The sequence below is a fragment of the Dendrobates tinctorius genome, unplaced genomic scaffold, assembly GCF_039654945.1.
Source record: "Dendrobates tinctorius isolate UK_male_01 unplaced genomic scaffold, ASM3965494v1 ptg000158l, whole genome shotgun sequence".
In the NCBI taxonomy this organism is placed as follows: domain Eukaryota; kingdom Metazoa; phylum Chordata; class Amphibia; order Anura; family Dendrobatidae; genus Dendrobates; species Dendrobates tinctorius.
Window position 1 is genome coordinate 4,786,082 of NW_027361825.1, and position 54,137 is coordinate 4,840,218.

Consider the following 54,137-nt stretch of genomic DNA (forward strand, 5'->3'; position numbering starts at 1 on the left):
AATAAGACCAATTATTTCATGTGTGGGCACCCTCACTGAGCAGGTATCTGGATGGGTAGAGGGTATTCTTAAACCACTGGTGAAGGATACATCCAGCTACATTCAGGACACAACTGACCTATTGAATAAACTAGCAGCAACAGGTCCTCTACCAGAAGGAACCATCCTGGCCACCATGGATGTGGAATCTTTGTACTCTAATATCCCACACCAAGATGGTTTACATGCCTGCAAATTCTTCATGGAAAACACAGGGACTGATGCTGATGCTGTGGTGAAACATAAAATTCATCCTCACCCACAATTACTTTGAATTTGACAACAGGATCTATCTACAGGAGACTGGCACAGCTATGGGAAGTAAAATGGCTCCACAGTATGCAAATCTTTTCATGGCCAAGCTTGAAAGCGATTTTTTTGTCCTCATGCCCCATCAGGCCCCTGGCCTACTACCGCTTCATTGATGATATTTTAATCATCTGGACGGAGTCTGAGCAACAGCTAAAGACGTTCCACGAACAGTTTAATCAATTTCATCCCACCATCAATTTAACACTCAACTACTCCAGTACCGAGATTAATTTTTTGGACACCATCATTAAGCTAAAAAACAATGAAATAGAGACATCCCTGTATCAGAAGCCAATCGACCATCCAACATACCTTAAATGGGACAGTTTCCATCCAAAACACATAAAGAACTCTATTATCTATAGCCAAGCCATCAGATACAATCGTATATGTTCCAACCCCATGGATAGAGACAAACACCTTGGTCGCCTCAAAAAGACCTTTTTGAATCAGGGTTACCATCCAAGAACAATTGAAAACCAAATTACAAGAGCCACCAGATTGTCAAGGAATCACCTGCTACATTACAATGCTAAAGAAGAAAATAACCGAGTGCCTCTAGTAGTCACCTACAACCCAAATCTGGAGGTGCTAAGGGGAGCTGCACGGAAATTACAACCTTTACTACAAAAAGATGCCCGATTAAAATCCATTTTTCCAGACCCCCCACTGCTGTTTTAGGCAGCCCCCAAATTTAAGAAGCATCATTGTCAGAAGCTCCCTGTCCTCTCCAACAGCTGCAGGAACCTTTCCTTGCAACCAGAAAAAATGTAAAGCCTGTCCATTTATAATAACCACGGACAAGATAAAGATCCCCAACTCACATCAGGACTACAAGATCCCAGGTACTTTCACCTGCATTACATCTAATGTGGTGTACTTAATTATTTGTACTAAATGTCCAACTGGGGGTCTGTATGTGGGGGAGACAGGGCAAAAGCTTAGAACAAGGATGAATGCTCATCGTCACACAATAAGAGAAAAAAGAATGGATCTACCTGTGGCAAAACATTTCTGTATCCCTGATCACAGCAGCATGGATATGAAATTACTGGTATTGACAGGTAACTTCACATCTCAGAGAGAGAGACGAGTTTGTCAAAGTTCGTCATAAATTTGTACTCCCACTCTCAGTGCTGGAATGAATGTGTCGCATGGATTTATGTCTTTTTACATCAATTAAGGAATTTCCTTTTAAAACCTTGCGGGGCAACACAGAACTAGACCCCAATCAGAGGACCATAAAACATCCAGACTCCTTATCTATGAACTGGTCCAATGTTTATATTTATGTTTCTCCCTCTCCCATATTGATAGTTCTGCTTCACGTCACTTGTCTTATCTATTGCATTTTTTCTAGGCTGTATTGTGCATAAATATGTGACTTCAGATTTTGTATTAAGGGCATGTCACACTAAGAGATATCGCTAGCAATATCGCTATAACTAGTGACGTTATAGCGATATCTCTGTGTCTGAAACTTACCTACGACCGGCTCCCCCGCTGGTTATCGCTGATCGCGCGAGAACGTTCAGGACGGTTTCTCGTCAGCTTCCTGTGGCGCTTCCTGCTGTGAGGACGAGCGACGCGTGGAGCCGGGCGGGAGGACGCAGGATCGCCTGGTGTGACAGGTAAGTAGCGATCCCCGTCCCCAGCGATGTCGCTAGTGAGATCTGCCTATGTGGCAGCTCACTAGCGACCACTTAGCGATGTACCAGCGATCCTGACCGCGTCATATCGCTGGTCGGGATCGCTGGTACATCGCTAAGTGTGACAGTACCTTTAGTCTATGCCTGATGAAGAGACCTGAGTAGTCTCGAAAGCTTGCAATGTATTACCATCTTTTCAGTTAGCCATTAAAAGGTATCAACTACTGAGGACTCTCAATCCTGAATATTTTTCTAACCTACCTTAGTGATTATTACAACCCACAACCTCAGTTCTTCACAATCTTATTTTCAATCAGCTTCCTTTAACTGCCCTCATAGATTGAGAGCTCTACACATCTCCAAGCCATCCTGGACGCTTAAAGCCCCCGTTACACATAGCGATATCGCTATAACGTCACCGATTTTGTGACGTAGCAGCGATATTGCTAGCGATATCGCTATGTGTGATACTTACCTCCGACCGCTCCCCCGCTGCTCATCGCTGATCGCGCGAGAACGTCCTGGATCATTTCTCGTTGAGCGCTTCCTGCTGGGCTTCCTGTGGCGCCGACGAGCGACGCGTGGATGCGGGTGGGAGGACGTCGGGATTGCCGCGTCTGACAGGTAAGTAACGACCCCCGACCTCTGCTATGTTACTTGTGAGATCTGCCTGTGTGGCAGCTCACTAGCGACCACTTAGCGATGCACCAGCGATCCATATCGTTGTCGGGATCGCTGGTGCATCGCTAAGTGTAACGGTACCCTAACCCAATTTTTTCTCTGGAACTCTGGAAGGTGTAGATAATAAACCAAAGTGATGACAGATGTTCCAAATGAAAAGAAAGTTCATTTCTTACAATAAGTGAGAGAGTAAGGGTACCGTTACACCTAGCGATGCACCAGCGATCCCGACTAGCGATATGACGCGGTCAGGATCGCTGGTGCATCGCTAGGTGGTCGCTAGTGAGCTGCCACTCAGGCAGATCTCACTAGCGACATCGCTGGGGACGGGGATCGCTACTTACATGTCAGACGAGGCGATCCTGCGTCCTCCCGCCCGGCTCCACGCGTCGCTCGTCGTCACAGCAGGAAGCGCCGCAGGAAGTGACCGACGAGAAATGATCCAGCAGCTTCTCGCGTGATCAGCGATAACCAGCGGGGGAGCCGGTCGGAGGTAAGTATCACATGCAGCGATATCGCTAGTAATATCGCTGCAACGTCACAAAATCGGTGACTTTGCAGCGATATTGCTAGCGATATCGCAGTGTGCAACGGGGGCTTAAGGCACTTACAAGTAATGAGTGATCACAGATTAACCGTCAGATAAGCAGCATGCTTATATAGTAAAAAGACAACGAAATTAAGACTACTAGTAAGCACAGTGGCTCAGAGGGTGGTTAGCACGGTGGCTCAGTGGTTAGTACTGTATGTTCTCCCAGTGTTTGCGTGGGGGTTCTCCGGTTTCCTCCCACACTTCAAAGGCATATTGATAGGGATTCTAGATTTTCCCCATCGGGGATAGTGCCAATAATGTACATAAAGCGCTGTGGAATTAACCCCTTCATGACAAAGCCTATTTTGACCTTAATGACCAGGCCATTTTTTGCAATTCTGACCAGTGTCCCTTTATGAGGTAATAACTCTAGAACGCTTCATCGCATCCTAGCGATTCTGAGACTGTTTTTTCGTGACATATTGGGCTTCATGTTAGTGGTAAATTTAGGTCGATAATTTTTGCTTTTATTTGTGAAAAAAACCAGAAATTTGATAAAAATTTTGAAAATTTCGCAATTTTCAAATTAGGAGAATTTATTCTGTTAAACCAGAGAATTATGTGACACAAAATAGTTACTAAATAACATTTCCCACATGTCTATTTTATATAAGCACAATTTTGGAAACAAAATTTTTTTTTGTTAGGAAGTTACAAGGGTTAAAAGTTGACCAGCGATTTCTCATTTTTACAACAAAACTTACAAAACCATATTTTTTTTTAGGGACCACATCACATTTGAAGTCACTTTGAGGGGTCTATATGGCAGAAAATACCCAAAAGTGACACCATTCTAAAAACTGCACCCCTCAAGGTGCTCAAAACTACATTCAAGAAGATTATTAACCCTTCAGGTGCTTCACAGGAACTAAAGCAAAGTGGAAGGAAAAAATGGATGTTTTAATTTTTCCAACAAAAATTTTCTTTTATCATCAATTTTTTTCATTTTCACATGGGCAACAGGATAAAATGGATCCTAAGATTTGTTGGGCAATTTCTCCTGAGTACACCGATACCTCATATGTGCTCATAAACCACTGTTTGGGCGCACGGCAGGGCTCGGAAGGGAAAGAGCGCCATTTGACTTTTTGAATGGAAAATATGCTGGAATATTTAGCGGTTGCCATGTCGCGTTTGGAGAGTCCCTGTGTGCCTAAACATTGGAGCTTCCCCACAAGTGACCCCATTTTGGAAACTAGACCCCCCAAGGAACTTATCTGGATGCATAGTGATCACTTTGAACCCCCAGGTGCTTCACAAATTGATCCGTAAAACCCAGGTGCTTCACAAATTCATTCCATTCCATTCTAGTTAATGATAAACTTACCTGGAGCAAACAGGATCATGGGGTGCATTAAAAGAGGTCTGGATACACATGATGAGAGCATTATACTGCCTCTTTACAAATCCCTGGTAAGACCACACATGGAGTATTGTGTACAGTTTTGGGCACCGGTGCTCAGGAAGGATACAATAGAACTAGAGCGAGTACAAAGGAGGGCATCAAAATTAATAAATAGGACGGGGGAACTACAATACCCAGAGAGATTAGCAAAATTAGGATTAGTCTAGAAAAAAGACTGAGGGGCGATTTAATAACCATGTATAAGTATGTAAGGGGACAATACAAATATCTCTCCGAGGATCTGTTTATACCAATGTGACGGTCACAAGGGGGCATTCTCTGCGTCTGGAGGAGAGAAGGTTTTTCCACCAACCTAGAAGAGGATTCTTTACTGCTAGGGCAATGAGTATCTGGAATTCCTTGTCTGAGGAGGTGTTGATGGCGAACTCAGTCGAAGGGTTCAAGAGAGGCATGGATGTCTTCCTGGAGCATAACAATATTGTATCTTACAGTTATTAGGTTCTTTAGAAGGACGTATATCTGGGGATTTAATCTGACGGAATATAGGCTGAACTAGAGGGACAAAAGTATTTTTTCGGCTTTGCTATCTATGTTACCATGGCCCACCCTGAGGAACAAAGTCAAGAATCTTTGTAAAATGAACAGATAAGGTCCATTATCAGCCTTCAGCTTGGCTCTTCTTTAGCTCATGTTGCTCACGAAGAAGTCATGAAAGTATTTTTTTTACTAAGCAGATATTCTATTTCTGATACATAGCAAAACACAAAACAAATATTGTTTCATTGTGCATTCTGTGCATATAAGGGTGTGACCGCCCTGTTTCTGAGTTGGAAAATCCATCCTGTCTGGCCTATACTATCACTGGTGGTTCAGTCCCTCTGTCCTTGTTCACATTTACGTCACTTGACAAGTGGAAAGGTTTTAAATACAAGAGTTAGGACTGTCCCACAAGGGTTGCCGTGACGTGGCGGGATGGCTTCTACATTATTTTGACCAAAATTATGTTAACTAAATTCCCTTATTATTACTATTATTACTACCTTCATGCAATTTTTGCAATATATTTTTTTACTTTTTTATTCCTGGATATTTGTTTTGTGTTTTGTTTTTGGTTTTCTCTGTGTAAAGGTCATGTGTTTATATGCAATTACATTTTGCATGCACATTAATTTACTTTTTCTGCTCAGACCCAGTTTCTCCTTTGTTTCATTGTGCATTCTGTGCATATAAGGGTGTGACCGCCCTGTTTCTGAGTTGGAAAATCCATCCTGTCTGGCCTATACTATCACTGGTGGTTCAGTCCCTCTGTCCTTGTTCACATTTACGTCACTTGACAAGTGGAAAGGTTTTAAATACAAGAGTTAGGACTGTCCCACAAGGGTTGCCGTGACATGGCGGGATGGCTTCTACATTATTTTGATCAAAATTATGTTAACTAAATTATTATTACTACCTTCATGCAATTTTTGCAATATATTTTTTTACTTTTTTATTCCTGGATATTTGTTTTGTGTTTTGCTTTTGGTTTTCTCTGTGTAAAGGTCATGTGTTCATATGCAATTACATTTTGCATGCACATTAATTTACTTTTTCTGCTCAGACCCAGTTTCTCACCTATTTCTGATACATTTACCAACGTAACAAGATATATTAAAGGGAACCTGTCAGCAGGATTGTGCAGTCACCTACAGACAGTGTCAGGGCCGTTATACTGATTACAATGATACCTGGTGATGAAATCCATACAGAATCCATACACATGAATACCTAACCAGAGCACCACATGAAGACCCCCCACAGGCTGCCCCAGAGCACAAGCATATCATTAACTCAAAACTAAAAATAAAGATTAAACAACCACGAGACAGATTTCATCACTAGGTATCATTGTAATCAGTATAATGGCGCCAACCTGACACTGTCTGTAGGTTACTGTGCACAATCCTGCTGACAGGTTCACTTTAAGATCAAAGTGAAGATCATGGGAAAAAAAAAGTCTCACTCCAAACACCAACCGGTCATGCACCAAGAATTAGCCCATTTAGCATTTCTGGTGCTATGTGTAAGGGTACCGTTACACGTAGCGATGCACCAGCGATCCCGACAACGATATGGATCACTGGTGCATCGCTAAGTGGTCGCTAGTGAGCTGCCACACAGGCAGATCTCACCAGCGACATAGCAGTGGTCGGAGGTCGCTACTTACCTGTCAGACGAGGCGATCCTGACGTCCTCCCGCCCGCATCAACGCATCGCTCGTCGGCGCCACAGGAAGCCCAGCAGGAATCGCCCGACAAGAAATGGCCCAGGCCGTTCTCGCGCGATCAGCGATCATCGCGGGGGAGCCGGTCGGAGGTAAGTGTCACATGTAGCGATATCGCTAGCAATATCGCTGCTACATCACAAAATCAGTGACGTTACAGCGATATTGCTAGCGATATCGCTACGTGTAACGGGCCCTTAAGGGTGTGCCACTTATGCAAAAAATTGTTTTGACACCAAAGACATTCTTCAGCAATCTCCAAGTCACAGATGATGGTCAATAAGGACAATTCTTGACTTTGGTCCCTTGTAGACCTCTTTGTGTCTATGCTGAATGCCAAAGATAATTTATGCCGCACATAGAATGGTTGTTCTCACATCCATGGGGCCAAGGAGGTGTCCAGACAATGAAGAATTTTAATTCCATGTGAAAACTTTTCTGCCCAATGATGACAAAAATATTCTCGGAGTGATACCTTTATTGGCTAACCAAAAAATAATAATATACACTACCGTTCAAAAGTTTAGGGTCACTTAGAAATTTCCTTATTTTTTAAACAAAAGCACAGTTTTTTTTCCAATGAAGCTAACATTAAATGAATCAGAAATACACTCTATACATTGTTAATGTGGTAAATGACTATTCTAGCTGCAAACGTCTGGTTTGTAATGCAATATCTTCATAGGTGTATAGAGGCCCATTTCCAACACCAGTGTTCTTATGGTACTTTGTGTTTGCTAACTGTGTAAGAAGGCTAATGGATGGTTAGAATACCCTTGAAAACCCTTGTGCACTGTGTTAGCACAGCTGAAAGCAGTTTGGCTGATTAGAGAAGCTATAAACCTGACCTTCCTTTGAGCTAGTTGAGAATCTGGAGCATTACATTTGTTGGTTCCATTAAACTCTCAAAATGGCCAGAAAAAAAGAACTTTCATGTGAAACTCGACAGTCTATTCTTGTTCTTAGAAATGAAGGCTATTGGGGGCATGGCCTGGACTGCTAATGGCATAGGACGTGCAGTCTGAGTGCTCCCGGTGTTCATCACCCAAATCTATACACATCTACTGTCAAAAACCGTTTTTTGGATTTATCCAAACAAAGGACCCATCGGGCATACCATACAGCCCAACATCAGGCCTTTTTGGACTTTACCCCACAAGGATTCAAAGAGTTTTTGCCAGCGCCTGTGACCAGGAAACTAGGCCTCCCTACAGAGGACTACCGAGGCCTACAAGGCCTGGACAATCTACCTTCTCTGAACTTGATCCCAGATAGGAAGATCCGGGCAGTTTCACCCCCCAGCATTCAGCCAGACTTATACCAGTCCCTGAAGGACTTTATTTCTGAATTTTACACCAATCACGACTATATTTGTGAGGCTACAGTCCCCGGAGCCTCATACTCCGGCAGCACCCGCCTCCCTCCCGCACTGCGGCTCCCCAGGGGCCCCCGCGGCAAGGAAAGGTCTCCCATCAACCTGCGCAGGTCCTCCCCACCACCATCCACGGTAAGGACCGCTATACTATTAAGCAGGAAGAAGCAGGCGCATCGGCGCACATTATAAGCTCCCAGCCCCGGCTGATAACCCCGAGCGCCGCAGGACAATAGCGGCGCACCAGGGGTCCAATTACACAGCGCCCACAGCCACTATTGGTCTCAGAGGGCTCCAACCTCCCCGCCAACCCATGGAGCAGAGCCGCCCGTAGCAGAACCAGCTCACACGGAGCCTTAAAAGAAGCAGCGGTTGGGGCGTGGCCTGCTTGCTAATGGCACCGGTCACTTAGCTGCTGAGCTCCAGCCACTTCGACTCCTAACCGACTCACTGCGGCTCGCCAGCGGCACCAGTCTCTCTGCACATGGGGGGGGGTGCTGCGGAGGTATCCAGGATCGTGGCATGCCAAGGGGAAAATCCCAGAAGAAGCCGTCCCCGGCGAAAGTTACAGACTTCTTCTCCAGCACGGGGCGAGGGAAAATGGCGGCGGCATCCTCCTCCGCAGCTTCCTCACGCTCATCCAGGAGGGGATCCACAGCGGGCCCAGACTTGGACACAGACGCTGCAGATATACCGCTTACCAAAGGTACAATGCAGAAACTGCTCAGTACCCTCCGCTCATCACTGCAGCAGGATTGGAAAGATATGGTGGCTGAGCTGAGGGGAGATATCACTGCCATAGGCAGCCGCACAGCACATATTGAATCTAAAATGGGGGAGCTGACAAAGTCACACAATAGCCTCATTGATGCCAATGCAGCACTGGAGGACCAAGTGCATAAGCTCCATACCAAGGTCTTGGATTTGGAGGACAGGTCCCGCCGAAATCATATAAGAATCAGAGGAATTCCAGAGGCCATACCAGACAAGTGGCTGCAGAGTTTTCTAGGCTCCTTGCTGCAGGAGCTGCTCCCAGACCTGACTGCAACTGATTTCCTGGTGGACAGAATACACAGAGTCCCTAAGCCTAAATCCCTCAGTGCTGATGTCCCTCGAGACACTTTAGCTCGCCTGCACTTTTACAAGACCAAAGAAGCCCTGCTGCAAGCCCTGAGAAAGAGACCCCCTCTGTCTGAGCAATTCCGGCACCTGTCCATTTTTCCAGATCTGTCTGCAGGAACCCTGGCAAAAAGGAGGGAATTTGCTCCTTATACCAAAATTCTCAGGGATGAAGCTATATCCTATAGATGGGGTTTCCCTGTAAAGATTCTGCTTTTCCGAGCAGGAAATACCCACGCCTGCCATTCCCCACAGCAGTTGGCAAAGCTCCTATCCTCATGGAACTTGGCAAATCTCCCGGCCAGATCCCCAAGAGCTACAGGATCATCCCAACAGGATAAAGTGAATGAAGATTGGTCCGTCGCGTGAGTATGTGATATGTTTGAGTCGCGGCTGAGACTTAGTTGCTACTTTTAGGGTCCGCTGGTTCTGTTCAACCGGGACCCTGAACCCCCATGGCGGTAAATTTCCACCATACCGCAGGCCCCTTTTTTGGGCTTTTTTCTTTGTGGACTGATGCTCCCTATATCAGTAATGTTAGTGATGTCAATATTGTTAGTGTTATCTCTTTCCTGCCTAACCTTCCTTTTCCCCCTGCAGCTCTAGGCAAGAGACTTTTTTTTTTTTCATGTACAATGGTACTGAACTGTATGTCTATAAATGTTAGGGGTCTGAACTCGCCAGCCAAGAGATCCATGTTTTGGAGGGAAGTGGTTAAATCCAAATGTGATGTAATATGTGGTCAGGAGTAGAGTTGAGCGACTTTTGGTTTTTTAGGGTCGCGTTTCGTTTCGTGAAACCCGACTTTTCTAAAAGTCGGGTCGAGCAAGATCGTCCGATTATAGGGAAAAGTCGGGGTCGTCCCGAAACACGAAACCCAATGTAAGTCAATGGGGAATAAAAGTCGGCAGTGAGAGGACAGGAAACACACCTACAGTGCCCATTTGAATGCCAAAAGCATCAATTCTTCTTACTTAAGCTTGTCAACCTTAATTAACTTCATAATACAAGTTACGCACTGAAAAATGGGGGTTATTTGGCTAAAGTTGTGGGGGGGGGGGGGCTGGCTGCTGGTTTTCATGTGCCCTGGGCGAAAGAGCGCCCCTTTAACACATACCACAACTCATCATGCTCCGATACGGCAGAGAAATAGCGGTATAGTACAATGAAAAATACCTCACTTTTTACATCTCATGACGAGGCCCATCTATTTCTCCATACAGAATCATTGGTCCCATATAATGTTTGAAACAGTATATGATGAGCTCCACATAATGCTACAGTATATGTTGGTCCCCATGGATGAAGCTTCACTGTCTTATGGGCCCAAATAATGCTCCAAACATAATGGGCCCCATTTCTAATGCTCTAGTGTATAAAGGACCCTGTAAATGCTGCTCCAGTGTCTGATGTCCACCTTTGGAATGTTCCAGTGTATGGTGGGCCCCATCTATCATTCTCCAGAGTATAGTGCTCCCCAAAAATTGCTGTCCCAACATTGAAAACAATCAAATAAGTCTCCTCGCTAGGGAATCCCTGTACTTCTCTGGATTCCTCGTCGTCCCCATCTTCCATCTCACTGCACAGTATTTCAACTTTGCAAGTGCTGTGATCCTGGGCAAGCAGGGGGGGCCCACTCGTTGGCGACGGCACTGGCACAGGGCCCATGATAGTACGGTGGTGTGTCTGATGGCGGGTGGGCCGAACCTGCACTTTCATCTGCAGCTTCCTCTTTGTCACCGTGTAAGATGGAACTGTATATGGGAAGGGTAACCTGAATTTCATCAGGGTCAGATTCAGGCCGTGTAGCGTGTGAGGGGAATGTAGTGGTCTGGGTCAATGTACCAGCAGATTCATCGAGCAGTGGCTGGGCATCAGTGCACTTGTGTCGCCCCCAGGAGTACGGTCGCCACAGTGGCATTACCTTCCTCCTAGGGAGTGTGATGTCATGCTTGGGAGCAACGAAGGATCTCTCTAGCAGGTTAACTGATTGGGCGGCGTTATTCCCACGAGTCATGACCCTCCAAACAGCGTTCATGAAGGGAAAGTGTTTGTTTTACGTGGGCAGTATGGTTGCAAAGCTGAACCTTAAAGGAATGTCCAGAAGGGCACCACCAGGAGTGGAGCCTACGGTTAAATTCGACTCCACCTGGGAAACCTCAACCATGCCAGCTACAGAACAGATGCACACATTGCAAGCTTAATTCCGTTAACGAACGAGACTCCGTCATGCCCCGCGGTCCGAGTCCGGCTTACTAGAGGGACACGTGAGGCTCTGGCACATGAGATTGGCCAATAACTGGTGTGTCATGCCCTTACATGTCCGTGGCTGCATGTGCGCTACACTGAAAAGGCCAGCGTTTGTCGCTTACAGGTGCAGATAACCCGCTGAACTACGTTAGTGATGGGGATCACTGATTACAATTATTACCCACGAATGATGATTTCCCAGTAAGTGCAGGTCAACCGCAGTTCCGGAATTAGGCCTAACCGTCATTCCTGAAAAAATGAAAAACTTACGTGTGCAAACCACAGGTGCTGTAGCTTGCTTAACAGCTCGCCAGCCGTTCTCACGCCCAGTATGGATTACACGTGATTGCACAAAGGTGAGAAAGGGTACCGTATCCCCAGATAACATGTATGGATAGCGTACACATTCAAAATATATGTCTATACATCAGGAGGCAGGCTCAAACGGTGTCAGGCCCAGTATGGATTGCACGTGATTGCACAAAGGTGAGAAAGGGTACCGTATCCCCGGATAACATGTATGGATAGCGTACACATTCAAAATATATGTCTCAGGAGGCAGGCTCAGACGGTGTTAGGCCCAGTATGGATTGCACAAAGGTTAGAAAGGGTACCGTATCCCCAGATAACATGTATGGATAGCGTACACATTCAAAATATATGTCTCAGGAGGCAGGCTCAGACGGTGTTAGGCCCAGTATGGATTGCACGTGATTGCACAAAGGTTAGAAAGGGTACCGTATCCCCAGATAACATGTATGGATAGCGTACACATTCAAAATATATGTCTCAGGAGGCAGGCTCAGACGGTGTCAGGCACAGTATGGATTTGACGGCCCAGATTACACAGCGGAGGAGCAGGGAGAGGTAAAGATTGCAAATGCTGGGGCCCTGCCCAAGCAAGGGGGGCCCACTCGTGGGCGTCGGTACTGGCACTGGGCCCCTCATAGTACAGCGGTGTGTCTGACAGCGGGTGTGCACCACCACCGTCAGAGACACTTGATTGCACTATGAGGGACCCTGTGCCAGTGCCCGCGCCCAAGAGTCGGCATACCCACCTGTCCAGGGCAACGGCACTCGCACGGTGTCGTGCGCTAGGTGGTGACCCTGGCCATGGGGGGGAGGCAGCACAGTTAGGGAGTTTTAGAAAGTGGCATATGTTGATGTTGGACATTCAGCTGATGCAAAAGGCGAAATAGGTCAAGTCCCAGGAAGAGGTGGACCAAAGCAAGCCATTTTTCTGTCACCCTATGTGTCATCAGGGGAAGGTGGGACAAAATCCTTGGAAACCCATGCATGGTTCATTTTAATGAAGGTTAGATCATCCACATTTTGGGTTGACAGACGGGTCCTTTTTTCTGTCAGGATTGATGCAGCTGCACTGAAGACTCTTTCCGATAGCACACTTGCAGGTGGGCAAGCGAGCTCCTGTAAGGCATATTGGGCCAATTCAGGCCAGGTGTCCAGTTTAGCGGCCCAATAGTCAAAGGGGAATGACCTGTGTGGGAGAACATCGATATGGGAGGAAAAGTAGTTTGTTACCATAGTTGACAACTGCTGTCTCCTGTCACTTTCCATCGATGCAGTATTACCAGTTGTGTGAGCGGTATTTGAAAAATCAGTCCACAACATTGTCATGAAACCCCTGTCTCCAACGCCACTTCTGCTGTGTGCACCACGAACACCTCTGCCAAGCTGCCCCTGGCCCGTACGGCTTGTGTGAGAACCATCACCGCTGCTGTGTGCTGGGAATGCCTCAAGCAACCGATTTACCAGAGTTGCTTGTTTATTAGCCAATATTAGGTCAAGGTTCTCCTGTGGCATGATGTTTTGTAATTTGCCTTTATAGCGTGGATCCAGGATGCTGGCCAACCAGTAGTCGTCATCATTCATCATTTTGGCAATGCGGGGGTCCCTTTTTAGGATCTGCAAGGCATAATCTGACATGTGGGCCAATGTTCCCGGTGTCAATGATGCACTGCGAGTGCTGGGTGGAGGAGCACTTTCTGGCAAATCCACATCCCTCCAGTCACGCACAAACCCTGTACCAGACCTTGCCACGCCAACATTTTCACTTGCCCCACGAGATGCATCCTCCTCCCCTAAGTAATCATCCCCATCATCATCCTCCTCCTCCTCTTCTTCCTCCACCTCGTCCAGGAGAGGTCCCTGAGCAGACAATGGCTGAATGTCATCAAGGATTCCCTCCTCCTCTTCCTCCTCATCAACATTGGCTGCAGACGCCTGCTCCTTAAGGTGCGTAAAAGTTTGCATGAGCAGACGCATAAGTGGGATGCTCATGCTTAGGATGGCGTCGTCTGCGCTTACCAGCCGTGTGCATTCCTCAAAACACTGAAGGACTTTACAGAGGTCTTTCAGCTTCGACCACTGCACACCTGTCAACTCCATGTCTGCTCTCAAAGTGCCTGGCCGTGTATCCTCCCACAAATGCATTATGGCCTGCCTCTGCTCACACAGCCGCTCCACCATGTGCAGGGTGGAGTTCCACCTTGTTGCAATGTCGATAATGAGGCGGTGGTTGGGAAGGTGGAGCAATCGCTGCAGCTTCTGCATACGAACGGAGTGTACAGGCGACCGGCGGATGTGCGCGCACAGTCTTCGCACCTTCTGGAGCAGGGCTGTTAACTCCGGATAATTTTTGAGGAAGCACTGCACCACCAGGTTCAAGGTGTGAGCCAAGCAAGGTATGTGGCTGAGTTTTGAAAAGGCTATGGCTGCCACAAAATTACGGCCATTATCACTAACTACCTTGCCTGCCTCAAGATGTACACTGCCCAGCCATGACTCAGTTTGTCGCTTCAAGTACTCGGCCAGCACCTCGGCGGTGTGTCTGTCGCCCAAACACATCATCTGCAACACAGCCTGCTGACGCTTTCCACTAGCTGCTCGATAGGGGGACACATCGTGTGCAACAGTGGCAGCTGCAGATGGAGTGCTCGTACGACTGCGCTCTGTGGACGAGCTTTCGCTTCTGGAGGAGGAGGAGGAGGAGGGTCGAACGCCTACAGCCAACTGTTTCCTATACCGTGAGCTAGGCAGCACTGTCCCACCACCACTGTCCCCTGTGGACCCTGCATCCACCACATTAACCCAGTGCGCAGTGATGGACACGTAACGGCCCTGGCCATGCCGACTGGACCATGCATCAGTTGTGAGGTGCACCTTTCCGCTCACTGACTGCTTGAGTGCATGGACAATGCGGTCTTTCACATGATGGTGGAGGGCTGGGATGGCTTTGCGAGAGAAGTGACGACTGGGTAGGTCATAGCGTGGTACTGCATAGGCCATGAGTTCGCGGAAAGCTGTGCTTTCCACCAACCGAAAGGGCATCATCTCAAACGAGATTAGTTTGGCAATGTGGGCGTTCAAACCCAGTGTACGCGGATGAGAGACTGAGTACTTTCTTGACCTACTCATAGTGTCTGGGAGGGTGAGCTGGACTTGAGAGCTGCATATGGTGGAAGTAGCGGTGGACAGGGCGGACTGAGAGAGGGTTGATGATGGTGATGGAGTTGGTGTTCTTTCTGATGGCCTAGAATCAGTCTTTCGTTGATATAACAGTGGGATTCCCTGACTGCTGTGGCCTTGCAACGACACCTCAACATTTGCTGCTGTGCTAACCGGTGGGCTTACAGTGGGGGAAACAATGTAGCGTTGCTGACTACCTTCGTTGTGATCAGTTGCACATGTGGCACTTGAGGTTTGGTGTTGTGTCCACGCTTGCAAGTGCATGCTGGTTAAATGTCTAAGCATGCAACTGGTATTCAAATTTTTCAGATTTTTCCCTCGGCTAAAGGTCTTTGCGCACTTCTTACAGATAACCTTGGCCTGATCATGAGGATTTTGTTCAAAAAAGTGCCACACTGCACTCTTCCTACTTTGGCAGACATTTTGCGGCCTAGCACGCTGTGATCTTTTGACCCTCTGGACAAGCTGTCCAGCAACTCTTTTGATGTTTGGAACCTGTCTTTGGAGTGCTACGGGCCTGCCAGATAACAGCTGTTGCGATGTCGATGTCTGCTGTGGATGCTCCTCATCTGAGCTATTGGAAGCAGCACCCTCTTCCCCCAATGGATGCCAATCTGGGTCAACAACTGGGTCATCCATCACCTCCTCTTCTATGTCATGTGCACCTTCCTCTGTGTCACCGTGTATGGTGGTATAGTGTGCGGGAAGGGGCACCTGAGTCTCATCAGGGTCAGAATCTGGCTCTGTACACTGCGAGGACAATGTAGTGCTCTGAGTGAATGTACCAGCAGAATCATCCATCAGCGGCTGTGCATCAGTGCACTCCATGTCAGATTCATCTTGGCCTGGGTAATTCACCATTTGACTTGATAATCCAGGCATGGTATGTGAAAACAGCTCCATGGAGTAATCAGTAGTATGGCCTGCGTCATCCTTCAATCTTGGTTGGGGTGAAGGACACAAGGAAAGGTGTGGTTCATGAACATGAGCCTCCAATGACGACTCAGTGCTTTTACTTTTTACAACTGAAGAAGAGGAGGCGATAGAGCTGGAGGCTTAGTCAGCAATGTAAGACAAAACTTTTTCCTGATGCTCTGGCTTTAAAAGCGGTTTGCCAACTCCTAGAAAACTAAGCGTTCGAGGCCTTATGTAGCCAGACGATGACGCAGGCTCAACACCTCCTGCATTCGGTCCTATTTTGCTCTTGCCACTACCATCAGATCCACCACCAACACCATCATTACCAGCTGCCAACCCCCGCCCAATTCCACGGCCTCTTCCACCAGCCTTCCTCATTTTTGGTAGAAATGTAGACAAAATCCAACAAACTATATAGTAATGTAAAACAAGGTACAAGGTGTCTATAGGACAGGGGAGATTTTGAATTTCTGCAGACACTTGTGGACACTGGACACTTGTGGATTGTGTGAGGCCCAATGAATATCTGAGCGCTATGTGACAGGCTCGATGGCACAGCTGTGACCAAAGTGACGAGAGGATAAGGGAGATTTTGAATCTCTGCACACACTTTTGGACACTGGACACTTGTGGATTGTGTGAGGCTCAATGAATATCTGAGCGCTATGTGACAGGCTCGATGGCACAGCTGTGACCAAAATGACGAGAGGATAAGGGAGATTTTGAATCTCTGCGCACACTTTTGGACACTGGACACTTGTGGATTGTGTGAGGCCCAATGAATATCTGAGCGCTATGTGACAGGCTCGATGGCACAGCTGTGACCAAAGTGACGAGAGGATAAGGGAGATTTTGAATCTCTGCACACACTTTTGGACACTGGACACTTGTGGATTGTGTGAGGCCCAATGAATATCTGAGCGCTATGTGACAGGCTCGATGGCACAGCTGTGACCAAAGTGACGAGAGGATAAGGGAGATTTTGAATCTCTGCGCACACTTTTGGACACTGGACACTTGTGGATTGTGTGAGGCCCAATGAATATCTGAGCGCTATGTGACAGGCTCGATGGCACAGCTGTGACCAAAGTGACTACAGGATAAGGGAGATTTTGAATCTCTGCGCACACTTTTGGACACTGGACACTTGTGGATTGTGTGAGGCCCAATGAATATCTGAGCGCTATGTGACAGGCTCGATGGCACAGCTGTAACCAAAGTGACTACAGGATAAGGGAGATTGGATTGCTTTTAAAAAAGCAGTTTGCGGAGCAGTGGGTAAACAGCAATGCCAGCCTGTCAGGAAGCCTTAAAAGGCAGCCCAACAACCATCACCACTGATACACCACAATATAGCCTCCCCTTGCACTGCACACACAGTGACTTGTGTGTTGTGCAGGCCAAATTGCTAGCAGCAGAAGCAGTTTTTTTTTTCTTCTCAGCAGGACAAAAAAAAAAAATTGGGATTGCTTTTAAAAAAGCAGTTTGCGGAGCAGTGGGTAAACAGCAATGCCAGCCTGTCAGGAAGCCTTAAAAGGCAGCCCAACAACCAACACCACTGATACACCACAATATAGCCTCCCCTTGCACTGCACACACAATGACTTGTGTGTTGTGCAGGCCAAATCGCTAGCAGCAGAAGCAGTTTTTTTGTCTTCTTCCCTGCCTAACGCTCTCCCTACAGAATCAGCAGCAACCTCTCCCTATACTGAGATCGGCAGAAGATGGCGGTCGGCGTGCACGCCCTTTTATACCCCCTGTGACGCCCACCAAAGCAAGCCAATCACTTGCATGCCCTTCTGAAAGATGGTGGTGACCCCTGCCTATGTCATCACTTTGCCCACAGTGTCCGTGGATCCTGATTGGCTGTAAAAGAGCGCAAAACAAACTTTTGAAACGCGACTTTGGCGCGTAAGTCGCCGACCTCGTGGCCGACCTCATCCTAGGGTCGGGTTTCGTTTCATGAAACCCGACTTTGCCAAAAGTCGGCGACTTTTGAAAATTTTCGACCTGTTTCGCTCAACTCTAGTCAGGAGTCTCATCTCCTCCAAGGGGACTCACACAGGTTAAATAATGCTAAATTTCCTTTCATACTGCTGGCTTGTGGGAAAAAAAAAAAGGCTGGAGTATTCATTTGTGTAAAAAATACTGTTGCGTTCACACTACATTCACAACATTTAGACCCTGACGGTAGATACGCCATTATTAATTGCTCCATAAATGGATCTAAGTATACTATCGCAACCGTTTACGCCCCCAACTCTGGTCAGATCAGCTTTTTGCGGAGGTTTCTTTCCAAGCTTTCATCCGTTAAAGAGGGTAAGCAAATAATCTGCGGGGATTTTAACATGGTAATGTCCAGCACTCTGGATTGCTCCAATACTGCTGTGGGGAGGAAGGAGATGAGCACAATAATTTCAGAAAGGCATCTCCATGATATTTGGAGATGCCAACATGCAAATGAGAGGGACTACACATTCTTCTCGCCTCGGTTCACCTCTTACAGCAGATTGGACTACTTTCTGGTTGATAGCTCACTTATTATGGATTGCTCAGATTCAAAAATTGGACTTATAGCTTGGTCGGACCACGCCCCCATTTACCTGACAGTTCAGGAGCAAAACCGCGCCCCTGTTTTTACCCGGTGGCGCATGAATGACTCCCTCCTAGCCTGTAGACAAATCTCTGAGGAGTTGCAGGCCGACCTCGCAGAGTTTTTTAACTTTAATGACAACAAGGAGGTGACAGAGGAAACGCTATGGTCTGCACACAAGGCCTATATTAGGGGGTCATTCATCAAAATTGCCACTAGGGAGAAGAGGAGGCGTCAGGCAACTTTCAAAGCGCTAATGTCCCACATAGTACTTTTGGAAGCCCACAATAAATCTGCCCCAAACTTGTCGACATCTGACGAACTCAGGAAACTAAGAACACAGCTCCGCCAAGTGTTGATGGCAGACTATGAGAAAAACTTAAGGTCCCTCAAACAGCGGTACTATATGATGGGTGACAGGGCGGGTGCCTTATTAGCCAGGAGGGTTAAAAAACGAGAAATGCAAAATAAAATTGAATACCTCGTGACAGGTTCTAATGCCACAATACGCAACCCAACGGAAATAGCCAACGCATTCGCTGACTTTTACCAGTCTCTCTACAACCTTAAAAATGACCCCACTGCCCCAAAGCCTACCCAAACGGCAATTAATTCCTTCTTAAACAATATTAATCTTCCTCGATTATCTGCAGTACAGCTGGAGCAACTAAATTCCCCTTTTTCTCTGGAGGAGGTTCGCCAGGCGGTGACCACAGCCAAAAGAAATTCAGCTCCAGGCCCAGACGGCCTCACTAACTCCTATTATAGGCAATTCACTGAAACCCTGTCTCCTTTCCTTCTGAGAATTTTCTCCTCTTGGCGAGCCACAGCAGATATTTCACCAAATAATCTAGAGGCCATTATAGCTACCCTGCCAAAACCTGGAAAACCCCCTATTTCGCCAGGAAACTTCAGGCCAATATCCCTCCTAAACTGCGACTTAAAATTGTACGCCAAAATAATCTCAGTTAGAATACATAAAGTTCTTCCATCACTGATTTCCCCGGATCAAGTGGGGTTTGTGGCGGGGAGGCAGGCGAAAGATGGGACGAGACGTATGCTGGATCTGATTGCGGTGGCTGAGGGGAGGAAAATCCCCAGTGTATTCCTGTCCCTGGACGCAGAGAAGGCGTTCGACAGGGTGCACTGGGGATATCTGAAATCTGTTCTGGCCAAGTTTGGTTTCAAAGGCCCCATACTTAATGCCATAATGGCGCTGTACTCTAACCCTAACGCCAAAGTTCTGGCATCCGGATTTATATCTCGGAGTTTTGAATTAACCAATGGGACACGCCAGGGGTGTCCGCTCTCCCCTATCATCTATGCTCTTGCTATAGAACCTCTGGCGCAGACTATCCGTGAATGCCCTCGGATCTCGGGGATTCGAGTGGGGAGTATAAATCATGTGATCAGTCTATATGCAGATGATGTGATCTTATCTTGCACTAATGTAGAGGTGTCCCTACAACACGTAATGGAGATCCTGTCCTCCTTCGCTCAAGTCTCGTATTACAAGCTTAATATTACCAAGTCCTTAATTTTTCCGCTCTTCTTGCCAGCCTCTACCAGAGCCACTCTCTCATCTTTACCCTTTGAAATGGGAAGACGAGGGAATCCCCTACCTGGGTATTATGCTGGCCCCGCTACACTCCGTGATCCGGAAAAATCTGCTGACCCTGCACACCTCACTGGAAAAGAACTTACTCGCCTTTCTCTTCTCCCGCTCTCTTGGGTGGCGAGAATGCAGACTTTTAAAATGATCTGTCTCCCAAAAATTATCTACTTACTTCGGTGCCTGCCCCTAACAATTCTGCAACGGTATCTCACCAAAATTCATTCGCTAATGAGTAAATTTATATGGGCTTGGAAAAAACCTAGAATAGCCCTGAGATGTATGCATGCCCCGTTCTAACATATCACAGAGCTGCTATCCTGGAACCGGCTCGAGATTGGTGGAAGAATGATTCAGAATTGAGATGGTTACAGATTGAGTACACCTGGGCACAGGCCCACTCCCCTAAACAATTCATAGACTCCCTGCTCCTAACCCCTTCGCCCCCCGGCGATCTTCTACCCACCACAGCAGCTCTAAAGAAAGCTTGGTCCTTATGGAGCAGGCCAGTGTCACAGGCTCTAGGTCCCAGCCTTCCCCTTAGATCGCTGGAAGCCTTCATTCCGAATTTGAATCTTGCTGCCTGGACACGTGGAGGTCCAATTACCCTAGCAGATCTTTATAGAGAAGGCGCCCTACTCCCGTACTCAGAAATGTGTGTTAAATTTAACCTCCCCCGACACAGTTTATTCCAGTTTTTTCAAATACGTCACTTCCTTCAGTCCGCTCCTCACCTACCGGTTCCCACAACAGTCGACCACGCCGCAATTAAAAAATTCTTTCAAAATAGCAAAATTAAAGGCCTTTCATACATCCATAACCTGCTAAACTCCCCGGAACCGGACAAACAATTGCCGTATATGCTCAAATGGGAAAAAGATCTAGCCTCTCAGCTTCCGTCGCAAGAATGGTTCGCGGCCTCAAAATGGATCCACAAATTCTCTTCATGTCTCAATCACATAGAGCAATTAAAAAAGGTTCATCTGCGGTGGTACAACTCCCCTACTAAACTGGCTTCTTTTTCCCCACATATGTCACCTTTGTGCTGGAGGGGCTGCAACCACAGGGGCACCTTGTGTCATATGTGGTGGTTTTGCCCTAAGTTATCTAACTTCTGGCAGGAGGTGTTCAATCTAATCCATGAGGTTACTAGTCTCCATCTTTCCCCAAACCCAACCTTAGCGGTGCTACACATTGGCCTAGATGGGATCCCGGATCTTTTAAAAAACATCATTTCTCACATTCTCATAGCCGGCAGGTACTGTGTGGCATACAAGTGGAGGTCGGTGTGCCCCCCTACAAAAACAGAACTAATTGAGAGGATCAACCTACACTGGCTATACGAAACCAACTTGACCCCCAAGCTAGAGAAGAGAACGGTGAGACTTAAACAATGGCATCCGTGGGCCACTTCCCTTTATGCAACGGCCCTCCCCCAGATACAGACACCTACACCATAAATAAACTGATTGTGCCTAAGAATGCTATGCATGTAGAGCTGCTTCCCTTCCCCCTCCCCCCCCCTCTCCCCGCTCCTATGTTCAAGTTGTTGTTGGAAGGGGTATTTAATGTCCCAGATTGATATCCTAATAATGGCTCGAGGTTATTTCACCTCTTGCTACTCATTGCTCCTGTTCTTGATGTTTTTGTATGAGAAGTTTGTATTTTTTTCTGAAAACTCAATAAAACCTCTATGATTAAAAAAAAAAGAAGCAGCGGTTGACGAATCTGCCGCTGTGATAAAGCGGCTAGGTCTACCTGCGCAGTGCGCAGACGCGCACTACACCAACGATATTCCCGCTGACAGCGGGCGAATCTGCTGCAGAGACATAACTGAGCGCTCCCTCACTGAGCAGGCGCGCTCGGATCCTCCTCCTTCCTCCCATACAGGCTGACAACGCCGAGCAGCACCGAGTAATAGCGGCTGCTGCAAGATCAAGAGAATGCTACCAATAGACACCGGGGGGTTGGATAGCTTTGGAGCACCGCCACCAAATAGTTAAATAAAATAATAAAACAAAAATAAATAAAATATAATAAAAAAAAAAAAAGCCATTACGATAGCCAAATTTCATCCCGGCAAGCAGCAAATACCGAACAGGGACTGCAGTGAATCTACAAGAAAAGAACTGTGTCCACACTATCACTGTGCAAACACACCTGCAATAAGTCCTATTAATGCTAATGAGACAACAAATTGATGCAAAACAGTGCTAACAGCAGTTAAAATAAAGAACTAACAAAGCTCATCTAAAACATTTACCCCACTCTTCCCCCAGGATATTTATGCTCTGGCTCATATAATGAATTGCCTAAATAACATTCACTCTGACCAAAAGGTCTAATAAATCATCCTGATATCTGACCCCCACCTTCACTAAGCCGCGTTTCCTCAAGCCGACAAAGGCACACTAAGGCACACTAAATAAACCTTACTACATCCTGGCTCTCATACACCACCACTGTTAAAACAGAACTGCCTATTCTATCTACACTCGGACAATAAAGGTCAAATAGACTACTTGGATATCCGACCCCCATCTTCACTACCTCCTTAAGCTCTAAAAAACATTTTTATCAGTAACCCTAAGCAGTGAGTTACAACGACAAAATGAGCCAAATCAAACAAAACGGCCAAAAACTAAACAAAACATCTGCCTCCGCCTCTTCTATACCAATCAGGTCCGACAAAGACAAGAGGTATAAATCACACCCTTCAACTGATCTAACCAACACGACCAGCCCTACTAGATCCAGAACCCCTCATAAAACAACCACATGGACACATCAGTCTCCGCGAAAAAGGGAAAACCAAGGGCCTGGAGCTAACAATTTTCATCTCTAAATGACCCCATAAATGACTCTGAAAATGAAAACGACGCATGGTCATCGCCAAACTTAAGCCCAGAAAAATCTAGGCTAAAATTGGACACATCGGACAAAATAGACCACGACAACATCGAGGCCTACATGGCCTCTCTGGCAGATAAAATAAACAGCAACCTCAAAATCACCCTGAAGTCAACCCTGGAATCCCAGATGGAGCTCTTTTAAATCTACTTTCGAGACTTTCAATCAAAAATTAGAGAGTCACGAAGCTAGGATGGTAACCATGGAAAAGAAAACTGAGGAAAACCAGCAAATCAAAGCTGAACTCACCCAGCTAAAAAACAAACTAGCAGGCCTGGAGGACAGAAGTAGGCGGAACAACATAAAAATCAGGGGGATAACTGAATCTGTCACTCCTGGTAACCTAGAAGAATATGTTAAAAAGGTCTTCAAAAAGATTGACCCAACCTTGTCAGCTCATGACATGACCATTGACCGCATAGGCTGCCAAAGCCCACTCATCTACCAAAAGACCTCCCAAGAGATACTATCCTTCGTATCCATTTCTTCCACATTAAAGAACGAATTCAAATCATAGTCAGAGACAATTAATATCAGGTTCCCTGATCCATACTCACACCTCAAACTATATGCGGATCTCTCAAAGGCCATGATTGAGGGAAGAAAATCTTTCAGAGACATCACCACCCCACTCAGAGAAAACGACATCCCATACAAATGGGGATTCCCGTTAAAGCTACTGGTCCACATCAACGGCAAGACCTCAGCCCTGCTATCCATAGAAGACGGCAAGAAATTCCTCAAAGACCTGAACATCAAGCCCAGGAACAAACCAACCTCCTTTCCGGATGCTAAAGCGGCAACTTGATCCATCGTCTTGCTTGGAACTCCTTGTTGAAAAAGTCTAACATTGCGTCAAATTGCTGTGTATGATAACCTAATTTGCATTGCATTTCAGGACCTAGTTTCCCAAGTTTTTCTCACTTTTGGCCTGTAAAACAAAACAGGACTTACCATATAACAGTTTTCTTGTCTAGTTTATTTCCTATAGACTATAGGTTCGTTACTTCACCTGTTGGGCCCGAGATGCCTACCACCAATATCATAGAAGATGACATCGGGGACACTCTTCCACGAACTTTTCCCCCTAAAGGTTAAGTAGTGACCGCTGGTTCGGCTTACTTCAGGTGACCCTAAAAATTTTCAGCTAAGTTTGCTATTGTATTACTTTGTGCTTTCTCTGTTCTATTGTTCTAACAGGTATCTACCAAAACACAAAACCAGTACAAATCTAAGGTTTCACTTAATATATGCTATAACGTGTCTGGTAACCACAGTAACTTTTGGTTCAATCTATCACAAAACAGCGCCCTTCAGACATGAGGATCAGCTTGTCCGCCTACAACGTCGGAGGACTCAACAGCCCTAGAAAACGGTATGTAATCCGTCATGAGGCAAACAAGTTGGGCTCTGATGTTGTGTGTCTTCAAGAGACCAAATTCAAACAGGACTCACACCCAAGCTTTTTACATAAAAATTTCCCACATACCTTTGAAGCCTCAGGTCCCAAGAAAAAAGCTGGAGTACTTACTCTACTTAAAAATACAATTAATTTCAAACTTATCGAGGAAATTAAGGATGAAAAAGGACATTTCTATATTTTGATATGCTTTCTGAATGACTCAATTTACACCATTTTGAATGTATATATTCCCACCCAAGGACAAATAAAATTCCTGAACAAATTACTCAAAAAAATCAGTAAAGTAAAAAAGGGTTCATTGATCCTTGCGGACGACTTTAATATGGTCCCTAACGGAAAGATGGACTCCTCAGCCTTGAATAGGCTCAAAACAGAATCACTCAGCAATTGGTTGTATAGTAATGAGTTATTCGACCTATTTAGGTGCATAAATACCACTTCGATTGAATATAGCCATTTCTCTGACCCCCACCATACTGCCTCAAGAATTGATTTGATCTTAACGAATATCTTTTCCCTCCCCAAATTCCATTCGGTCTCCATACTCCCAAAAATAATATCTGACCATGCCCCGGTAACTGCAGTGTTTACAGAAGGCCCCAGCCACCAATCGCCATTTCCTATGGAAATGTAATTCATCAATATTAAATATCCCACATATAAAATCAGAAATTGGTTCAGAATTATCAAATTACTTTGAGGAGAATGAAGCAGGTCTCAATAGTCCCTATACCTGCTGGATCGCGCATAAAGCAGTTCTAAGAGGAGTCCTGATTCGGATCTCTTCAAAATTAAAAAAAGAAAATAGGGAAAAAATAACAAATTTCCAGAACCAAATAAAAGGTAAAGAAACACTCCTAACCAACAACCCCAATTCCAGCTCCAACATCCAAACAGAACTTTCCAAGCTCAGACAAGAGCTCAGAGCATTAATTTTCTCGTTCTACGATTCCGCAATCAAAACCAATCAATTTAAACAGTACCAAAACCTGAATCGCCCCTCAAAGTACATGTCACACAGACTCAAAAACACTAAACGTAGGCATAGAATAGACGCTATCGCATCCACTAAAAACATCCTCCGATATCGCTACATGTGATACTTACCTCCAACCGGCTCCCCCGCTGGTTATCGCTGATCGCGCGAGAAGCTCCTGGACCATTCCTCATCGGTCACTTCCTGCTGGACTTCCTGTGGCGCCAACGAGCGACGCGTGGAGCCGGGCGGGAGGACGTCAGGATCACCGCGTCTGACAGGTAAGTAGCGATCCCCGTCCCCTGCGACGTCGCTGGTGAGATCTGCCTGTGTGGCAGCTCACTAGCGACCACCTAGCGATGCACCAGCGATCCTGACCGCGTCATATCGCTGGTCGGGATCGCTGGTGCATCGCTAGGTGTAACGGTACCCTTAGACGTGGAAAAAGCCTTCGATCAACTAAATTGGGATTATTTAAACGCCACCCTAGGAAAATTCGGCTTCTGCCAAGAATGCATCTGAAGTATTAATGCTCTCTATGATAACCCCTTGGCCAAGATTTATGTGAACAACCACTTGTCACAACCCTTACAATTAGCAAACAGAAACAGATAGGGCTGCCCTCTATCCCCTCTCCTGTTCGCCTTGGCCATGGAACCCCTAGCCCAACTAATTAGAGAAGACCTCGACATCCCAGGTATAAAAGCGGGCCATAAAGATTACAAAGTCAGCTTGTTCGCTGACGACATAATTTTAACCATATCAGACCCAACCAAGTCCATAGTTAAAATCCAAGACCTGTTGTCTACTTTCTCAAAAGTGTCCTATATCAAGGTCAACGAACAAAAATCCAAAATTCTCCCCCTAAATCTGGATGACAATCAAATAGAAACCATTAAACATCTATCCTCCTGGAGCTGGTCACTCGAGCACATCACGTATTTGGGACTAAAATTTTCAAACAATATCACATCCCTGATTCCAATTAACATGAATTCCCTCAATAAAACCATCTCTGATGACATGCTTATCTATGGTATAAAAAAAAGCTTATCATGGTGGGGCAAAATCACCACTTTCAAAGCATACATCCTTCCAAAAATATTATATCTCTTCAGATCACTACCCCTGCCTATCTCTACCTCATTTCTAACACATCTACAAATCAAAATCAACAATTTTATTTGGGGAGGGAAGAGACCCAGGGTCGCGGCAAACATTCTCTACAGCAACAGGAGATTCGGCGGAGCTGGCCTGCCTAACATATCGGCGTATTATTCCTCCTTCTTAGTCAAGCAAAGCCTTTATTGGTGGCCAACCCCCAACCCTCCAGCATGGTACAAACTCAAATACATTCTGAATAACAACAATTCTCCATCTCGTCTCGTTTTGGAATCAATTCTGCTAAAGAGGGACCTTTCCCCATCACACCCCATCTTCCATGCCACACTGGACGCTTGGAAGTTACTCGCTAAAACAAAAAAAGCACCTAACAATAATGACCCACTTAGATCCCTTTCACTCCACATCATTACATCCCTTTTTGGACAAGAAGTAGCTCAGGTATGGGCAGACTATGGCATAAGAAAACTTGGAGACCTCTACGGAGAACACTCTAATACCCCTTTTAGCGTAATAAAGGAAAAATTTAGAATCCCCTCTTCCCTATTTTTTGAATATATAATCCTAAAAGATATCAAGAAAATTCATAGGGATAAAAAGGAAAATTTCAGATCCCGCCATTAATATGCTTAATAACATTAACCATAAAATCTTCTGGAGCATACCCTAAATTTACATGTGGATGAATAAAAACCACGAACTAGTCAAAACTAGTAACTTATTGAAATGGGAGCAAGAACTCCACCTAACTCCTAACATACCAGATTGGGAACACGCTTGATCTATCTCCATGTCCGCCACTATATCAATGTCACTACAAGAGACCCACTACAAGATCCTGTCTCGTTGGTACTCTACCCCAGCTAGACTATCTAAAATTAACCCAGAAAACTCCTCACTATGTTGGAGAGGTTGCGGTCACTATGGAAACATTCTACACGTTCTGGTATTGTCCTTTAGTGAAACCCCTCTGGAGAGATATATCCCTCCTCATTAACTCTCTTCTCCCCAAACCAATCACACTCTCCTCAATTAGCCTTGTTGTCCCTCAATTCTCAAGATATAGAACATTCAGCCATCCCGTTAATCATCCATATACTCCTAGTCATAAAAAGCTCCATAGCCTTCCATTGGAAGAGACCTGATCCTCCAAATATTCAGGACATTAAAGAGAATCGCACTCCACAAGTACTTTGAGCTAAAAATGGCTACTGTTAACAACAAACTTGATAAATTCACAAGTAAATGGTTCAGATGGATCAACTTATTTCCTCTGAGTTAAAGTTCTTCTCCGGGCACTTAAATCAAGCTATTGTCTTATGTGGTTGCTAGATTTGCATACATGATTATTGATTATTCATTAAATAGTACACGCAAAATGCCAGTGTCAACATCTACAGTAAAGAGGCAACTCTGGGATGCTAGCCTTCAGGGCAGAGTGGCAAAGAAAAAGCCATATCTGAGACTGGCTAATAAAAGGAAAAGATTAATATGGGCTAAAGAATACAGACATTGGACAGCAAAAGATTGGAAAAAAGTGTTATGGACAGACGAATCCAAATTTGAGGTGTTTGGATCACACAGAAGAATATTTGTGAGACAGAGAACAACTGAAAAGACCCTTTAAGAGTGCCTGACGCCATCTGTCAAGCATGGTGGAGGTAATGTGATGGTCTGGGGTTTCTTTGGTGCTGAAAAAAGTGGGAGATTTGTACAAGATAAAAGGGATTTTGAATAAGGAAGGCTATCACTCCATTTTGCAATGCCATGTCATATCCTGTGGACAGCGCTTGATTGGAGCCAATTACATCCTACAACATGACAATGACCCAAAGCACTCCTCCAAATTATGCAAGAACTATTTATGGAAGAAGCAGGCAGCTGGTATTCTATCTGTAATGGAGTGGCCAGTGCAGTCAACAGATCTCAACCCCATTGAGCTGATGTGGGAGCAGCTTGACCGTATAGTACGCAAATAGTGCCCATCAAGCCAAACCAACTTGTTGGAGGGCCTGAAGCATGGGGTGACATTTCTCCAGATTACCTCAGCAAATTAACTGCTAGAATGCCAAAGGTCTGCAATGCTGGAATTGCTGCAAAGGGAGCATTCTTTGACGAAAGCAAAGTTTGAAGGAGAAAATTATTTCAAACAAGTCTTTTTTTGGAACCTTGTCAATGTCTGTAGATTTTAGAATTCATTTGGCAACTCATTTGATTAATAAAAGTAATGAGTTTTCATGGAAAACACAAAATTGTCTGGGTGACCCTAAACTTTTGAAAGGTAGTGTATGTTTGCAGTTTTCAAAGCACAGATATTTCAGAGCACAGAGGCATCTTCTTCAGGCAGGAATACAAATGAATTAAAAAGACAGAGGCACAAAATTTAAGAGATACTTCAGTAGGACATTTGTTCCTGAGGTCGGAGGGGTGATGCCTCCTAAAAATAATCCAAGGAAATCAAAATGAGACATTTTCTTACAAATAGAGAGGCGGTGAGAATGATGTTCTTCGTTATCATGAGTCTGTCTGGTGGAGGTGTGAATTGTGTCCATGTAGTGAGTCATAGATCCAGGTGTTAATTTGAGGCCTATTGTCAAAGCTAAACTAAGGATGTACAAGGTGATCAGTTGCAGGTCACAGCACGTCCATGCATTCTGATTGGTCCGATCAATGTCAGCATTGATCGCACCAAATCAGAGCTGGCCTTGGTGACACCGTGGTTGCCCTAGGCTGGACATCAGTGTTTCAATCTGATTGCCTGAAACACTGAGAAACGCTGCCCCCCAAGCCACCGACGTATCAATACATCCAAGGTTTTTAACTACCAGGCCAACTGGACGTATGGATAGATCTAAGGTGGTAAAGGGGTTAATCATAAAAACATAGGACCATTCTACATGAAATTTCCTTGAAGTGAATCAGGATTTTTAATTTCTTCACCCTTTGACTATGCTGTAAGACAGATAGTGCAGTTTTCCCCGTGGCTGTACTCTAGTAACACACTTGTTTAATTGAATGAGCTTTTGCACCACTCTGCTTTCTTTCAGAGCTTTATTGGGATTCCTGTGCAAACCTGTCATTCTAAAGATATGAAGATGAACATACCGCAAAACCATTTTTACAAGATCTGGATTCTAGTAAGGTTTATTCACTATACCCACAAGATTACAATCCAAATTAAGAAAAATTAAAAATTACACGTCCAGGGTTTCGCCTAACAGATTCATCAGGGGCATGAAGGTGTGTTTTTATCAATAATTTAAATAGCCACCTCTTTCATTACATATTTTAAAAACAACATATCAGAAAAATGGAAATTTAATACTAAAAATCATATACATGTAAACCATACCATAGGAACTTTATTCATTTGAAGAAAAAGGAGCAGAAAAATCATGAACAAAACCAAACGAAGATAAACTCATGAGCCTGAGAAACAGGTCCTGCTGCCACAAATCTTTCGGCAGGGCTTTTGCAGACATCTGATAATTTTTGGGCACCTGCCTCCACAGGAATCTGGTAATAATACATTTTATTTCTATAGCGCCGACATATTCCGCAGCACTTTACATTTCAGAGGGGATTTGTGCAGACAATACACATTACAGCATAACAATAATCACAGAGATTATAACAAATACCAAGAGGAATGAGGGCCCTGCCCGCAAGCTTACAATCTATGAGGAAAGAGGTAGACACGAAAGGTGGGTGGTAACAGTTGCCCTGATTGTATGGACCAGCCATAATGTTAAGTGTGTAACAGTACAGACACAGAGGGCTAATGGATGCATAAAGCATGTGGGAACATGATGTGGGGAACCTGGTTATGGTAAAACTTTTGGCTATGCCTAGATTAGGTTAATGTGTTGAGGCGATAGGCCAGTCTGAATAAATGCGTTTTCAGGGCACGCTTAAAATTGTGGGGACTGGGGACTAATCATATTGACCTGGGAAGTGCATTCCAAAGAATTGGCGCAGCACGTGTAAAGTCTTGGAGACGGGAGTGGGAGGTTCTGATTATTGAGGATGCTAACCTCAGGTCATCAGCAGAACGGAGGGTGCGGGTAGGGTGGTATACTAAAACAAGGGAGGAGATGTAGGGTGGTGCTGAGCCATGGAGGGCTTTGTGGGTGAGGGTAATAAGTTTATACTGAATTCTGGAGTGGATGGGTAGCCAGTGTAATGACTGGCACAAGGTAGAGGCATCGGTGTTACGATTGGTGAGGAATTTGATCCTGGCTGCAGCATTCAAGACAGATTGGAGAGGGGAGAGTTTGGTAAGAGGGAGACCGATTAGAAGAGAGTTACAATAGTCGAGACGAGAATGAATAAGAGAAACAGTAAGAGTTTTTGCAGAGTCAAAAGTAAGAAAAGGTCGAATTCTAGAAATGTTTTTGAGGTGCAGATGACAAGAGCGAGCCAGTGATTGAATGTGGGGGGCAAAGGAAAGCTCGGAAATCAAGTATGACCCCAAGACAGCGGGCATGTTGCTGGGGAGTAATAATGGCAGCAGGCGACCGCTTCTTCTTTATACGATGTCCAGGTTGTGTAGCCAGGATTCCTATAACTTTGAGCTTGTGAAAGCTGCCTCCATATGTATCTCTAGGACAATTCCCTGCCTTTGTATCCACTTCTTTGTATGCGAAAGACATGAGTCTCTTCTCTTACTGGGGTTGTCTCACTTTCCATGTAAGTGCACTTCTCTTGTGGCTCACAGCTTCATGGTTGCTGGCGGACATTGTGCCCCGATACCTAACAGATCGGGCAGGCGACATGGCTGAGCGCTCTTGGATGCTGCTATTAGAGACAGCTTTGCCTCAGCAACATCAGAGGTACACAGGAGCACTGAAGCTGCCAAGATCCAGTGGTCATGCACTCACATTCCCCTTACCTAGGAAATATAATCAGGCTGGTAAGGGGCCATGGATATTGCCCCCAGCTGCCCAGAAAAGGCACATCTATTAGATGCACCAATTCTGGCATTTTGCCTGGCTCTTCCCACTTGCCTTGTAGCGGTGGCAAGTGGGGTAACAGTTGGGGAGGTTGACGTCACCTTTGTATTGTCAGGTGACATCAAGTCCTGAGGTTAGTAATGGAGAGGTGTCAATAAGACACCTATCCCATAGTTGCATTGTAAGAAAACACAGACACCCAGAAAAAGTCCTTTGATTGAAAGAATGACACAGGACTACTTTAATAATCTTAATTAAACCATACTTACGACCTCGCCTAATTCCACCGAAGCCCTCAATTTCCTGTAATAAAACGAAAATAAAAAAACAACAATATACCATACCCGTCTGTCGTTCTGTCCCACTCGGTAATCCATGTCTGGGGGATTAATAGTATTCAACTTGGACAGTGCCAAGATGCAACTGTCCCGGTTGAGAACCACTGGTGACTGAGCTGCTGCGAGCATGGCCTCAGTGACTAGCGCTGACATCATCGAGGTTACGTCCGGTCACTGAAACTCCATTCTCAGCCGGGCTGAACTGCGTTGATCCCAGCTAGCACCGTGAGAAAAACACTCACACTGACTCCATAGTAGCGGATTTTCCCCGCATCACAAACACAACTGATTCTAAATAAGTTGGGACAGAAGACAAAAGTTATGAATAAATAAATTTATTATATTCCCCACATATATATTGTAGAACGTGGTCACGTCAGGTGGATGATGAGGGTTATTGTGAATTTCTGCAGACACAAGGAATGTGAATGACAAGGAACAGACACGGTGAGAGACGGGAAGAGCGCTACAAGTCAGATAGACGGAGAAGGGCCCCAGAGGGAGTGGGAACACTGAAAAAGAGAAAAAAGGAGAGGATCTAGTGAAACTACACAAGCAATTACCATTATTACTAGGTACAGCATCTCTGCAAAAGATAATCATTAACCATTTTACAGATTTATGTTTGCTGTCAGTTAATGGAACCTCGGCAGCTATTGTACTTCAGCCTCATAAAATAATGTAAAGGCCACACATTATTATATGACGTTTCGCCACTCACCAGTCCACTAGACCAGCCCCAATGATGTCGTGGATGTGATACTCCATCCCTAGTTTCACAGCAGGGGGAGGTTTTCTACTGGACAGATCGGTGAGAAGTACTTCTTTATATCGGGAGCGACTGATCTGTGAAAGAAGAGCTTTCCGTCCTGTATAATGCATGAAAGATGTAAAAACAAATCATTAGAGAGATGGGAATAGATAATCAAATATAGACCACTGCTTCGCACTCAGTGACACTATGGACCCTGTAAAACTACATCACCCAGGCCCCCGGAAGAAGCAACGGCAAAACGCGCGTCGGGGTGACGGGACACAGCTCCTTTTTTACCTCTGTGACCAACACATCAAATACTTAGGTAATATATCCATACTAGTTATCTTCATGGTTATACTGCTGTAACTATATATAGCTATGTGTTTTTTTTCCGATTCATTTTGTGAACGCATTTTATTTTAGAATGTGAGCCCCATTGGGGACAGTGATGATAATGTCTGTAAAGCGCTGCAGAAGAAGATGTTAGCGCTATATAATAATAATAATAATAATAATTTAAATAGGTATTTCCACTAGACATGTTGTAAATAAAGCGGAAATTGTCTTGCCCCAGTATGCTATATTCTCTAATTTTTCTTTTACTTTTTCAACAATATGTTATCTTTTCAATGCATAATTTCCATCAATTTATTGATTTGGGAAATATCTTAATACAAGGTGCACTTATTATCACATGCATGTAGCATAATATATGGCAACCTGGAGCTGGGATCTCTCTTGGCTAGAGACAACCTTTTATTAATTTTGTATTATTGAAATAAATTAATAAAAGTAAATATTTTCCCAATTTTTTTGTGCAAAAAACACTTTCATTCTTTAAAGAGTTCCAATATTTAGGGGATAATATGCTCTTATCACCCACTATGCCCAGGAAGTAGGGGGACCTTGGATGCATTAGAGCAGTATCATGGCAGGTACACCATCAGTACTTACACAGACTCAGGAACAAGTACTTTATCACAAAGATGACACGATTGCCTTACACTGAGTAAGATGGTGAAGGACTACTATGTGACTAGCATTATGAGGGAAACTACAAGACTGGAATTACTGGAAACACAGGACTACATGATCTTGTAAAAAGACGGCTTTACAGAGACTGACTGAATTGGCCTGATCATTCATTACCTTTTATAAAATGTTTGCTGAACTTGCCGGCTCCGGGGATGGACAGCCACCAGCTCCCGGCATCTCTCACGGTGAGAAGCCCGGCATGAACCAGCTGCCTAAGAGAAAATATATTTGGTGAGATAAAGCTAAGCCAAACCCGATCGTCTCCTGGTATATAATCATCATTCAGTGCAAAAAGTAACCAGGAGTGGACATCTTCTTGCACCACAACAACCTGTGATTGCATCAAGGACCCAAACAACAAGGCTTTAAAGCTCCTGGGACTGGATGTAAAATCCGCTTCAAAGCCCGAATGTAATTGCAATTTCTTCCCCTCTGAATTTACAGCTCACTGGTCAGGAGTAAGACACTCACTTCTCACACTTCCCCTACTGTCATCCCTATAACACAATGTCCTATCCTTACGTGATCTCCGCATCGCTGAATCGGTGTCTCTCCATCATCTCTTCCCGGTTGTAACTCATTTTAGAGGGAGTGAAGAGGCTGGAGTCCAGGAAGCGGCGGACGACAGGGGCTCCGGGACATCCATCTATGCTTCTAATGACGGCTCCTAGAAAATCTACCTTCCTGACCACAAGGAATGTGTCAGGATCAAAACCAGGCTGAACAAGGCACACTTCCCCCGTCAGCTGTAATGTGCTCTACAAGAGAACATATTGGCATTTTAGCAGTTGTAGTTATTATACTGTTACTGCGACAATATGCACGAGATCATATAATACTGCCCCCCTGTGCAGTAGACCATAGATACTATAATACTTCCCCCGTGCACCAGATCATAGCTACTGTAATACTGCCCCCGTGCATCAGACCAAGAATATAACTACTATAATAATGCCCCCTATGTACAAGAATAACAACAATACTGCCCCCTATGTACAAGAATATATCTACTATAATACTGCCCCTATGTACAAGAATATAACTACTATAATACTGCCTCTATGTACAAGACTATAACTACTATAATACTGCCCCTTATGTACAAGAAAATTACTATAATACTGCCCCATATGTACAAGAATATAACTACTATAATACAGCTCCTATGTACAAGAATATAACTGCTATAATACGGACCCTATGTACAAGAATATAACTACTATATTACTGCTCCTATGTACAAGAATATAATTACTATAATACTGCCCCTATGTACAAGAATATAACTACTATAATACTGCCCCTATGTACAAGAATATAACTCCAATAATACTGATCCTATATACAAGAATATAACTACTATAATACTGCTCCCTATGTACAAGAATATAACTACTATAATACTGCTCCCTATGTACAAGAATATAACTACTATAATACTGCTCCCTATATACAAGAATATAACTACTATAATACTGCCCCTATGTACAAGAATATAACTACTATAATACTGCCCCTATGTACAAGAATATAACTGCTATAATACTGCCCCTATGTACAAGAAAATTACTATAATACTGCCCCATATGTACAAGAATATAACTACTATAATACTGCTCCCTATATACAAGAATATAACTACTATAATACTGCCCCATGTACAAGAATATAACTACTATAATACTGCTCCCTATATACAAGAATATAACTACTATAATACTGCTCCCTATATACAAGAATATAACTACTACAATACTGCTCCCTATATACAAGAATATAACTACTATAATACTGCCCCTATGTACAAGAATATAACTACTATAATACTGCCCCTATATACAAGAATATAACTACTATAATACTGCCCCTATGTACAAGAATATAACTACTATAATACTGCCCCTATGTACAAAAATATAACTACTATAATACTGCCCCTATATACAAGAATATAACTACTATAATACTGCTCCTATGTGCAAGAATATAACTACTATAATACTACCCCCTATGTACAAGAGTATAACTACTATAATACTGCTCCCTATGTACAAGAATATAACTACTATAATACTGCTCCTATGTACAAGAATATAACTAGTATAATACTGCCCCTATGTACAAGAATATAACTAGTATAATACTGCTCCATGTACAAGAATATAACTACTATAATACTACTCCCTATGTACAAAAATATAACTACTATAATACTGCCCCCTATGTACAAGAATATAACTACTATAATACTGCTCCTATGTACAAGAATATAACTACTATAATACTGCCCCTATGTACAAAAATATAACTACTATAATACTGCTCCTATGTACAAGAATATAACTACTGTAATACTGCTCCTATGTACAAGAATATAACTACTGTAATACTGCTCCTATGTACAAGAATATAACTACTATAATACTGCTCCTATGTACAAGAATATAACTACTATAATACTGCCCCCTATGTACAAGAATATAACTACTATAATACTGCTCCTATGTACAAGAATATAACTACTATAATACTGCCCCTATGTACAAGAATATAACTACTATAATACTGCTCCTATGTACAAGAATATATTTACTATAATACTGCCCCTATGTACAAGAATATAACTACTATAATTAACTATTAGGACTCACCAGTAATCTATCTACAGTTGTGCGATCTCGGATGAGGTTGTACAATTGATGTCTTAAGAACATGGGGGAGAGACTGTCATTGAATAGTTTACGTGGGAATAGCGCCCACAGATAGGATACTGCCTCGTGAGGTTTCTCTGTGAAATCTGAGAAAACATGAAAAAGTGAAATACTAATATATATATATATATATATATATATATATACACACACACACACACACACACACACACACACACACAGTACTCATACTCAGGATAGATAGAGATACATTGTTAAGGGCTAGCGGAACGCACCAAATAGTTATGATGGTAAGAGGTGCGTTCGCAGCCCGGGGTCCACCGTGCAGAGATGTAACCTGCTGCTAGGTAATGGCGGATAGTAGCACGCTCGGGTTACCTCACCCGGAGTGTACGAGGCGAACCCTGTTACTTCACAAGGTCGCACTAAATGATATGAGCACAAGTGATGTGGTCACAGAACTCTGCCCAGAGGCATGGAGTCAGAGTCCTTCTAGACCCACTTGCGCACGGAGCAGCTACGGCGGCACTAGAGAGTAACGTTAGGAAAATGCTGTGCCCTGTTAGCTGTCACAGGGTGCTGCGGATAGACTTGTACCGCCCAGAGGTAAGGGAGGTATGGCGGCACTATGGCGCTAACCTTTGTGCTTAGACTGGAGCACTATGGCACATGCTTTGGCACCATGAGGCACTGACTCAAGCTAAACTAACCCCAAGACATACAGTACAGATCAAAAGTTTGGACACACCTTCTCATTCAAAGAGTTTTCTTTATTTTCAGGACTATGAAAATTGTGGATTCACTGGAGAGACCGTACCACGGGCATGCTCAGTAGACCGAAAGGAGGACTTAGTTCCTGGAGTGGCTCGCTGCTGACCTGCATGCGTTGCTATAACTGGACCAGAGGTGGCAGCAGCAACCAAAGCCTCAGTGCTAATCTGAGCAGAGCACCAGGATGGACGAGTCTGCTGAGCAGCCTCCTCTGCGCCGGAGAGGAATGGGAGACCGCCGAAGGCAAGGCTCGAGATTCCTGCTGTGCAGCGACAGGAACCCAACTCCTAACATACATAGATACAAATGGAAATATCCAGAGAATAGAAGGTCCCACATAAACACCAGGCCTCATCTATTAATATTGTTGCAGGTAACAACCAAGATTCCTCCTTGATGACACCCTGAATGAGTGAGATGTCTGGATGAACATGGCTGGGGCTGACTTGAGGCAGAGAAGTAGTTTTGGTCCAACATTAGCAAGAAATGTGAATCCCTGGTTTTATTTTCAGTCTCTTAATCAAATCCACCTTAGAAGGTGGTGCTGCTGCACATTTCTCGTGCATTCTTTGCACAGGAACGTTCCTGTGATGTCTTCAGCCTCATTAGTGAGGTTTTCAAGGTAGGGTGGGCTCATATCTTAAGACAACCTGAGTCAGTTAGGGTACATTTCCACGTACCGTAATGTGTGCACTTTGGACGGAGGGGAAGCCCCGCCCCCTTCTGTAAGCACGGTGATTCCAGATGTGCTCATTGAACACATCCGGGGAATCACTGCATTGTATCCATAGTGTAGGCAGTTTAGCTTGCAGAGACTGAGCGTCTCCACATGGTAAACAGACATGCTGCGGTCTAAAAAGACATGTCTGGTTTAGTGGGTGTGTCTCCTGCGTATTAGGACGCATAATGGAGACAAGATTTCATAAAATCCCCTCCAATATGCAGGAACATCTGGACGCTGCGGATTAAACGCTGTGGCTGAATACTGAATGTTTCCGCTACCTGGAAACATGCCCTTACACTCCCCTCGCTGTTCCAATGCAATCCAAGATGTAACATCTTTTAGCATTTCGGGGTCTGTGTATAAGGGTCTGTCGTCCCAAAGGCACATGTGGACCTGGAGGCCGATGAAGACATTACTCGTCTCTAGTTATTAACATATTATTGTTATAGGCCATGCTGACAGTTTCCACCGGAATATGTCCCAACAGTGGTCTGTACCATGTACACTGCTTTCTGCTGGAACAGGAAGTTCTGCAAACTGTCCAGATAAATCCCTGTTTTCTCTGCTGCAGATCTAGCAGTTCTCTTGAATGCTGAACCCTGTATAACCCAGCCTTGATTGGCTGTTGTGTACATTTTGCATAGGCAGAAAGGTGCCAATCAGTGCAGGAAGTAGGGTTATAGAGAGCTCAGAAATATGGGGGACTACCTTGGCTAGTCCTCATACTGATAATCTCCTGCTAGTAAAATAGAAATGTTATCAAAAGTACAGCAAGCAGCACAATAAGTGACACATCGCTGGAATAAGGAGCTCTGGCCCTACATCATGCTGCTCTCGGGTTAGGTGGCCAAACCTGCTGCCAGATTCCCTTTAAGACGCTTTCCTTATCTTCTACATTCTGAGCATGGACACAGGACGAACCTGGGTCCTACCACTGGGACACATCAGTATTGAGAACAGGGTCCCGTGCCCGCTGCTGTGAGAGGAGGAGGTCGTACATGCACAACTCTCCCCATAGATGGCACATATGTAGACATTGGGCATACCCCTTTATGTTACCTGCTGTGGCCGCAGTGTGGTTACTGTCTTCTGATGGTGCCATTACCTGGATATGGCGACGGATTCACATTTACATCAGATTTCAGATTTTCTTCCCGCGGTTTCTTCACTCTAAAGGGGTCACAGATCAGCTTGCGTTTGCGGTCCATGAAGGGGAAGGGGTCGGGGGTGAGGGTGGGAGACGTCCGGCCTCCTGTATAGAGAGAGATAAAGTCTGGAAAGGATGATTATATCAGGAGATCTGCATCACACACAGCTGTATCTGCACGACTGCCCGGGAGAACCTGCTCCTTCACTGCAGGAAGCACCGATGGCGGCAGAACAAGCAGGAGATGCGAGGTGTGACGGGCACAGACATGACCGCTCCCCTCATTATATCCCGGGCGCCTCCACCCACAGTAACGTCTGAAGACAAATCCACAGAGGATGCAATTTACAGCGAGCTGGAGAACAGCTAACATCTCTGACACCAAGACACGGTCATAAGGGGATGTGGGGATGTGTGCCTGGTCATAAGGGGGGGTGCCCGATGCACGGTCATAGGGGGGGTGTGCCCAATGCGTGGCCATAAGTAGGTGTGTGCATGGTTATAAGGAGGGGGTGCCCGATGCACGTGGTGTGTCTGATTAGCACCCCAACACCAAAGCAAGCGATAAGGGGCGCTACAGGGGGTGCATTTGTGGTCGACATATGGGCATCTCAGGTTTTGATAGGGGCGTCTGTCGCCGACAAAGGAGGTGACTGTGACTGACACAGAGACATTTGTGATCGATATACAGACACGGGGTCATCTATGGCCGACATGGGGGGCGCCTGAAGCAGACATAGGGAGCATCTAGGCGGACAAAGGGGAAATGAGTGGTTAATATACTGACATAGGGGCATCCGTGGCCGACGTAAGGGGCATCTATGGTTTTCATGGGGCGTCTGTGGTCGATATACTGACATAGAGGCATCTGTGGCTGACATGCATGGCGTCTGGAGCCCACACAGGGGGGCGGCCGCTTGCCACAGGCATAGTTGGATGTATGGCGCAGTGGGCATCAGGGCACCACACATACACGTATCCCACACTCGGGACTGATGACTGTGAGGTTCCTCCTGAGGGGAGGTAACACCTCGGTGCACACAGCAGTGGCCGGTCCTGGCTCTCGGGCAGTATGTGAATATCCCCGTGCACAGACACCAGCTGTCACACGCTCACTTACCTCCAGCCCACACGTCCCCTGTGCTCTGCCACAGACTGTATCAGAGCCAGACTGACCCGGCCGCCATCTTCCCGAAGACCAGGACCTGTTCTACCCTATGGACGGCAGAGTGTCAGCGTCCTGAACATACAGGAGACAGCACTCTAACTTACAGAACGTCCTCTAGTGTACTAATCACAGAACCTCTGCCTGTAGATGTGACATGAACGGGGGCCGAGAGGTGCAGCCCATCCGGCGCCTACATTATACGTCATCATTCCACTTAAAGAGACAGACCGGGAAAATGGATGAGAGTGTGCAGAGAGACAGAGCAGGTGAGGAGAGTAGTAGTAGCAGCAGAGGGAGCTGTTGGGATTTATGTGGGCTTGCTGGGAGTTGTAGTTCTAATAAAGCTTCTTCTATTATAGTATGGTATGTTTTTATAAGAGGGTTGTTAGTCAGTGTTGGAGCTCACATTGACTTGTGGGTGTCAGCGGAGTTGAAGCTGCCATGTTAGGTGCTGTCGGCAGTTACTCGGCCATGGAGGCACCTGTTACATGGCTCTAATGCCATATACGAGTTCCCTATAGTCGCGATGTCCTGCTGCGGTGGAGGGTGTGTAAGGTGACTCTGAGATGTATAACCCCCGGTAAAGGTAGTGTGAAGACCCAGGGCTCTACTTTAATTTATATTTTGTGTTTTAGCAAGAAGCCTTAAGAGAAGCCTGGAACCCCCTGATTTACCACCTCCCAAGAACCCCCACGTCACCTCCTTGAGGACCCATCCCTCAGTCTACCAGGGCTCCTTTCCCTTTTATAGGTTGCCCTCAGAGCTGGGGTCCTTCTCTCTGGATGAGAAGCGGTGTTACCATGGCGATGCCCGACGTCTACGTTTTCTTAGGCCCCCTGCGGGGATGGAGAGCGGAGCAGCTTCCCCTGGATGGGATGTGATGGAAGGATTTGAGGATCGCTATGTACGACGTGACGAAGACCAGAAAGAGGGACTCCTGCATATTTTAACATGGGTGAAGGAGAACAGAGCACTTCTGCGAGGAAATGGAAATCCTGAAAGCAAAAGGTGGGTATCTTTGTGTGTATGCAATTTTTTTCACTAACGTGCGCCATTATATACATCTGTCATCTGCTCCTTTCTAACATTAGGAGGTACAGGTAACATGCATAAAAAGTTGCAATTTGCGCAAAAAAACCCCGCACACACATTGATCCCTGGCTCCTATCTAGCATTGGAAAGTGTACTGCTGTGCTTGAAAGGCTGAGCTGGAGTAGCTTGCTTCAAATTTATCAGGTGAGAAATTTGATAAATCTGGAGCGGCGGAGCTGAAGTGGGTGCACTACAGATTGGGTGTAAATGACAACTGTGGGACACAGTGGGTAAGTCGCGGAGCGCTGTCACTGATGTTACATGTTTCAAGACCTTTTTATAAGTAAACTTTTATTATTTTATTACCCTTTTAAGAAACAAATTTGCGTTTCATTATCCAGGCAGGGTGTTTTAACACCCAAGTTGTAAAAGTTTCCTAATAAACATTTTCTGTCTTTCCTCCAGACCGGTGGACCGAGACTTTGTCACCTGGCGGGGTCACCTCACTAAGATTCTGTGCACCCCGTATGAAAGCCAAGAAGGCTGGATCCTGGCCGTGACGCTGTTTAAGGGCACCTTGTATATCAGCGAGAGGGAGACCGCAGCCGCTTACAGGAAGAGGAAAGAGAGGACTCGAGAGCAGGAGAAGCTCATGTACTCTGGGTACAAGTTCGAGAGCTACATGTGTGCAGGTGCGTCCGTCTCCTTTATATCCTCTGTTGTCCCGGCACGTGGGGGCCCTCAGTAACATCTGACCTGGGGATGGGCGAACTGTATTAAATTGCTCCCTCGCATACATATAACACCTTCTACCCAGATTCGCCTGATGGTGCTCCTTGCCCATCTGAAGTTGTGAACACCAACGAGGGATTTTGCAGCGTCTTGCTGGGCCGCCTGGCATCTCATTCATTCCTGGTTTCCGGAGAGGTGGACTGCAAAGACCCGAGCAGTACTAATCCCTCACCGCCATCGTGCTACGTAGAGCTGAAGACGAGTGCCCTGATACGGAGCCCATACCAAGAGCGCAGCTTCCACCGGTGCCAGTCATAACCGATATTAAATACGCCCCTTACCCTTTCCCCCCCGTGGACTGTATAGAAGATGAATGTCTTCTCTCTCCATTCAGGTATAAACTCCTGAAGTGGTGGTGCCAGTCCTTTCTGCTTGGGATTCCCCTCATCGTCACCGGATTTCGGAATCCGCAAGGAAGAATCGTATCTCTGGAGAAGTTTAGGACATCTGAGATCTCTCGCTTAGTCCGGGTAACAGAGAGTCACGTTTCATTTATCGTCGCTATATTGGAAGTTGTGGTACAGAGAGACATTTGCATTTGTTCCTGGTGCAGGGTGACAGGCAGAGCTGGGATCCGGCCGTGTGTATGAACTTCTGTAATGCCTTCCTCGATTATATCAAGAAAGTGGTGACCACAGATGACCACAGGTAAGAAGCCGTCTCTCTTAGAGGGGTTGTCTGGGATTAGGCTTTCTTATAGCGCCACACCTGTCCATGGGTTATATCTGGTATTGCGGCTCTAGTGAAGCTGAGCTGCTGTGACACACAACCTGTGCACATGTGTGTTACTGTTTGTGGTAGAAAGCAGCCATGTTTTTCCATGTTTGGCGCTAATGTCTCAGTAATGATTCATACAGACTTCAGCAGCTTTGTTCAGTTGCTCCTCAGCAGTGCATCGGGGGAATAATTGAAGGGTTGCTCTGACACCGCTCACATCCATGTCGGTAGGTGAGTGCCGCTGATGACGTCCTGTTGACAGGTGCGTGACAGGACGTGTGCACGGTCGGCAGATATCGGCAATGCACCTTATGCTAATAAACAGGACAAGTCCCCTGGCTGAACGTCATCTGTGGTGCTCGCCTCCTTATGCAGAATAAGGCATTAACCTTTTCACAGCTCCATTACGTTTGTCTGTTAGTACCACTGTAATATCTTAGAGCAGGAGTACGATGTTGAGGAGTACCTGCAGCTGCAGGGAATTTTATTTCTCATCCTCCATAGGGTTGTATTTGTGTTCGCATGGGAGCCGGGCGAAGACGTCTCTTTTACCATTGAAGCAGATTCTGATCGGTTGGTCATCCCAGACTGGTATGTGGAAGCGATATCACAGGCTTCATGATGCGGTGGCCAGAGAATAAGCATTCATACTTCTGGGGACCTCTTATACCCACCGGGGCCAAGGTCTGCGGACTATATGAAGGCCATCACCAGGAAAGACTTGAGCCCTGGACGTGCCCGTCTGGGGCTGGTCCTCGATTTTATGCCGCAGTGTAACGGATCAGTTACATAGAGATTTGTTATCACATCCAGCCATATTACCCCAAATCTAGGGTAACAATGGTCATGACGGCCATATGTAGTGATGTGCCAATATAGGGAGGGCTACGAGCACAGGGGAAAAACACAATTCTCCATTTAATCCCTACCACCTGAGTCCGATGTAATGCAACACGTCTCCTACAATCTGCAGCCGCCGAGGGTCTGGATGGAGTGAAATCTCATTTACAGGGCTAGATGTCGGAACAAGTACTGGAGAAGCAAATCCCGTGTGAGACCAATTGAAAAAGCTGCTAGTACAGCAGTGCAACCTCTAAATATCCTACTGCTTCAGCAAACGGCAAGGGCCCGTGATTCCCAGAAGTTCCTCCAGGATCTTGTTTTCCACAAGCACCCCTTGCAGGCGGGAGGACAGAGGTAATGCCCGTTCTCTCTCTGCCCCATGACTAGGTCTGCAGAGATGAAGCTGCCCCGGATTTTGTTCAGCCCCAAAAGCCTCATTACTTTATATATTGTGATAATGAAATCCGTATAACTGCGACCATATCACAGACTGCAAATGGTGTCACCACGGGATCCCATCACCGTCGCGTCGGCTGTAAATAAAGACATTTATTTTCCAATCTCTGGCTTATGTTTGCTTTGTCGTCAAGTAAGAAAACAAGTCAGTAGGTTGTAAGACACTTCCAAAGATGGGGACAAGTGCTGACGTTCCCCAGGATCCTTGTAGGCTAGAAGACCGGCGATGCATCATCTCTGGGAGAACGTAACCTTAATCATTTCAAGCATTGACTCCTGCATGTCTTAGTCGCTGCCTTCTAAAAGCAGATCTTTCACCAGATTCCACAAAACAAACTGCATACATGATTAAATAGATCTTAGACCCGATGAGGCAGGTCTACTTACTTTGAAAATCGTCAGAATGACTATCATCTGAATATTAAAATGAGCAGTCAAGCTAAAAAGTGAGAAAGCTCATGAATCAAAATATGTTCGATCTCTCCCCACTCAGCCTGACTGGCAGCTGCAGCTTGTACGAAGCAGTGCAAGATCTCAGCAGGGAGGAGGGACATTGAGAAGCTGTCTGGCTAGGGGGATGGAGAATGAGTTAAAACTTTCAAAAATGGTAATACAGCCATTCTGACATGGATTATCACAGCCAGTACACTAGACTCATCAGGTCTGTACAATAAAGTATGAAGTATGTTTTGTGAAATCTGGTGATTTAATTCATTCTACCCTGATGCAATCTGTCTCGAATAACAAGGGGGATATATTCGTATCCCACTGCTGCCACCAATTTGTCACGTACCCACTTCTCAGCACGAGACTTGAGGTTGCGCCTGCAAGGGTTAATCTATCTCCTCTCCCTCAGTCCAGCATTCAATCTCTGTTCTATGCTGCAATGGGAGCATAAATCACACCCCGACACAGCCCATGCAACCCTCTCATACACGCCACCACTTACTGAATACACGGGTGATTAGTCCCGGAAATATTACTACTATTGTCTGCCAATCACCAGGGTCACACACTCTAAGGCTATAGCTTCTTTAGAGCATACAAGGTTCAAACTAATTAAAGTTTTAAGCTTAAATAGAAAAGATACAGTGCTTACAATAAAAAGATATAGAAAATATGAAGATAAAAAGTGACAAACATATGCAAAAACAGTGATAAAATGAGAGAAAACTTACAGAAATATCGAACTTTGCATTCTAGTATTCTGTCCCTGAGGGAGAAATATGAAATGGAACACATCAGCCTAGCTGCCCCTCACTGTATACAGGTTTCTTTGTGTAAAGGCCTAATTTATAGATTTAGTCAGGGATCAGGTTTCTAGACCAGCCTCTCTTGTTAATATTCTAATTCTTTGTTTGTGACTGGATCATGGCTATTTACCCATGACACAGTATCTTCCTCTGAACACTATTTGTGTGATCTTTCTCACAGACAGTGTCAAGCTGCAATTGGCATCTCCCTTAGAAGAGTCAGGTGTGAAATGTTTCTCAGTAAGGCCCCCTGGAGAGACGGGAGACTTCCTTTCTCAAGGCCCCCGTCACACTAAGCGATATCACTAGAAATATCGCAGTAATGTCACTGGTTTTGGGAAGTAGCAGGTGCTGGACACAAAATGCTGCACTTGTATTTTTTCACTTTCCATCAGTTTGGACATGAATTGGGTTCCCTGATCGGTTAACATTTCCCTGGGGAAACCCACACTAGAGAAAACAGTAAAGCATCCGCCACTTTGTCTGCTCAGATGGTGGACAGTGCCACTGCTTCTGGATACCGTGTAGCATAGTCCACCATTGTGAGGATGTACTTTTTGCCAGAGCTGCTAGGTATTGCAAGTGGCCCTATACTATCCACAGCCACTCGTGGGAAAGGCTTGTCGATCACTGGTAGTGGTTTCAATGGGGCTTTCTGTATATCCCCAGACTTTCCAACCTTCTGACAAACTACACAGGAACGACAGTAATTGGCTATATCTGTTCCTATCTTGGGCTGATAAAAATTAAGTCAGGTGAGCTTTAGGGTACCGTTACACATAGCGATGCACCAGCGATCCCGACAACGATATGGATCGCTGGTGCATCGCTAAGTGGTCGCTAGTGAGCTGCCACACAGGCAGATCTCACCAGCGACATCGCTGGGGTCGGGGGTCGCTACTTACCTGTCAGACGCGGCGATCCTGACGTCCTCCCGCCCGCGTCCATGCCTCGCTCGTCGGTGCCGCAGGAAGTGGCCGACGAGAAATGATCCAGGACCTTCTCGTGCGACCAACGATGAGCAGCAGGGGAGCCGGTCGGAGGTAAGTATCACATGCAGCGATATCGCTAGCAATATCACTACTACGTCACAAAATCGGTGACTTTACAGCGATATTGCTAGCTATATCGCAGTGTGTAACGGGGGCTTTAGTCTTTTGTATTCCAAGGTGTCCAGCCAGAGGAATTTCATGAGCAATTCTCAATAATTGTTCCCTAAATGGATAAGGAACGACAAGCCGCTTTTCACAGTCCCAAGGTTCTGTAGTATCTGTGGGAAGAGTCTATTTATACAGTCTGCCCTGGTCCCAGTATATTCTCAACTTGTCAGAAGCAGTGGGGGATTGGTCTGCAAGACATCTGAGCTTCTCCAGACTGACATCTGTCTGCAGTGCCTCCTGGAAACTGACTGTCAGTCTGCAGCCCCTGGCCTAGTGTGACTGCCAGTCTCTGGTCTGATGCTGAGTCTTCAGTGTCGGTTATCAGGGACCTTGGTCAGTCTGCCATGTGAGGAAGCTCCCGGGCCACAGTATGGTCCTCCGGTTAAGGCAATTCTATTTGAGCCTCAACCTCCAATCTCTGGGGTTTTGTCTGAGCCACAGCATGACTCCGAGTCACAGCTGCCACATACATACATTTTCCCTCCTCGCATGGGATTTCCAGCGGTTCACTTTATACCACCTTCTCTGTAGCATTTACTTGCAAGGGAGAGACATAGTGGGACACCATCCTCCCCAAGTCTGTGCCAAGCAACACATTGGTGGGAATAGCCTCTGATACTCCCACTTCTCTGTCCTTTCCCTGCTCCCCAGTCCAGGTATACATAGGCCATGGGCATGGCAGGGCTGACACCTTCAATCCCGGTTATAGAAATATTCTTTCCTGGTATATCTGCAGGGTTTACCATCGCTGGATGCATCAGAGTCACCTCTGCCCCAGTGTCTGAGACCAATGGTGACATTGCCAACAGTGACAGATTGAAAGTTCTCATTGATCCTCACATCAGAGCCGGCCACAAAGAGGACAGAAGGTGGGGGCCCAGATGGCTTTGTGGTTGTGGTTGGGAGTTTCTCCCTATCAGGGCAGACTGCGCTCACATGTCCCATTTTGTTGCAGGAGAAGCATCGGCGTATATCGCCTAGATAATGTCTATTCCCCGGGATCCCATAGGAGGTGGGCTTGGACAGCACTGGTGATCGGCCTGCAGAGGGAGAAGGGTCCCTGTTTGGCTTACCTCCCTTCCAGCTGAATCCCGATGGCTTCCGCACCTCGGGCATCCTGTTAGCCACACAGCAGTTATCAATCTTTGCAGCCTGATCCGCAGTTTGTGGCTCCCGATCACACACAAATTTTCGTACATCCGTGGGACACATATGAAGAAATTGATCCTTGACCATAAGATCCATAAGTCCTCAAAACTGTAAACAGAAAGTCCCCTGATCCATTAGTCGAACGTGGTCCTCAAGGTGCTCACGACATCTGCACAGCTGTCCGCTGATCCACTTTGTAGGTTCCGGAACTTTCTCCGATACACTTCTGGGGTTAGGTTGTATTTCCTGATCAGTGCCTCTTTTATTGCATCATAATTCCCATCTAGCTCTGGCGAGAGGCCAGCAAAAACTTCCAGGGCTTTGCCTCTCAACCCTGGGGCTATATACTGCGCCCACTGCTCACTGGGTAGATGGTATTGCCTGCAGGTTTTTTCAAACCCCGAAGGAAAGTATCCAAGTCTGTATCCTTCTCCATCACAGGGAAGTTTTCCAGATGTGGTTTCCTTGGATTTATGTCCTGGAGGGGGGGTCAGCTGCGGACTGTTACCATTCTATTTGAGCCATCTGAAGCATGACAGCTCTCCCGGCATTCTGCAGCCTCTCTCTCAGCCAGGCATTCTGCAGCAGCAGCCTGGCATTTTGCAGCCTCTCCCTCGGCTCGGCGTTCTTCAGCCTCTCCCTCGGCCCGGCGTTCTGCAGCCTCTCTCTTGGCCAGTCAGTACTGTAGAATAAGATGCATGCACAGTTTAGGATCACTTGTTCCCAGCTGTTGTAAGTCCATTTTTAAAGTAAAGAAAGAACACCGTGAGCACAACTCAAGATGGTGCTAAGGTTAGGTTCCCAAACCGTTAAAGCAACAAATATGAACCTAGCACTCAACTTAAAGGTATTTGTAAGGCGGTTTATTGTAGTACACGAAAAAAGACGTTTCGGTCAATGTGACCTTCTTCAGTTACTACAAGGGTAAATATAATTACAAAACAAAACGTCATATAAAACAGAAAAAATAGCAAAGGAAAAAAAAGGGGAAAAAAAAACCAAAGGAAAACAGAAGTATATACAAACAATAGTCAAAATGGTCATACAAAAATAGGATAAATTGGTCGCAGATAACGCCAGGTATCCCACACTGCCCATAGCACGCCAAATAATTTAAAAAGAGCCATAGAAAATATATAGCAGCAATCCATAAGAATGTCAAACATACCATGTGGTATATAGATTGTGTAGAGCTTATAGGCATCTATCAGAAAGGACGATGGTGCTTTAGGTATCTAAAAAAACAAGATGCGGTGAAATGGAGCGTATGATAGTAGTTGTGAATCATGTAGCAGGAAAAAAAAAAAAAATAGTACTTACTGAGGAGAATGATCTCTGTAAGGTAATGAGCTGTGGAGGATATAGTGAGGGGTATCATTATTGCAATGTGTGCATAAATAGTATCACCTCCACTGTGAATAGGTACACATCAGCACTAAGTATTTACCTTGTCAGTCTGCATGCAGGAACAGATGGCCGGTGGACACCGCATCTGGAGGCACGTTTGCCCCTCTCCTATATACTGACAAGGTAAATACTTAGTGCTGATGTGTACCTATTCACAGGGGAGGTGATACTATTTATGCACACATTGCAATAATGCTCCCCCTCACTATATCCTCCACAGCTCATTACCTTACAGAGATCATTCTCCTCAGTAAGTACTATTTTTATTTTTTTATTTTTTTGCCAGTATCCTTGCACAATCCAAAATCCCCAGTGATTTCTTACAAATTCCCCAACGTGAAACCCGTGGTAGGGACTTAGAACGGGAATTAAGATTTCTTACCAATTCAGAATTGCATTGTGCTACTTTGAGTATTTACGGGTCCAACGGATTCCTAGAGGTCTCCGGGTTCCTCTGCGACCTACACTTTTTTGTGAATCTCCTGACACTTGTGCTAAATTTGAACAAATCCTTAACAAGTGTTCTCTCGACCTAATAACTCTCACAGTTGACTACCTCCAGAAGGCGGTTATAACCAGCTCTGAACCTGTGAAGGTCATCGAAACCCAATTATCAGCAACTGGTACACCAGAAGAACTAAGTTCTTTAAAGGCTGAGATTCAAGTACGTATTGACCGCCATAAACGGGATATCGAAACTAGGAAGAGGAACAAATTCGCCAGGGACGCAGAGGACTATAAATTCAACCGGGTCTACAGATGGCAGGACAGCTCAAGATCCACAAATACCAGACCAAGCCATCAATTATCGACAGATTATTCCACCTCCGGTTCAGACCAGGAACAAGGACTAACCGCTTCTACTTCAGCTCCTTTTTTAGGTTCACGCCGGCGTTACAACTACAGAAGAAGACAAGGCGGGGGCAGAGACACAAGAAGGGACCAGGACCAAGGTCGAATCACCCGATCCAAGGTACGGACAATCTGGTGATCAACATCTCCTCAAGAACCCTGAGTATCACAGAATATGCCGTCCTACCCTTGGGAATCAACCCTAAACTTTTGTCTTCCCAAACCTTGGGCCTACGTAATAAAAGTTTGTTTCGGCCCCCACATGCCTCACATGCAGTAGAAACATTCATCAATTTTGTACAGAACTCATTCCAATCATTAAGAAATGATATTGATAGGGGTACTTTGTTTTATCCTTCCAACCTTACAATTGAGGAACGACATGCCTTTCAGTCCTTACAGGAGGACAACTCCATAGTCATCAAACCGGCTGACAAGGGTGGGGCCCTAGTAATCATGGATAAATCCATGTATTTGTCCGAAATCATGCGACAATTGAATGACACCTCAATTTACCATACGCTGCCGCGGGATCCCACTTTTGATATTAGCCGCCAAATTAATACCATCCTCCTGAAATACTCGGATCTGGGGGTTCTCGATCAGAAAACTTGTGATTTTCTCAGTAATAAAAACCCCATCACTCTTGTTTTTTACACTCTTCCAAAAGTCCATAAAAATCTGGAGAAACCACCTGGTAGACAGATTGTGGCGTCTACAGATTCGATTCTGTCACCCCTGGCAGTATTTTTAGAAAAAATATTAACACCTTTGATTCAGAAGTCTAAGTCCTTTATTCTGGACACAGGGGCCTTTCTATCAGATATCCAACATCTCCAAAAAGTCCCACAGGAGGCACTACTAGTGACACTAGATGTAAAGGATCTTTACACTTCGATTCCCCACTCTGATGGTATTAATTCTACAGCCCGATTACTCACTTCCACAGGAATGGATGTAGATCAAATACACCTATGTATTGATCTTCTCCACTTGGTACTCACTTCTAATTTTTTTCTCTTCCAAGATGACTTCTACCTACAGGTTCGTGGGACTGCAATGGGCTCCAATGTAGCGCCCCCATATGCAAATGCCTATATGGCGGATTTCGAGGAAAGCATCATCTATAAAAACGACCTCTTCCGCAACTACGCCATCCTATGGAAGCGCTATATCGATGATGTCTTTTGCATATGGGGCGGCTCATTGGAGTCCTTGCTCTCTTTTTTTGACATCCTGAATTCATCCTGGCCCGGTATCCAATTCACCATAGGACACGATCTTTGGCGCATGAATTTTTTGGACACCATGGTCATTAAGGATCCCAATGGCTTCCTATCCACTGACCTGTATATTAAAAGTACAGACCGGAATAGCCTCCTCCATTTTGAAAGTCTCCATCCTCCCTCCACCAAACGGGCAATACCTAAATCACAATATCAAAGAGTGAAACGTATTGTTACCAACACTGATACTAGAACTCTATGCCTGGATGAGATGACCAACAAATTTGTAGAAAGAGGATATCCCCCCTCTTTACTAGAAGCATCAAGAGATACCCCCACACGATCACACGAGGGAATGACGAACCGCATTCCGTTTGTACATACGTTCCACCCCTTTGCCTATATTATCCACAAGTCCATTCGTAAAAATTGGCATTTACTTTCCACAGCTCATCCTGATGTTCGAGAATTTCAAAAACCGTTTCTCCCCTGCTTTAAACGAGCACCCAATCTGAAGGACTCCCTGGTCAAAGCAGACATTGGCCCTAAATCCACTATTCACAAACAACGTTTTCTACATAAACCTAAAATGGGAACTTTCCCATGCCTACATTGTGTGCAATGTAACAATGTTCTCAAGGGAGATAAATTTGTACACCCCCACTCTGGCAAAGAATTTAAAATCTCCAATTTCTTTACATGTGATTCTGCTTATGTGATATATCTCATTAAATGTCCCTGTTGTCTCTTATATGTAGGGGAAACTTCACAACCCATACGAGATCGAATATCAAAGCACAAATCCACAATTAGGTGCAAAAATATTCTTCCCATTCCCCACCACGTCATTACCCAGGGTCATAACATCTCACAACTTCGATTTCAGGTAATTGAACAGGTGTCACCTCCCCGACGGGGTGGTAACAGGATCCTTCACCTCAAAAAACGAGAGGCATTTTGGATCCATACCCTCGAAACTATGAGCCCGAGAGGGTTAAATAGGGATTATGAAATATCAGCATTTTTGTAAAAAAACTACATCTCACATAAGCCCCTTACAAAATTAGAGTCAACACTCAGTGTATGTAATTTTTTTTTTGTTTGTTTTTTTCCGACCTGTTTATTATGCTACTTTTATGTATATTCGTCTTTCTAGGAGCCGTCTTGATGCCATAATATACTAACGTATTCCTCTCTCTCTCACAGAGTCGATTATATTAATGTGTTGGAATTGGACGCCACTGCTACAAGCCCATTTCTATCTATTTGGGATTACATAGCGTTATTTCTCTCCCACAAGTCTGCACAGCTCAAATACTATCGATCTCAGCTTATTTGGGCTCTCTGTATATAGTTCTCCTTGAATATACTGCCTTTGTATGAATTATCACAATAAAGTTATTTAGTATATTTCTCTGGACCTCTGCAGTGTCTCAATTAGCATAATCCCGACACCCAGGGACCATTGTCTGCTCACTCCCACCCTGTTCAATGTTTTCTCCTGACCAGGCTATGGTCATTTATATGTTAATTTCTATCTCTTGAATTCTGCTCTCCAATCTCCCTACCAACAATATATAGCATCCCCACACATAACCGCTATTATTAGCATGTGTTTCTCCACATTTTGAGCTGGTATTATGTCTTTCTTCTGGTGGAAAGCAAGCTCTCTGTACTGTGGATCCCACAGCCATATTCTTCCTGTTAGTCACTTCCTGTTTACTGGAGCTTACAGCTCCCATTGGCCGCCCACCACTAAGTATCGCTCCCCTTCCCTTTTTAAACCTGCATGTCTGCATGCAGGATCAGATGGCCGGTGGACACCGCATCTGGAGGCACGTTTGCCCCTCTCCTATATACTGACAAGGTAAATAGTGCTGATGTGTACCTATTAACAGAGGAGGTGATACTATTTATGCACACATTGCAATAATGATCCCCCTCACTATATCCTCCACAGCTCATTACCTTACAGAGATCATTCTCCGCAGTAAGTACTATTTTTTCCTCTTCGCCACGACAGCACCCACTGAGAGAGGGGATCCGCCCCCGGAACAGGAAACCTACAGAGAGATAAATGGGGCGGTCCCCCTCGCTCCCTCAGTTTGGTTTCCTGTTCCTGGAAAGGAACCCGCAGAAGAGGATTCCTGGTCTGGTAGCCGCCTGCGTGCAGAATATGAGCAGCAGGGGCCCCAGGACTGGAGGCAGCATCGGGCGGAGAGGTGTATGTTCACCCCCCCCACAGCTGGTAATGCAGGTGAGGCCGGAGGTGACAGTGGTGCCAAGGCTCACTAGGGGAGAGGGACATGGCTATACACTCCCCCCGAGGGGGCAGGCGCATTACAAAGTGCCATATGGGCATACTGGGCCGCACGCCCCCTCCCCCCGAGGCAGAAGAGCTCGAGCGCTGTGCTGAGCAGCGCCACCGTGAATCGTACCTGCGGCAGGGGTTAATGGACGAGGACCCCGTGAATGGCGGGGCGCGGATGTGCGGTGAGCAGCGCCGGCCGTGCGACCAAGCGTTCCCCAGGTGAGGCAACCCGGAAGCGGTAGAGGACTTCCGGGGTCAGGACAGCAGGCAGACACCGCGGGACAGCGCCCGCGCATGCGCAATGAGAGGAAGAGTGGAGCAGCTATAGCGAGGCTTTAAAAGGAAGCCACAGACACAGCGCTAGTGCGCAGTCATGTCGTCCTTAGATGACCCAGCTTCGCTCCCGTTAGGTCAGCCAGTGGAATCCCCACATGGCAGTAGACAGAGCAGCGCTACAAGGAGAAGCAATAGCACCAGGAAAAGTGGCAGTTCCAGGAAGGAATCTAGTGGACCTTCCAGGCAGGATGAGCCCTTAGAGGAAAAAGCGCAAAGAGAAGAAATCGTCCCATGCCTCGCCTCAGCCTGGATCGCGGACACCGCAGCCGGTAGATTACTGACGAAACTCACGGGTGAGTGTTTTTGGTCAGAATAAATAATTGATGGCCTTCTTTTCTGGTCCATACCCCTTT

The 54,137-nt window shown here is 45.5% G+C and overlaps 2 protein-coding genes across 7 annotated transcripts; one reads left to right on the top strand and one right to left on the bottom strand.

Annotated features, from left to right (window-relative positions):
• Nucleotides 1-32,295: 32,295 nt before the first annotated feature.
• WHR1 (winged helix repair factor 1) lies at nucleotides 32,296-40,342 on the bottom strand. Its single transcript, XM_073548811.1, has 7 exons — nucleotides 40,203-40,342; nucleotides 39,041-39,187; nucleotides 36,420-36,565; nucleotides 34,291-34,526; nucleotides 33,883-33,980; nucleotides 32,698-32,845; nucleotides 32,296-32,488 (listed from the first exon to the last, which is right to left on the bottom strand). Exons 2-7 carry the CDS (start codon nucleotides 39,141-39,143, stop codon nucleotides 32,443-32,445), a joined length of 777 nt encoding a protein of 258 aa, XP_073404912.1. The 5' UTR covers nucleotides 39,144-39,187; nucleotides 40,203-40,342; the 3' UTR covers nucleotides 32,296-32,442.
• Nucleotides 40,343-40,384: 42 nt separating this feature from the next.
• On the top strand, nucleotides 40,385-52,547 carry DXO (decapping exoribonuclease). 6 transcript variants are annotated; one of them, XM_073548806.1, is made up of 8 exons: nucleotides 40,385-40,516; nucleotides 40,886-41,258; nucleotides 41,748-41,974; nucleotides 42,100-42,319; nucleotides 42,409-42,544; nucleotides 42,628-42,722; nucleotides 49,929-50,032; nucleotides 52,344-52,547. In XM_073548806.1, exons 1-8 carry the CDS (start codon nucleotides 40,405-40,407, stop codon nucleotides 52,415-52,417), a joined length of 1,341 nt encoding a protein of 446 aa, XP_073404907.1. In that variant the 5' UTR covers nucleotides 40,385-40,404; the 3' UTR covers nucleotides 52,418-52,547. The 6 variants fall into 6 exon arrangements, with proteins under 6 accessions (XP_073404907.1, XP_073404908.1, XP_073404909.1 ...); XM_073548809.1 differs by lacking the exon at nucleotides 40,385-40,516 and adding an exon at nucleotides 40,605-40,805 and having other exon boundaries at nucleotides 40,890-41,258; XM_073548810.1 differs by lacking the exon at nucleotides 40,385-40,516 and adding an exon at nucleotides 40,762-40,796 and having other exon boundaries at nucleotides 40,890-41,258.
• Nucleotides 52,548-54,137: the final 1,590 nt, after the last annotated feature.

What these genes read in the sequence shown, in the direction of transcription:
- WHR1 (XM_073548811.1), bottom strand. Translation starts at nt 39,143, where the DNA reads ATGGACCGCAAACGCAAGCTGATCTGTGACCCCTTTAGAGTGAAGAAA. An exon ending in GAATCCGTCGCCATATCCAG is followed by an intron (nt 36,566 to 39,040) that starts GTAATGGCACCA and finishes ATGTTTTCTCAG; the next exon opens with ATTTCACAGAGAAACCTCAC. An exon ending in CAACTGTAGATAGATTACTG is followed by an intron (nt 34,527 to 36,419) that starts GTGAGTCCTAAT and finishes GTTCTCTTGTAG; the next exon opens with AGCACATTACAGCTGACGGG.
- DXO (XM_073548805.1), top strand. Translation starts at nt 50,368, where the DNA reads ATGGATAAATCCATGTATTTGTCCGAAATCATGCGACAATTGAATGAC.